This window comes from Pipra filicauda, unplaced genomic scaffold, assembly GCF_003945595.2.
Source record: "Pipra filicauda isolate LSUMZ 115617 unplaced genomic scaffold, ASM394559v2 scaffold124_size2119055_pilon, whole genome shotgun sequence".
In the NCBI taxonomy this organism is placed as follows: Eukaryota; Metazoa; Chordata; class Aves; order Passeriformes; family Pipridae; genus Pipra; species Pipra filicauda.
In genome coordinates, this window is record NW_024103707.1 from 385364 (window position 1) to 445627 (window position 60264).

The 60264-nt window shown below is 42.5% G+C and overlaps 1 protein-coding gene across 1 annotated transcript; it reads left to right on the plus strand.

Annotated features, from left to right (window-relative positions):
• Positions 1-22225: 22225 nt before the first annotated feature.
• WDFY2 (WD repeat and FYVE domain containing 2) lies at positions 22226-55200 on the plus strand. Its single transcript, XM_039389318.1, has 12 exons — positions 22226-22272; positions 24920-24987; positions 30099-30172; positions 37360-37414; positions 43352-43502; positions 45707-45819; positions 46696-46822; positions 48705-48810; positions 52109-52210; positions 52862-52992; positions 53347-53455; positions 54097-55200. Exons 1-12 carry the CDS (start codon positions 22226-22228, stop codon positions 54124-54126), a joined length of 1113 nt encoding a protein of 370 aa, XP_039245252.1. The 3' UTR covers positions 54127-55200.
• The last annotated feature ends 5064 nt before the right edge of the window (positions 55201-60264 follow it).

Here is a 60264-nt window from a genome sequence, read left to right on the forward strand (position 1 = left end):
TGCATGAGACATAGGTCTCTCTTGTCAGACAGCAGTGAAGTTGCTGTTATGTTCAGTCATGGCTCCCTCCAGACAGTCTCATGACTGAGGTTGCAGACCCCCATTCCAGAACCCTGTGGCAGATTAGGTTCTGCTGCTTCTTTATTAACGTAGACAGAGCTAGTCATGCAGTCCCACAGTGCAGAAACTAGTGTCAGAAGTGGTGGGAATTTACTCTGAAATGAACAATTGAAGGTATTTTAAACAAAGGGGAGTGTGACTTTTTAGAACTTGCTTCTGTAGAAGGTTGTGGCACAGAAAGGACCAGCATGTTTAAAGCAGAGTTTGACAAAACTAGTGGAAAACAGGGATACTGGAAGGGTGAGTCAGTGATGGACCTTCCAGCAGGCCTGGTTGAGCAGGAGTGGGACACAGAAGGGGTGGTTTGTTCTGCTTGGAGAATGTCTCTGAAACAACAATGAAGTGCTTGGGTGAATGAGATGGATATTGTGCTGACCTAGTAAAGCAGACTTATGTTTTGAGCCATGTTTTTTACAACTCGCTGTTGATATGCTGAATAAACCTTGAATGGAGGTGCTTTGCACATTGCCCTCCTTCTTTACATCTGTGTAAGTCCTGTAAGGTCATTGGACAGAAACTTCCTTTTCAGTTTTTTATTCTGGAAAAGTGTATAGCTTTGAAACCTTGGTACCTAGGCAGAGTTTCTTATTAAAGTAACGAAGACCCTGATCTCTTTAGACTTCTGCTGTTTAAACTTATAGTACCAAATATTTTAAATAATCGTTTAATGTTACTCTTTTGGCCCCTTATGCTTGTACAATTATGTACTACCAAATTGCATGGATTTTTTTCTTCTTGACATGAACTTTATTCAGCTGGTTTGGTGAGACATTTTTTTCATCACCAACATCTGCATGTGCTCTCACTGGAATCATATATCTCTTCTCTAGCTTGGTCTGCTAGTCTGTCTTTCTGTGAAATGCCTTGAATGAATGAGGAGGAAATGGAGTGTTTGACAAATACACTATTTACTTTGCAATTCCTCTGAAGTTATGTGGTAGTAGTAAGTGTTAGTAGTATAACTAGCTATTTGTGTACATTTTAGTTTGTGTGCGTAAATATAGATATAAATATATGTATGTGCTATGTCTGACACTGTAGAAATAATATTTTTGAATGAAGCAGCCAGAAATGCCTTATTTCAATCTGTGTAAAAATCCTTTGGTGTTTTTAGTTCTTTTGCCACCATCCCATATTCATGTAGCATGGGCTCTGCAAAATTTATGTATTCACTGATCGTAGTCGTGGATGTACTTAAATGTGTGTGATATGTTCAGTTAATGTCATTTGGCTAAAGTACAGTGCAAATTTTGAAATAATAGTATGTTTTCCAAGAAATGCTCATACATGAGAGCTGCAAACAATCTCATAATCTATGGTCTTTGCTATTTCTGTAAAGTTCTTCATTGCATATTCATATTATCTTGGTGTGAGACTTCTGAGATAATCACTTTTTAAAGTTACCAAAAAGTTGTGGTCAGGCCTGTTGTTCTCAAAGCCATTTTTAGAGGGGTCTGTATGCATGGTAGGCACTCTTTTCTAGAAATGAATCCTGCAGCAAATGTGGAATACTGGTTCAGGAGTAGGAAAGTTAAAAAATGCTGTTTGCTATGTGGAGAGGAGAAAAAAACCTCTAAACTATTTTGTGTCATCAGCATAACACCAACTGTTGTATTCCAGGCAGTCCTATCTCATCAGTGTTCACTGGTTGCGAGAAACTGTGGGTAAACTGATGGGATTTTATTCTTTGATTTTTCTATGGGATCTTTAGGTAACTGTTCAGAAATCATGGGACTTTTGCTGTGCACTTCAAGTAAGACTAGGGAGAAGTAGTAGAGAAGTAACAGAAATAACAATGAGTAAACTTAACAGAAAGGATTGAGAGGCTGCATTCCTCTCAGTTGGGTGTACTTTTTTTTCCTTATTTTTCCTGTAATTTATTTTTGGAGCAATCTTACAGAAATAGATATATGGCTTAGTTTTGCAAAGGTTTCTGTTTTTTTAACTGGGCCTCAGCCTTTTCATGAAGACTTCTTTTCTTCATCTTCATGGCTAGGTTTCGCGAATGAAGATTTGGGAAAGGCTGTATCCACATTTGTTACAACCACGCTGGTGGCTAATAAGGTCAATACGAGACAGACATGTCCGATTGCAAAAGGCACAGCAGAAAGACTCCTTAGGTGGTAAATTCTGCAAGACACGGTTCTTTCTGCGCTATCTTTTCTCCCCGAGAGTGATCCTGCGTGCTTTCTCAAAAGCATCAGCAGCGTTACACATAGTGTGTCTCCAGGCCTCCCAATTGGAGGCCAGAGTAGACCAGTTATGATGATCAATATGGCCGAGGCTGAGATGTTGTTTCAGGGAGTCCTTGTATCTTTTCTTCGGGGCTCCTCTCTTGCGGCAGCCAGTGGCAAGTTCACCATAAAGCAAGATCTTACGGAGGCAGTGGTCCTTCATCCTTGAGACGTGCCCTGCCCAACGCAGCTGTGTTCTCAGCAACATGGCCTCAATACTTGTGATTGCTGCTTGTTCTAGAACAGACATGTTAGTCACATAATCTGACCAGTGGATGTTTAGGATTGTACAGAGGCAGCATTGATGGAAGCGTTCTAGGTGACGCAAGTGGTGGCGGTAGATGACCCATGATTCGGAACCATACAAAAGAGTAGATGGCACAATGGCTTTGTAAATATTGATCTTGGTACTTTTCTTCAAGAGTTTATTATGCCATACTCTTTTATGGATGTGCTGGTTTAAAGGTAAACCAGCAGGGGAAAATGAACTCAACCCAAAAGAGAGATTATAAGTCAGAATAACAATTTAATAAAATAATACAATAAGTACGATTATACAGACAAACAATTGGTTTTAACCCACAAAACCCAAATGTATAACCTAGCACCCTAGGGCATGAACAGAGTGGTGTTTGTTGGGCCCCCTGAGCCCAAAGTAAAGGGAGAGGGGGGAAAACCTGTTGGTGAGAGTGCTGTTGCAGTCTGGTCAAAAGTGGTGATTGCAGTCCGGTCGAGGGTGGTGGTCTCAGTCTGGTTGAGAGCGGTGGTCTGCAGTCTTCCTCAGGATCCCACGAGTGTTAAAAAAGTCCCAAGACTCCGAGATTATATATCCTCCAGTTCAGGCAGGAATGCCCAGTACCTCCCTCAGGGCGGGAGGTTCCTCAATGGGCGTGAGGACAAAAATACCCTCCTATCTCGCAGGCCTCTTAACACTTAGTTTATAGCCTGATGAATCAGGCTGCTCTGGGCAGAGGGTGCAAATAGTCTACTGACAACAGTTTCTGGGAAATGGCATGGAAGGTTATAGAATACACAGTTTTGGGTTACACCCATCCAGTGATGAGCTGATCCCAGCTGTTCTAACTAGGACAGTGGAGTTTCCCAAAAGCACTGTATGCCTTTGCTAACCTGTTGTCTATCTCTCCGTCAATCTTACCGTCCGAGGAGATGAGGCTACGTAGGTAATTAAACTGCTGGACTGATTTGAGCTCTGATTGGCCAATGGTGATATGGGGATGATGGAAGACCTCCTGAGGTGCAGGTTGATAGAGAACTTCTGTCTTCTTTAAGCTGACTTCCAACCCAAAGAACTCAGCAGCGTCTGCAAAGCAGGATGTTAAACGCTGCGGAGCTGCTTCTGTGTGGGCGACAAGGGTGGCATCATCATCATAAAGCAACTCCCGGACAAGATGATTTAAGGTCTTGGTGTGGGCCTTCAGTCGCCTTAGGTTGAATAGGCTTCCATCAGTACGGTATCAAATGTAGATACCGTCCTGATCCTTGAGGTCTGCCGTGGCCCTTTGGAGCATCATGCTGAAAAAGATTGTGAATAGAGTTGGTGCAAGAACGCAGCCTTGTTTCACACCATTAGTTATTAGAAAGGGCTCAGAAAGTGCATCACCATATCTGACTTGGCCGTGTTGATCCTCATGGAGTGAGATGATCATTTTAAGGAATTTAGGGGGACAACCTAAACGTTCCAAAATCTGCCATAGACCTTTCCTGCTCACAGTATCAAAAGCCTTGGTGAGGTCAACAAAGGCTACATAGAGACCTTTGTTCTGTTCCCTACACTTCTCTTGCACTTGTCTGAGAACAAATACCATGTCTGTGTGCTCCTGTTGGCTCTGAAACCACATTGGCTTTCAGGTAGAATTCCTTCTACTATAGTGGGTATTAGTCTGTTCAAGAGTATTCTTGCCAGGATTTTGCCAGGAATGGAGAGCAGAGTAATACCATGGTAATTTGAACAGTCTGATTTATCTCCTTTTTTCCTGTGCAAAGTGATGATGACTGCATCACGAAGGTCTGATGGGAGTTCGCCCAGTTCCCAGCAGCGCACCATGATCTCGTGAAATTTAGCATGGAGTGCAGGGCCCCCATGTTTCCAGATTTCAGGTGGAATTCCATCAACCCCAGCTGCCTTGCCAGTTTTCACCTGCTGTATGGCCTTGAGGGTTTCTCCCAAAGTGGGGCAATATCCAAATCATTCTTCACTGGCTGTTGTGTGATGGACTGAATAGCTGAGTCTTGAACTACACGGCTAGTACTGAAGAGAGTCTGAAAGTGTTCAGACCAACAATTCAGAATGGAGGTTTTATCTGTCAGAAGTGTTTGACCATCTGCGCTGAGTAGGGGGCTTTGGACCTGGTATGTAGGCCCATATGCTATTTTCAAGGCCTCATAGAATCCTCTGTGATCACCTGTATCTGCACATAATTGAGTTTTCTCAGCTAGATTGATGCACCACTTGTTCTGGATGTCACGGAGTTTCTGTTGGAGCTTGCTGCATGGAAGACGAAAGGCTGTTTTTCTTACGTGACAGGAAGGCTGAGGAAGATGTGCTTTGTGAGCAGTTCTCTTCTTCCTCAACAAATCCTGGATCTCTTGATTGTTTTCATCAAATCAGTCCTTGTTCTTCTTGAAGGAGAACCCTAAGGTTTCTTCAGAGGACTGCTGGATGCTGTTTTTATTATAGTGCCAAATTGTTTTAGGAGAGGAATCTGTAGAATCTATGGAATGGTTTTTGAGCCTAGTTTGAAGGTTTGCCTGGAATCTGTCTCTCACTGTGGCTGATTGGAGATTGTTAACTTGGAGTCTCCTCCTTGGGATACTGCCCCTTTTTGGTTTGAACTTAAGATTGAAGTTAAGTTTGCAGCGCACAAGTTGATGATCTGTTTGGCGTTCTGCATTGGGCATCACGCGGGTGTGATGGACATCGCGGACATCCCTCCGTTGCACCAAGACATAATCAATGAGATGCCAATGCTTAGATCTGGGATGCATCCAGATTGTCTTCAGACTATTTTTCTGTTGAAAGCTAGTATTAGTGATGGTGAGTTGTTGCTCCGCACAGAATTCTAGCAGAAGTCGACCATTATCATTGCAGTTTCCAACACCATACTTGCCTAATACTCCTTTCCAGGCTTCAAAGTTCTTACCTACTCTGGCGTTGAAATCACCAAGGATAATGATCTTATCACCTGCAGGCACCTTTTGGGTAAGGCGGCGCAGGTCAGTGTAAAATTTATCTTTTTCAGCAGGGTCAGCTTGGAGAGTTGGGGTATATATACTAAAGAGGACAACATGTTGCTTGTTGTGTAGTGGAAGGCGTAGGGAGATAATGCAGTCAGAGTGACCTGTCAGCAGATTTTTGAGTTTAGGAACAATGGAGTTTTTGATCATGAAGCCTACTCCCGAGAGATGCCTTTCGGTTCTAGGTTTACCTGACCAAAAGAGTGTGTAACTGGCGCCATGTTCTCTGAGGCTGCCTTCCTCGTGAAGGTGAACTTCACTGAGAGCAGCAATGTCGATGTTGAGACGAGCCAGTTCATGGGCAATTAGGGCAGAACGACACTCAGGACGACCGCTATCCGTAGAATCGAACGTGGTTCTGATATTCCAACATGCTAGAGTTAATTTAGGTACACCTTTGGAGGCAGGTGCATGCCTTTGTCTTTTGATCTTTGTGCGACCACATTGGAAGAAGATGCCCGTGTGTCTGCGGTTAACCAACCGGGTGAAAGTGGAGATGAGCTTTGCTTAGGCCACCTTTTCTAGGCCCCTCTCCGAGTGGAGCAAGCAGTGCTGTCCTTGAAAAGGCCGCTTGGTCGTTCAGGGTGCTGCCCCAAGAGACTGTCATCTCCGGTCAGTCTCAAATGACCAATATCCTGAACCACCTGCATGCAGGATTGGGTCTGTGGCTTCCAGTGCACTTTTCACCTGCCGTTTCGACCCTCGCCCGTTGCTACAGGGCTTTGTGAATGTGTAAAGCCTTCAAGCCTGCGCAATGGATTTTTTAGGTGAGATGCAGTATGCACGGAACTGAACCCACCCTTTAATCCCAAGGTTCATCTGCTGGGGCCGAGCGAGCTTGGACGGTGGCAGCGAGGTCCTCAGGGCGTAGGTTTAATTAGAGTGACTCTTCTTTTAGATGGATGGCCTTACAGGGCTAAGCAAGCACCATCTGCCTGGGTTTGGGAATTAGAGTTCTCCTTCTCCTAGGATGGTTGCCAGAGGGCTAGTGAGCCCATCCTGCCCATGTGCATATTTTATATGTGACCCTTTGGTTTTGACCTGTCTGGCATGGGAGACCCTGCCGATGGCATGTACCGTCGCCAGCATAGCTCACAACCTCATAGGGATACAGAGGCTTCCTCCCCACTGAGACCCCACGGCCCGTTAGACCCCCTCCCCCATCCCCAAATTGGACTGGCAAACCTCTGTGCGCTCCAAAGATCCTCCTCTCTTCTCCCCACGTCTGGGGCAGCCTGCTAGACCCCCCCCTTCCTCCTCCCCCTTCTCCCCCTTCCCTCCGCTCCTTCCCCTCCCCCCCGCAGCCTCCCCCAAATTGGACTGGCAAACCTCTGTGCACTCCGAAGATCCTCCCCTCTACTCCCCTCCTCTGGTGTGGCGGCCGCTGGGAGCCTGCCCTTATTTGATTTTTCTTTTGTACATCACCTGTAGGCATTTCCCTAGCCTATAAGAGGTGGTGAAATACCTATTCTGCTAATTACACTGCTGGCCCCTCCCTTCATGTATTTAAAATAATAGTCATAAGCATTATATCATCCAGTGAATTTAAAGCTACCTTGGAGAGTAGAGGAATATACAAAGAGAATCCTAGGAAATTGCAGTATTGGTTGGTAAGTTAGAGAGAAGATAGGGAAAAGGGATCATATTTGTATGACCACAGATGGGAAATGAACAAAAGATATTTTTACTTTATGTGATTCTGCTGCTGTAGTAAGAGGCTGTGTAAAATTCAGCAGGAGTAGAGTCTTGACATAGGGCTTTGTATGTATGTTTATAATTTTCTTTTAGCTGGAATATGATATGGATTGTTAGAAGTTTTGGAGATGGAGAAATAATGTACCAACAAGTTTTGGAGATGGAGGAATAATGTATAAACAGGTTTTGGCTTTTTTTTCTCCTTAACTTAGAGTAACACCTGGAATTAATGATTTACTTTTTAAAGTCTAATAATTTTTGTGCAGTTTTGTATTTTCTCAAAAAGATTACTTAGTCACTGGCTGGATGACTTTGTAGGGAACCAGTTCTGTAGAAGTAATAAATAATCATCTAAGTGCCTTTTTCTTGTTTTGGTTTGTTTTTAATGGAGCATATATGTGTGTGAATATAGTTACATACTTTTCTTGAAGATCAATTGGAAAGGTTCGATTTTAAAGTATTTCCTTGATTATTTGGTAAAAGATCTAAGCCCTCTGACTACCTCTTTAAAGAATGAACTGTTATCGCAGTCAGAAGAGCGGAGTTAAAATAAACAAATATTGCTTGGGTCTGTTGTTCATTAGATAATTAATTGCTATGATGTGATCTGGTATTTGGGAACAACATTGTGAATGCCTGTTCCATAGGTGTAATGAACCAGTGTTAAATCTCTGTCACGGAGGAATTGCTGTATCGGTATTGCCAAAACCAAAGTTGTGCATCTTGTCTGCTTTAATCTGTATTGACTTAATTTAAATCTGGAGAATGCTTTTTGTGTAAACTGCTTTTCCCTTCTCCAAGTGTTATGTGTCTCAAAAGTCTTTGACAGAGTTGCTGTGAATTTTGCATCTGTTTGCCTGTTGCTACCTAATGAAAATGATCAATGATAAGTAGTATTTGAAATTCATCATAGCCAGGGATGCCCTTGTAAGTCTTCAGGCAGTCTGCAGTGTTATATTGATGCAAGTCCGGGAGAAACTTCAGCTTCATTAGATTTCTGTGTACCACAGAGAGCATAGCATGGCAAAATATTTCCAGCGTAATTTTCATAACACTATCAGTTGAGACAAGAAATAATTATAGCCTTTTTCTTGGGCAAAAACTGAGTCTGTAGCCTGTGATTCTGCACTGTTTTCTTCCAGTTTTTGCTCCCAACAGTTATATGCACTTTAGATTCCAGTCTTGAGCCTCATGAAAGTAGCATTGCTTGCTGCCTGCTGTGGTTGCTTTTATTTTCTCCCCCGCCCCCATACGTTCCACATAGTGGAATGTACCTAAAATGAACAAAAGGGAACAAAAAATGCATGTATTTTAATGCAGATGCAGAGGCTCAATTGCAGAATATTTCCTAAATGCCATGGAGGAAAATTACATTTGATGTTTACATTACAAATTAAATGGACAGATTGATGAGTTGATCAACAGATATTAAGACCTACTTACACAAAACTCCAGTATTCTAAACAGTGAGTTCTCATGACAGTTGTCTTTCTTTGGAACAGTTTAAGCATCAGAGTTCACAAAGAAGTGTTTGAGAGGTAGGAAATAAGGAGAAGCAGGTCTAACTACAGAATAAACGTTTAGTGAAGTTTATCCATTAATTTCTTCAAAAGTGCAAGCTCTGCAAAACTCATTTTCAAGGAGTTGCAGACGTGTCCGAGAAGTTAGACTCTGTAGGGAAGAAGAGAGGATAAAATAAAATGAGAATTCTGTTTTTTGTAAATCTACAAAGCATAGAAACTGCATCAACTAGTGGAGATGATAGCATTGCTGATTTTTTTTTTTTTTTTTTACATAGAAGAGGCTGTGGACATGAGGGACTCTCAGCTCTTTAGGCACAATGCCTGAACCGTGTATGGCACAGAACCTCCTTGTGTTGGATTACTGAAGTTACCTGGATGTAATGATACTTTTCCTTCCTTCCTAGACCTCTGTCTCTTCAAAAACTTCTGTATTTTCAAAAGCAAAACCCTCAATCATGACAGATTTTTCAAAACTAATAAAGTTGATCTGTTTGCCATCAAGTATGTGCATATGTAATTCTGGAGTTCGGCTGTTCTTTTTTTTTTAAATATAAATCATATGTCTTACAACATCTTTCAATTTAATCTGAAGTAACATATTGCAAATGCCAGCAGTTGGAGATACAGGGAAATTTGTGATTTTGATTTCTACAGTGAGTGATTGAAGTGTCTAATGAAGCACTGTAATTACAATTCAGTTTTATTTCTCAAGTGTTTTATCCCCTGCTTGAGCCTTTCAAGGATGTGGACTATTAGATTATTTCTCTTACTAAAATTTCTGCTGATTAATACACTTCACTAGTGGAAAGATCCTGAGAGTCCAGACTAAGGCTTATTCCTTCAGCCCCTGTAATTTCTACCATATTGTTTATGGAACTATGTGAATTATCTTGGTTTTACGCTGTGGGTAAGACCAGTGATACTTCCTGAAACTATTCTTAAGATCGGGCTGACTGTGCATCCCCACTGGGGATGGCCTCTGAGCCGCTAGCCTGCTCAGTGTGGTCAATTACTGCCGTTTGTGTTCCTCAGGGCTTCTTTGGCGTTTTGGGTAGGCCCATGTGGAGGTAGTACTTAGAAGGTGACATTCATTTTTATGGCTGTTCTTGTACCTATTGTGGCACTGTGTTGTAGTTATGTTTGGAGACAGTAAACATTTTGCCTAGAGCTGCATGTTGAGTTGCTTAAAGCCACGAAGAAATCCCATGATACCTCATTGCCACATTACCTTGTGTGTTGCCCACACACTGGGAAACTTTCTCATCAGACGTATGGATGGAAGTTGGGTGCTGCGGTGGTCTGGCTTGGCTGTGGAGGGACAGCTTTCTGCTTCTAGACACTTGCGCTGCTAAAGCTCAGCACAGGTGTTAGTGTTAAATGCAGGCCTGTTTGCAGTACTGACTGTAAAAAAAGTAAGGTGCAAATGTGAAATGAAAATGAAGAATATGAAGAGACATTTGGAGATTTTCATGGTCTGGTGAAATGTATTTTTGTTTTTGAATAGGTAACTGATATTTTCAAAAAATCTGTCAGTGAAAATGAATGTTGTTACATGCCTTCCAGAGGAGATAATGGCTGTCATAGGCTTTTGGTAGACTCCTCTGTTTTGTTATCTAAATGTTACCTGAATGTTTCCAAATTTATAGAAACCATTGCATATATGATACTGACTTTTTGAGTTCCATCCCCAGTTAGAAATTTCTTTATTGCATTGTATTTTAACAAGATATTTCAGCTGCTGTGACACTGTGGAAATAATGTTAGTTTAAGCTAGTGTATATTTCTTATGCAGGAAAGAAGAGATTTTAAAATTAGTGATCTGTGCCAAAGTCAGCTTACATGGATGCTTTCCATTTATTGACCAAGACATTATTAAGACATCCCAACCTACCTTCTGCACCAGATGAGTTAAATTTGCTACTGTGATAGAGCATTACTTAGGGTATTTTTAACTAGCTTAACCTGAACCAGTGCTAGTTTTTATGTAGATAAGACCTTAGGTTGGAAGACTGTTGGGTCATATCGTAGACTCTATTCCATATTTCCTCTTTAAAGGTAAGTCATAGAGTGAGTTCTGAAATGACAATAAAAATGAATTGTCTGTGTCCTGATATGCAAGAGGTTCCTCACATTCTGTTGTTTCCTACTCTTGAAAGTAAAAAGCTCATGTTGTTGAACAAGAGCAAGGATGAGCGATAGAGTGCAAGCACTAAATATACTACTAAATATAATATGACAAATTATATTAGATGTACTACTAAATATTACTACTGCTATATTTATGCATGTATTATAAATGTATATTTATATACATACTATATATGTACTACTGTTATATTTATTTTAGAATTATTTATATTTCACTTAAAAATATAACTCAAAAGCTGAGTGATGGTCTGATGTTATTCTTCTTGCTTCCAGCCTCAGGAAACAGCTTCAAGGTCTCATACCTTCAAAAACAAGTCTTTTAAAAAATCCAGAATCTGTGGAATCTGCAAACAAGTAATTGACAACCAAGGAATTTCTTGCAGAGGTGAGTAATGCGTGATGTGGTGTTTGCTTTCTTGCTGTGTAAAGGAAATTAGTTCTATATTGATGTTAAAATTTCTAGGAATCCATGTTTCTGGAATTCCCCCTGGACTAAGCATGTATTACCTTGGTTTATTTCCTTCCTTTTGTATGATAATGTTCCCTGCTTTTGTCAGGCAATAGGTTGCTGTAGTAGGTAATTAGGCTTGTATAATCACGTGCTTTTAGTACTGTGCTATTCAGACAGGTTCCAGAATAAGGCAGTGCCTGTGGAGGCTCTGTGAGGAGCATATGAGTGATGTGTACACGGTGGGTGACAGATGCCTCTGGAATTCAGTCTCCAAATGAGGAAGTGTGTGACCCTCTTTCCCTGAGGCATGTTTTATCTACATTAATTTGCAAAAAAGCACAAGAGCAGCTGTGTATTTCTTTAATTTTTCCAGTTGTATTATGCTCTGTCTAATCCTTAGTCCTTCAGTCTAATCACTCGCAAAAAGAATAAAGATCTGGATATACAGACTAGAGACTTTCTGCCCCTAGCATTGCTTCCTGCTCCTTACTACTGTTTTCCCTCAGTCTTCTCCCTTGCTGTGTAGAATTGAGCCTACTTCTCCATGGGATACCTGTGATGAAATTAAATGTTGGGAAAGCTCGACAGGTACTTTCTGCATGTTGTTCAGGGATAGGGCTTTTGATCCCCTGTGCTAGTTCTGCCTGGTTAATATTCAACTCCAGTTATTCCATGTTAATGAAACAGTTTCTTTACTTGCTGTATGTATAGTTTACTTCCTAGAATGCAAATGCTATTGTCTCTTCATGTAAAATGTAGTGGATATTTCACTGAGAGATGTTTGCACCAACTTCCAGTTCTGGTTGGATCTCCTCCTCCCACCTTTTCCCTCCCATATTCTTCAGACACCTTAGGGTCCCTCCGAGGGTTTGAGAGGGAGGTGAAAGATTTGGATGTGGACGGAATGTGGCCATTACCTGAGCTATGGTGCAGACTTTACAGATGAACAGCTATGTATTCAGCATTATAGTTATCATCATAGGAGTGGTAGTTATGTATGCATTTCTTTAACGTATTTCTTCTGTCTGTCCTTCTGAAGGTTGGTTCTTAGGATTTACTTGTTTTCAGTTTAGCAGAAATAGTATTTATGGAAGGAAGCCTGCTTAGTGAAGGAACTGCCTTAAGAACTTCTTGATCCGGTTCAGTGTAAAAAGCACTGTACCAGAAGAGAATCAGTGCTTTGAATCATGGAATCATTTAGGGTGGAGAAGACTTTAGGATCATTGAGTCCAACCACTAACCCATCACTTCCAAGTACACCACTAAACCATGTCCCTAACTGCCACATCTATGTGTCTTTTAAATGCCTTGGGGAATGGTGTCTCAACCACTTTCCTCCAACCCTGGTCCTTCACACGCACTCCCCATTCAAATACATTCATGTCTGTGGTACGTCTGTGTCTATATCTAAGTCAGTCCGGGATAATTTTCTCTAGGTTTCTGGATGCAATTTTCAGAAGGAGCCCCTTGATACTATCACATAGCCCCTTTTGTTGATGTAAGCACCAGGCAGACCCGCTGTTCTTTGCTCTTGTTACATTTTGGTTGTTGATTGTTTGATGCTTATCTGTGAGATGGGAGCAAACAGGAGTTGCACAGTGAAGTGATGATTCCAAGTAGTTTCAATTTAATAAGAACCCATTTGTATTTTAACTTACAACACGGACTTCATAAAGAAGAGTTCTGGAAAAGCTGGAACTGAAAGTTGCCTCTTTCTTTGCCAGCACTGCAGTACTTGAAATGTACGCTAGTACCGTGAAACTCTGTTAATATGAAGAAAAATAAACTAGCTGTTTTGGAGCCAAATACTGGTGCTTTTGGTAAATTTCCCCTGATGTTGCTGAATGAAAGTGTGCAAATCGGCATTGCAGGAAAGGGGGGCAGGGAGGGGAGAAAAAAAGCCTTTAGTTAAGAAGAAATAAAATTTGTCTATTAATGAGAAAAATCTTGCTTTTTAACAGTTTTTTCTCAGAAAATAACAGCTCTTTGTACAGGCTGCAGTTTCCTTTCAGTCTGTGTCTTATCAGTTAAAGGAAATTTACATGTGAGAGAATTGAGGGAGAGGAGAACTCCAGGTTGGTCAGTATGTAGTATTTGCTGTTTATCTAGCAATGAATCATTGACTTGTAAGGAAAAAAAAAAGCTATAATTAGGTGTTGTGTTGGTTAGACAAGCTTTCATTAGTATGTGGCAGACATTTTTGGGATGTGTTTTTTAGCCCTGTCTTGCAAAATGTGTCCTTTTCTGGTAGCAAGGTCTAAATGCAGTTTCTAAAAGCTTACTGTGAACAATGAACGATTGAATGAAGGGTACCCTTGAATGATGATGTCCCTTTGTCCTTGTGTACTTCAGTCCACCTCAGTAAAGCGTACTCAGTTACAGTTTTTCAGCAAAAACAGTGGCATAAAGCAAAGACAGATTTGAAGAAGGGGAAGCTCGTGGCTGTTTCTGTGCCTGGTAAGCATGTTTGTCGCTGGACAATGTCTTTGATGCAGATTCTCATTATGAAGTAAGGACAAACAGCTGTTGATTGATTTCTACCATACCTGCACATTTTGCAGTAAACCGTGGACCACATGACTCCCCATATCTCTTCAGCACTACTCAAACTTGAATGGATTTGAACTCTGGTTTGATCTTCCCTGAAGTACAGTTCAGTTTAATTCAAGGCCAAGCAGATAATACATACTAATGGCGCATATTTATATAGTTAGTGAAAGGCCTGCAATGTTACAGAAGTATTTTGATTTTATTTTTTATTTATTTTATATTTTATATATGTAAAATAGGTATTCAAAATTTTCTATTTTACTTTATTTTCCCTTGCTTTTTTTCGTGGTTGTATTGTGATCGAATGATTGTTAGTGTAGAACAGAGATCTTCTTAGGTTCTTTGAATCTCTAGAAAGTACTTTTCTGGCAATTAAAAAAACTAGAGACCAGATCTGGGAAATTTGAGTAGTTTTAAATAATATAGTATTATTTCGTAGCTCTTAGAGCATTGATGTGATGAGTGAAATAAGTATGAAAACTTGAAGCACTGTACAGATGTCTTTTGATGAAATTCTTCTCACCTCCAATTGACTATTAAGTGACCTAGTTTAGGTGCTGCTAATGAGGCTTTACATGCAATACAAAGTAGTCCATAAACTAAATTTTGAACTTAAAGCAGTTAATGGTTCTTTGAATGAACTGAGTATCTTTTTGTTAATCTAACTTGTCTATGAATGTCTTGGCTGTGGAAATATATGTTGGAATGATCCCAGTAAGAGTTCTTATAGAATTTTAGTTTCTAATTTTTTTTGTGTTTTCCTGAAAGCCTTTTTTCCTTGATGGTTTGACTACATAAGAGCTTTGCTTTCTTCCTTTGAAATCATGTATATGTATGTATATATATGAAACTTTCATACTTAGAACCATGTATAAATGTTAGCCCAAGAGGTGTTAAATTATGTTGGCATGTGCTGTTAGCTATATTGTTAGCAGGGAAATGCTTACCATGCTGTTATGGGCAAGCTGAGTGTAACAAAGAATACAATTCACCTTCTTTACTCTGGTAAGTTATTATACATCTGTATAATAACTTCTGGGTTGTAAGTTGTGTTAACATATGATTTCATGGAATTGTTAATTGGCTTACAGTAAATAAGTCCTGAACTGTTTCATTGAGCATGAAGTGCTAGTAGAAACTATATTTTCTCATCAAATTACAATATCTGTGTATAATCAAGAGCTTCCAGATGCTTAAAGATCATAGGTCAGGATTTGAAGAGACAATTGGAGCTGTTTTTCTCTAAGAGGTTTGGTATTTTCCTCTGAAATTCACCTACTCATTTGTGACTGTGCTTGTGGTTGGGTAGTGATCCACTTGAAGTCTCATTTTGGGTTAGCTGGAGTTACCCAATACAAAGAGACCTCTGTATTTAATCAAATATTTGTTGCTTCTGGCAAGTCAAAATACATTTTTACATTAAGATTCACTTGGAGCCGACAAATTGTTTGGGCATACCATGTGTGTAAATATATGCATATTTAATCTTATATAATTATATTGCAGGTGGTTTTATATACTCTTTTTTTCAATAAGTGCTAAGTTCAGTGATAACATATGAGCATCTTAATAATGTGCAAAGCATGTCTCTTTTTACAGGCAGACAAATTAGAAAGCTAGAAATGCCAAAGGAGTTTGTATCATGTTTGGGCCAGTGGCGTTACACTTGGCTCTAAATGGCAAAGCATGTAGTGAGGAAGAGGCGTTTGTGTTACTCTGGTTTCCATGGAGTGATCCTTATGAAATAAGATCCTGTATTACTAGGCACTTACATGGGTGTATTATGAGATCTGTCAATCTATTGATTTTATAATACATATTATACATATGAACCCCGTGTAAATTCAACAGAATGAAACCATCTTATAGTTAATTATGGCAATAGACATAGGTTAATTAACCATAAGATCATTAATGATGGCCACAGGCATACCCATCTAATCATGTGTCTCAGTCTGAAGAGACTGGACTGCTTGCTAAAGAGGATGAGTTGTGAGGTAGACCAAACTCCTCTCTCTCTGCAATCGTAATGTTAAATTAAGGGGCTTTACTCGAGGAAAATGTGGAAAAACAGGAGAAATAACAACCCTTTATTAAGAAATATATGAATGTTGGCACAAAAAAAAAAGTAACACAAAACAAAACAACACCAGCAACAACAACCACAACAACAAGTCTAAAAGAATACTCCTCTGTCCTTTAACACGGTCCTAATTGCGGTCTGCAGGGGGCGCTGTTGGGCCGCTGAAGCTGTAGGACCTGCAGTACCCGGTCGTGGTCGGCAGGAGGCGCTGTTGGGCCGCTGGAAGGTGTAGGACCTGCAGTACCTGGTCGTGGTCGGCAGGGGGCGCTGTGGGCTCCGGCAGTCACCCGCGGGAAAAGGGGGACCGGAGGGGTGGTCCCGGGCCGCGTGGGGGAAGCCGAGGAGATGGGGGGTCCTCGTCTCCGTGGGGACAAAAAGGAAGGCAGGCCGCCCACTCCCACGGGAACTCACCGCTGTCTCGAGTGGCAAGGACTCACTGCAGTCTCAAGCGGTGGTGTCTCCAAAACTCCTCCTCCTCTCCCGCGGGCAAGCAAAACTCTCCGATGAAACACAGCAGCTCCGGCGGGCGGGACAGTCAGGCAGGTCGAAGCCAACAGGACAAGAGGTCGAACTCCCCAGGATTAACAGCCAAAAGGAAGCTAAACCTCCAGTCCCCCTCCCCAACAAACTGCCTGTCTGCACCCAGAGAGCCAGCCACCCATCCACTGCCTCTCACCTTCCCGGCCAGGGCTCCACCTGCTCAGCCTCCCCGCCCACCCTTTTCTTTCTCCAAAGTGGGCAATTAACCCAGGCTAGCTACATCTTTAGTAATGCTAATAACCTCCCTTCCCCCCGCTCACTCTGTTTCTTTACCTTGGAGTGGGGCAGGGGGAAGGAAAATTCCCCTGATTTCTTAATCTACAACATTATCCACCCCTAATTTTTCTTCCCCATGCTACCACACTTCACCAGGTTAAATCTTCGATCCTTATACGTACATGCAGTATTCCAACTATATACACGTCCACTAATAGGTAGATACGCATACAGATACAGGTGCAGGGTTACATACAGATACAAGTATACAGTTACAGCCAGCTCACCCCAGAGTAAGGTTTCCCTGAGGTATGCACAGAGTTTCTCCATCTTCCTGCATCACCCACCAGGTGCAGCCGGGCCCTTGGGCAAAAACAATCCCACGAATGGGTTTGTCTTTGCTCGAGGTAGGGTCAACCCAAACCTTTTTCCCGAACACACCCCTCGCGTGAATCACGGGGACCTTATCTCCATCCACGGTGTGGAGGGACTCTGACTGGGCAGGACCGGCTCGGTTGATGGAACCTCTGGTGTTAACTAGCCATGTAGCCTTTGCTAGATGCTGGTCCCAGTTCTTGTCTGTCCCTCCACCCAACACCTTCAGGGTGGTTTTCAACAGTCCATTATGTCGTTCAACTTTCCCTGCGGCTGCTGCGTGGTATGGGATGTGGTACACCCACTTGATGCCATGTTCCCCTGCCCAGGTGGCAACTAAGCTGTTTTTGAAATGAGTTCCATTATCTGATTCAATGCGCTCTGGGGTACCATGTCGCCACAGGACTTGCTTTTCAAGGCCCAGGATGGTATTCCGGGCAGTAGCGTGAGGCACCGGATACGTCTCCAGCCATCCAGTGGTGGCTTCCACCATAGTAAGCACATAGCGCTTACCTTGGCGGGTTCGTGGCAGTGTGATGTAATCGACTTGCCAGGCCTCCCCATACCTGTACTTACTCCAACGTCCACCATACCATAGGGGCTTGCGTCTCTTAGCCTGTTTAATGGCAGCGCAGGTCTCACAGTCATGAATAACCTGGGAAATAATGTCCTTGGTTAAGTCCACCCCTCGGTCTCGTGCCCATCTATGGGTGGCATCTCTGCCCTGATGGCCTGAGGCATCATGGGCCCACCGTGCTAGGAACAACTCTCCTTTGTGCTGCCAGTCTAAGTCCACCTGTGACACCTTGACTCGTGCAGCTCGGTCTGCTTGTTCATTGTTGCGATGCTCTTCATTGGCTCGGCCTTTGCGCACATGGGTATCTACGTGGCGGACCCTCACAGCGAGCTTCTCTGTTCGGGTAGCGATGTCTTGCCACGTATCAGCAGCCCAGATGTGTTTTCCCCCGCGTTTCCAATTGACCTTCTTCCATCTGTCCAACCATCCCCACAGAGCATTGGCTACCATCCACAAGTCAGTGTAGATGTAAAGCTTTGGCCACTTCTCCCGTTCAGCAATGTCCAATGCCAGCTGGACAGCTTTGAGCTCTGCGAATTGACTCGATTCTCCTTCCCCTTCAGTAGCTTCTGAAACTTGTCGGGTGGGACTCCATACAGCTGCTTTCCATTTGCGCTTCGTTCCTACAAGGCGACAGGAACCGTCAGTGAAGAGGGCGTAGCGTGCTTCTTCTTTCGGTAGTTTATCGAATTCTGGAGCTTCTTCAGCCCGTACCGCCTGCTCTTCTGCTTCCTCATCTGCTAGACCAAAACTCTCGCCTTCCGGCCAATTTGTGATGACTTCTAGGATCCCAGGGCGATTCAGATTTCCAATACGGGCACGCTGTGTGAGCAGAGCGATCCACTTACTCCATGTGGCATCAGTGGCATGATACGTGGTGGGTGCCTTTCCCTTAAACATCCAGTTCAGCACTGGTAGTCGAGGTGCCAAGAGCAGCTGTTCTTCTGTGCCAATCACCTCAGAGGCAGCTTGTACTCCTTCATAAGCCGCTAGGATCTCCTTCTCTGTTGGGGTGTAATTGGCTTCAGATCCTCTGTAGCTTCGGCTCCAGAACCCAAGTGGGCGACCTCGAGTCTCACCAGGCACCTTTTGCCAGAGGCTCCAGGAGAGACCTCTATTCCCAGCTGCAGAATAGAGTACATTTTTCACATCTGTCCCTGTCCTGACTGGCCCAAGGGCTACAGCATGTGCAATCTCTCGTTTAATCTGTTCGAATGCCTGTTGCTGTTCAGGGCCCCACTGGAAATCATTCTTTTTTCGGGTAACTAGATAGAGAGGGCTTACGATTTGACTGTACTCCGGGATATGCATCCTCCAGAAACCTATGGCACCCAGAAAAGCTTGCGTTTCCTTCTTGCTGGTTGGTGGGGCCATGGCTGTGATCTTATCGATGACTTCTGTCGGGATCTGACGACGCCCATCTTGCCATTTCACCCCCAGGAACTGGATTTCTCGGGTGGGTCCCTTAACTTTACTCTTCTTTATGGCGAAACCAGCTCCCAGGAGGATCTGGATGATTTTCTTCCCTTTCTTGGAAACCTCCTCTGCTGTGTCCCCCCATATGATGATGTCATCAATGTATTGCAGGTGTTCTGGAGCCTCACCCTTCTCTAATGTGGCCTGGATCAGTCCATGGCAGATGGTGGGGCTGTGTTTCCACCCCTGGGGCAGTCGGTTCCAAGTGTACTGCACGCCCCTCCAGGTGAAAGCGAACTGCGGCCTACACTCTGCTGCTAAGGGAATGGAGAAGAATGCGTTTGCGATGTCAATAGTGGCATACCACTTCGCTGTCTTGGACTCCAGCTCATACTGGAGTTCCAACATGTCTGGAACAGCAGCGCTCAGCGGTGGGGTGACTTCATTCAGGCCACGGTAGTCCACAGTCAATCTCCATTCTCCGTTAGACTTACGCACAGGCCAGATGGGACTGTTGAAAGGTGAATGGGTCTTGCTGATCACCCCTTGGCTCTCCAGCTCACGGATCATCTTATGGATGGGGATCACAGAGTCTCGGTTCGTCCGGTACTGCCGGCGATGCACTATTGTAGTGGCGGTTGGCACTTGCTGTTCCTCGACTTTCAGCAACCCTACAGCCGAAGGGCTCTCCGAGAGGCCGGGCAGCGAGTTCAACTGTTTAGCCGCCTCGGTCTCCACAGCAGCTATTCCAAAAGCCCATCTATGTCCCTTGGGGTCCTTGAAGTACCCGTTCTTGAGATAGTCAATGCCCAGGATACATGGGGCATCTGGACCAGTCACAATGGGGTGTTTCTGCCAGTCTTTCCCAGTCAAGCTCACTTCAGCTTCCACTATGGTCAACTCTTGAGATCCTCCAGTCACCCCAGAAATGGAAATAGTCTCTGGTCCCACATGTCCCGAGGGCATTAACGTACACTGAGCGCCAGTATCAACCAAAGCCTGATATTTCTGTGGGTCTGACGTGCCAGGCCATCTGATCCACACAGTCCAATAGACACGGTTGTCCCGTGCCTCTACCTGGCTAGAGGCAGGGCCCCCCTAACATTCGTCTCCATCCTGCCAGTCATTGTTTCCCTCTTGCGAATGTCGACGGGAGGTGCCCTCTAGCGAGTCAGATCCCTGCCCGCAGGATACTGGTACGGCACTCACTTTCGCAGACTTCCCCTTTTCTTTCTCTTTCAACTCTTGTACTCGGGCTGCTAGGGCCCGAGTAGGTTTCCTGTCCCACCGGCTCATGTCTTCTCCATGGTCACTTAGGAAGTACCACAACTCAGTTCGTGAAGTCTGTCTGCTCTCTCTAGCTGGGGGGCGTCTGGTTCTCACTGGGGCCGTATGGAGATTGTTTCTCTCAATCCTCTCTTTCAACCCTGTAGTTAATTCCTTGAGTTCATTAACTATTGTCTCTACAGAGGAGATGCGGGCCTGTATCGGTCCTTCGATCATACTGTCGTACAACCGAAGTTTATTTATTACAGACATCACTGGTTCCCGCTTCTCCCCAGCCTCTAATGATGTCAGGTAACCTTTATGTATAGACGGCCCCATACGTGTAAAGCTCCACCACATCTGTGGTGTACACTTAACCTTGTCAGGATCGTTGGTAGGTTGCCCATCCCCCCCAAACAGTACTTCTAGCAATGCCATTTCTCTCAGCCGTAGGATTCCTTCTTCGATGGTCTTCCAACTCTTGGTGTAATGATCTGCCTGCAAGGAATCTCTGTAAATGAACCTCTCTCTCACACCATCCACGAGCCGTGCCCAGAGAGACAGGGGTTTCGATTCCCTCACAAACACCTCCTCAATACCCACATCTTGGGCAATGGATCTCAGGAACCTCGCTTCACCGCCATCAAGGTTTACTGCATCACCTGTAGAGTCCCAAACTCGGATCATCCAGGCCAGAACGGGCTCACTAGGACGACGAGCAACGTCTGCCCGTAAATTCCGGAGGTTATTATACGATAAAGACTCAGTGATGATTTCTGGCTCTGGAGCAGCCGCTTGTGAGGACCCTGCCTCTCCATCATCGTCAACTGGGCGAGCTGATTTGGCTTTACATTTCTTCCTGTGGATAGTGGCAACCTCCGTTGGTTTAGTCTGCCCCTTAGTTTCTGCCTTATCCTGAGTCGCCTTGGTATTAGGCGTCTTGTCCTTATCTTTTCCTTTCCCCTGGGAATGCTGCACCATACCAAGCAACTTCCTGTAGGCAATGGCCAAGGCCCCACATGCAGCTACCACCTGCTTCTCCATGGATCCATCACAACACCTCTCCCTCACAGCTTTCATTATTTTTATAGGGTTCAGGAGTTGTTCAAGGGTAAGCTTCCATGTCATGGGAGCTGAGCAACTTTCTAGGAATTTACCCATGTCCTCCCATAACCCACGCCATTCGAGGTTTTCCACCCCTGGGTCAGGCTCCTGAACGCCTTCTCGGTAACTCTTGGCCTTGGCTTGGTATATCAGGTATGCTATAGTGGCACAATTTAGGATGAAAAGCCCAACCATTGAAATGTCTCGGATATCTAAAAATGATTTAAACTTCCCAGAGACCATTGTATTGTATCCAAAAGGGAACTGAATAAAGGGTTGGGCGCGTGCATTCCCCTGTGTGTCCCCATAAGAATGGGTACTATTATCCTCAAAACCCCAGAGAAAACAGCTTAGGCTAGAGCAGTAGCGCATCCTTGAGGATATGTTCCGGATGAAAACCACAGGTGCTGAGTTTGCCGTGTCATATATCAAATGCACAATCTCGAAGGTACTTATTGCAATGTAAGTACTAGTATCCGAACTGAAACACGTTGACAGGTGGGACAGGTATCTTGGCATGGTTATATGCCAGAGGAAAGCAACAACCCCTAACATCATGGTGCCTACAAGTTCAAAAAACGCGTGTCAATCACACGAGCGTGTAACTCACACAAAGGGTAGTTATTCTTTTTCCACCTTTCCTCTTTCCAGGCCCCACGTTGGGCGCCAAAAATGTCTCAGTCTGAAAAGACTGGACTGCTTGCTAAAGAGGATGAGTTGTGAGGTAGACCAAACTCCTCTCTCTCTGCAATTGTAATGTCAATTTAAGGGGCTTTACTCGAGGAAAATGTGGAAAAAAAACCAGGAGAAATAACAACCCTTTATTAAGAAATATATAAATGTTGGTACAAAAGAGAAAGAAAAAAAAAAGAAGAAAAAAAAAGTAACACAAAACACAACAACACCAGCAACAACAACCACAACAACAAGTCTAAAAGAATACTCCTCTGTCCTTTAACACGGTCCTAATTGCGGTCGGCAGGGGGCGCTGTCGGGCCGCTGAAGCTGTAGGACCTGCAGTACCCGGTTGTGGTCGGCAGGGGGCGCTGTTGGGCCGCTGGAAGGTGCAGGACCTGCAGTACCCGGTTGTGGTCGGCAGGGGGCGCTGTTGGGCCGCTGGAAGGTGCAGGACCTGCAGTACCCGGTCGTGGTCGGCAGGGGCGCTGTGGGCTCCGGCAGTCACCCGCGGGAGAAAGGGGACCGGAGGGGTGGTCCCGGGCCGCGTGGGGGAAGCCGAGGAGATGGGGGGGTCCTCGTCTCCGTGGGGACAAAAAGGAAGGCAGGCCGCCCACTCCCACGGGAACTCACCGCTGTCTCGAGTGGCAAGAACTCACTGCAGTCTCAAGTGGTGGTGTCTCCAAAACTCCTCTCCCGCAGGCAAGCAAAACTCTCCGATGAAACACAGCAGCTCCGGCGGGCGGGACAGTCAGGCAGGTCAAAGCCGACAGGACAAGAGGTCGAACTCCCCAGGATTAACAGCCAAAAAGGGAACTAAACCTCCAGTCCCCCTCCCCAACAAACTGCCTGTCTGCACCCAGCGAGACAGCCACACACCACCCCTCTCACCTTCCCGGCCAGGGCTCCCCCTGCTCCGCTTCCCCGCCCAGCCTTTTCTTTCTCCTAAGTGGGCAATCAACCCAGGCTAGCTACATCTTTAGTAATGCTAATAACCTCCCTTCCCCCCGCTCACTGTTTCTTTACCTTGGAGTGGGGCAGGGGGAAGGAAAATTCCCCTGATTTCCTAATCTACAACAGGGGTTTATAGTACTGTATAATGCAGTTTAATGCAGTTGTTAAATAATTTTCCTTATCCTACTTCTAATGACAGTGTGTCTCTGCTAAAAGCAATAAAACTGTCAGTGGTGTACTTGGACTTCAAATGCTACTATTATTATGTTTATTTAATGACATCAGCTTAAGCTTTTGCTGTTACCGATGCAGATATTTAGTTTCTAGAGAGACATATCTTTTGAATACTTCTGAATTGTCTGTTATTGCATACTTAGGAAGAGGTGGAGTTTTTAAATTTCTTTTTCAACACTAAAGAAGTCTTCAGTATATTGATGGTGAGAATTTGTGGTAATGGGCCATTAGGTATGCCTTGAAACCTCACAGATTACAATAACCCTGATACAGTATTGTCCTAATATGTTTTCCTTTCTTCTCTCAATAGCTGAAGGAGAGTTGTAAAGGATTTTCTGGAATAGTGTCCTCCTTTTCCTATTGAGGTGACCATGGGCTGTGCAGGAACAGGCAGGAGATTACTGGCTGCCTGCTTCTTTAACTGTTGACACTGTTACTAGACATGTTTTGATGAAATTAACTGATTAACTGAATTTAAGAGAGAGCTTCAATTAGAAAGAAGCTTCAGAGATTGGACCAAAGCAAGCAAATGACAATGAGGACTGAAATAATAAATATGTAATGACCCGGGTGGTACAGCATCAGTCCAGATCCTCTGCTAAGGAAACAAGCAACAAATATCTCAAGTGTCTGAAGGGCATGGATTTAGTGTCAGGGAGCTGACACTATAATATGATTATGAGAAAGCAAACATAATCCTGAGATAGATTGGGAAGATCTTCTAGCAGAAAGGAAAATGCCGATGTGTTTGTGGGTAGCAATGTTTGGTTCTAAGTGCCCCTATTCAAGGACAGCAGCTGCAAACTGATGGGGCAGAGAACTATAAGGCTGCCTGTCACCTTAGTCACCCTCTTGAGAGAAGGATAAGAGTTCGGCTTCTTCATGCTCAATCGGCATTTCATAGCATCCTGAGTGCACTGAGGAGAGAAGAAGGTCCTGAAGCTGAAGAGCTCATTGTTGACACAGATAGATGTAATCTTAGTAATTAGAAGCTGAAAATCTCAGAACCTCATTCCTTTTCTTAGAGGTTTTCCTGAAGCAGAACAATGAAACGACAGGCAGCAGATGGACCAAGGCCTACCCTAAGTGCCAGTGGGGAAGGCTTCTGTAGAGCACTGGAAGTGCTGATACAGGAATACTTTCCTGGTCTACATATGGTGTCCCAAATCCTCATGTGAAGCATTGAATGAACAGTCACGTTCAAGTCCTTGTAAAGGCAAAGAACAAAAAAGCATAGCAGTTTCCAAATACTGTTGTGGTATGTTCAGACAAGACATTGAATACTACATGGAACCAAAGAGTGGTCTACCCTCATCACCTTACAGGGGTTAATCTGAGTTTGTTGTATCAGGCTGCTGTAGGATTTTGCACGTTTATTTTCCCTCTCAGCAAAATACTTTAATTTTGAAGAAGGTCTTGTACATTCATCGTCACCACATTGTTTTCATTCATGGTTACTTTTCCACTCTTCCTCACATGTATGCTGTGTTTTTTCTTTTGTAGAACAGTTCGTGTTTGGCTGAAGAGAGACAGTGGGCAGTACTGGCCCAGTATATACCATGCAATGCCATGTAAGTATAAGGAGAGGTTCGATATCAACTGTGTATTTGCAGTCTGGCTTTTCTGATTTTGATGAAGCTTTATGCTTATGACCATTTGCAAGCTTACCTCTCTGTATTAAATGTTATTGTTGAACAATTCTCGTGGTTTCAGTGAAGCTTTATCAAGTTACACACTAATGCTTCTGAGGGGCATCAGAGGTTACAGCAGCAAAAGGACACAGACATGTTAGCAAAGGGTGAGCATTTAATGCAAATATAGATTTTAAAATGTGGGAACTCAAAATGTAGCCTCTCTTTCTGCCCCAATGGAGTCCACAAAGCTTTGTAAGTCTCCAGTATAAATCACTCTGCCCTTCCTACTGCATGTGCTCAGTCCATTAGAGTGCAATGGTAAATGGTTTTATTTGGTAAGAACTTAATATCCTGTTGCAGCTAATATGATAGAGAGGATACTAGACAGGGAAGGCAACTCTTCCAGTGTAGAAGCAGAATCATTTTACCTCTGCAATTAAATGTGGAAAACCAAATGTCCCTAATGGATCCTTCCATTATTGTGTGCTGTATGCCTCCTCTCTCAGAGAGAGTGTACATGCTTTAAGAGAAACTGCAAATCAATGTCCACTTTTCCAAGAGACAGTTAAAGAAATCACAGCCCTCGCTGTTTGCCTTAAACCCTGTGTTGATTGCAGGAATATAACTTTACAGGTCACCAGAGGCAGGCATGTGCTAATGCTCCTCAATCAGCTTCAGATGTGCTGGGTTAGCCTGTCTTTGGAAAGCTTGCAAAGCTGACCTTAAATCCAGATTGGGGAGCACATATCAAATCTCATTGAGGTATTCTTACTGTCTGGAGAAAGACTTATTTTAAGCTAAGATAGGTAGATTTGGAAGAGACATCTGTCTCTGTGATATGTAAAATATTTAATAGATATAAGTTTCAGTACTACAACAACATCAGCCTGGGACCTTAGAGCAGCCATGGTGTTTGCCTGCTTTAAGAAAACAGGAAGATCTCTCATCTTCCTTTGGTAATGGACTAGCTCATAAGAATATGTCAATCCTCAAAGGTACTTTCTGCTCAAGTTTGCACAAGAAGGTATTGGAAACTAGCTAATGATGTGGCAGTCTATGGAGCTCCGTCATGATCACTGACAGTGGCCTGAGTTCCCTTGACCTGTCCTGAGAGGTTTGCTTTCCCCGGTTAAACTGTTATGAAATGGCTATTCTAGCAATTTGGCATTGATACTTCTGTTTTTCCATGTGGTGTTTTTTCATACATTTGCATTTTAAAAATCTCTTTAGGTTCTCTTCTGGTCTTAGCAAAGCTATGTTATTGCCAGTAATAACAACGTCAGTGGAAATGATGGAGTAGATCCAGATCCACTGAAGGGGGACTATTTTAGAGCTCCTTCATTTCGAAGGCTGGTAAGCTTTTGAGGCACAAGATGTTAAAATTATGCTGTGTTATTTGCCGATTTCAAGAATGATCAGGTATAATTAATGACTGGAGCAATGCCAATTATATCAACCATGCCTTTAAGCTAGGAAATCATAGGAAAAGCTCTGAGTCAGCATCTCCATGAGTCTGCACTTGACTGCAAATGATCATTTTGTCTGTTTCTGTGTGAATCACCTTTTTGAGGGTGCTCTGCTTTAAGTCCATACTGGATTTTGTTGTTTAAAGAACGACTGCTCAGAGGTTCTCTGTGTAAAATTGTAGGAGAGACATTAGTGCCTTTGTGCTGCTTAGCAAGATGTGACTGGCAGTCCTACCTTATAGATACCCCATCAATATAACTTGTGATTTGACTATGGTGGTGCGTGATCTAAACTACTTTATGTTTTGATATCAGGTAGCCTTAATAACTGAGTCTGTGCCCTAGATCCTCTGGCACATGAGGAGAATGAGGAGTTGGGCTGAGTCAGCTATGTGCTTTGGTTCTGCACCCAAATAAGGTCATCAGTGCTTTCTGAATGTGAAAACCATTAAATATCTGGAAAAAAAATATCAAGATTATAGATCTCTTCTGAGTAGGGACACTTGCTGCTCTTTAGAGGTGGGATTTCCCCAATTACAAAGTTTTATGCCCTTTTTATGAGTGCTTCTGTAGTCAGAAAATTCTGTACAGCACAGTGGCCACAATTTTTATCATCTCTAGCCCATGAGAAAGAAGAGAGCTCTGGGTGTCATTCACAGTTATATTGTTAGTATGGTAACCTAGGTAAGCTGGAAACCGCACTGACACACCTCTTTCACACCACTGTTGTCTCAACAGCTCATTAACAACAGCATGTTAACCCTCCTCATGGATAGATGTGTACTCTTGGTTACTCATGGTTAGATTTGTGACTTGAACAGTGTCTGTACAGGAGGAAAAAAAAAACAACTTTGCAGACACAAATTCATGAAAGGCAAAGGAATTGTAGTCAAGAGTCAAGTAAAGTTTGCCAATAAAAAAACCTCTAAAACACCCAAAAAGAACCAAAAAAACCTCTTGCAGATGTGGAATGGAGTAAAGGATATATTGTAGTGAGGAACAATGGAGTATCAAGTCTTTGAGGCAGATAATACACTGCCTGTCTTACGATAATTTTCATAGCTAACACTTTGCTTTAAACAGGAGGCTAAAAAAACTGCAAGGCAAAACATACTCCTTTGGTCTTAAACTGTGTCATATATAGGCACTTGAAAGTTGCCTAAAGACCCTGAAACTGCTACAAATTTTGTATTTCTCTTTTACTTCTGTCAGCCTCTAATAGAGGTCACACTGTTGAGCACGTGAAGTATGTAATAGGGTTTTTCCTCCAAAATTCACCTTTCAAGGGCAAAAATCAGTGTATATTTGCTCTAAATTTAAGATAAGACTACAGCCAGAGTTCTGCATCAGAAATATCCTGTTTGTCCTCTATAATAGTTCAGATCAACCTTTTCTCAGTTTGAAATCCAAACCATAGCTAGGTACTCAAGTAGAGCCTTCAGAGTGCTGTTATTTTTCCTGGATATTATTTTAAAAGGATCTTAAATATCTCAGAAGCTTAAGGTTTCAAATTTTTGTTTTCTTTTTTTTTTCTTCTTTTCTTTCCCTCTTTTTAATGAGCCTAAGTACTTAAGTATCTGAATGTCATCTTATTTTTGCTAATATATAAGCTGCTTCAGTCTTGTTACAATTGGCATCACTTTAACAACATTAGTGTAGCTAGGGTGGACAAAATTTTAGTGATGACATAATGATTTTTGTAAGAGTACATGTTACTGAAGAATTCCCTTATGAAAATGATTATAGCAAAATAAGTATCTTTATGCTACTATGACTGTAGTAGTATACACACAGGTCTGGAATTAAGAAGTTACTTCTTTTGTAATCAATTTGTGTCAAGCAATTGGTTGAACCTTTTGCATCTGAAGTGTTTGGAAAAGCACACTTCAAATAGGTAATTTACCTGAGACTTTTTCTCTGTGAGCTATTAGTTGCCTTCAGACTTACTAGTATCTCTTTCAATGTATGCACAGTGTCAAGCATTAAAAGCTGATATGTAGCATATGTCTGTTCCGGATTTAAGTCCTTTAAAATTACTTGATGCTTATTCTGCTTAGAATTGCTTTTTTTCCTGTTCATTTTTTCTACAACTGTCTTGTTCTGCTACAACCCTAGAAGCCTCAATTTAATAGTAGTGCATCACTATCTGAAGGGATGATTAAAGTTTGCCTTTCCTGAGGGAGAGGTACAGGAAGGAGAAATTTTGTCACTGTCCCTAGGCCTGATTTAATTTTCCTGTTTTCTTTATGTCAGTTTCCTTGAACTGAAACCTTTTCTTTGATTTAATTGTCAACCCTTCCAGGAAAGATATAAGCCAAAGTGCCTGCCTGGATGTGGATCTGGTAGGCTTTCTGCTTACGGTTAGTTGTCCTTCAGGAAATGTTTCAAGGGGGATTCAATACTGAAGGTAGAAAAAGTTTTATTAAATAGTCGACATTGACTCTCCTGTTCTTCATATAGCTTTGCTGCCAACTAAACTATCAAGGAAGATTTGCTAAGATATGGACTGTTTAGTCCCAAGTGTGACATCACACAAATTGAGAATCTACCAGATTACAAGACTTCAAAAGAAAGGACTCCAAGCTTGTTAGTAACAAAAACACACAAGTAATCTCAAGGGAGAGTAGAAACCAAGAGAGGGGGGGAAAGCAGAACTAAAAGTGCATCTGATTCTACTTTATCACAAAAATACGGTTTTAAAAACACTCTTACCATTACCAAAGGAGCAATGCCAACTCCTACCTGCAGTTGGCAATAGCTCCTGAAAAATAATTCCCAAAGGTGTCTGTTGGGACAGGAGGACTCCTAGCTTCATGCTGCTGTGTTGAGCAGTAAAAGCAATTCCTGCTTTCTGAATGCAACTTTAAACCAAGCATAGCTCTTGAATTCTTTCAAGAAAATTCTGGTTTTAATCTTGGTGCAAACCCTGCCAATCCTTGAAGGAGCATACTGTGATTGACTTGTGTGCAATTTAGGAGTATATTCTGGTGTTTATTTGAGTAACATCAATGTAATCCAGCAATGGGTAGTTTAAGAAACAAACTTTTATTTTGGCCACAGTATGTGATACTGTCATAGTGCTGTCTGTGATGCAACTGCACTAGGGGACAGTTGGACTTAGTCCTTAGTATCAGGTGATATGTTGACTCCTACAGGAGAACTTTCTTACTGCAGGTGTAGGATGCAGGCCTCTTACTAATACAGTGTTTTGTTTTATTGTCAGTAAAGTTCAGGCAAATGTAAAAACTAAATTATTCAGCTAATTAATCTCTCAGATTTATCTTGCAATGTCAGATGCTCGTATCAAAACACCACCACTGGTCTTGTATGAAATACCTGTTTTTAGATAACTAGTAAGGAAAAATAAAGGAACTGGAGCAAGAAATATCTATTGTTCTGTGTCCTAATAGGATAGGGTTGAATGAATTGCAAGAACACATTTATTTTAATGCTTGTCTATTGGAAGGGGCAAAATGCTGAACAGCATCATAAAGCATGTTAGCTAGTTTAAGGCTTTCCAGAACTTCAAGAAAATGAGAATCACAGTTTTGTTAACTTCATCAACATGTTCATTTTTTTCAGCTCCATGTTCATGCATGTCTTTTAACCCGGAAACCAGAAGGCTGTCCATAGGTCTAGACAATGGTACAATCTCAGTAAGTACATCCAAAGATTTCTAGTTGAAATGCTTCCCTTTTGAGAAGTATGTGTGTGATGTGATGAGGATATTTTTGCTAGTGTTGGGAAACAGACTTTTACTGCTAGTAGAACTGAATCTGTAATGTAGAAAATGGCAATTATTAAAAATTTTATTCCTACTGCCACAAGGATATTGAGTAGGCTTTACAATATTTATTAGGCAACTCAACAAATTGTTCTAATTTACATATCTCTTAAAAAATAACACAAAACAGCTGTTATTTTATTAAATTTAAGTGCCTTGTTAATCACACCATACCAAAGTTTTCTGAAAGCAGCAATTAAGAGGGGGAAAAATCATCTTCTGAGAGGCAGAAGATTAATTTCTGCTCCATATCTAGCTGCTTTTCCAAACTTCAGAGTTCAGATTTTGTTTTCCTGTCCCTTGGGAGGAGTTGCTCCTAACTGGTAGTGCTGTTGCTGAGAGATTTGGTTTATTGATATCTGAGATATATATGTGTGGAAAGAAGCAGAGTATTAAAAGAAGAATGTGTCTGTTAGGTCTGTGACAGAGGGTAGCACTTGACCTTATTAATTGGATTTTTCCTGTGGGATGATGAGTAAAAAGCTGTATCACTTTGTGAAAGAGTTATGGGTCAGGTGTTTTTCACCTGTGCTTCGTCAATAGATTCCTCTTCCAGTTTAAGGTCATTTTACCATCATTTCAAATTTTTACTGCTGTTGGCTCTGCCTTATGGGCTTTTTAACTGAATGAGTGTTTTCAGGTTGACATAAGGGCAGCTGTCTGCACTAAAGCCAGTACAGCATTTGGGAATGGGTGTGTGACCCTTTTAGCTGTTGCCTGTAAGCTCTATCAAAGAAGTAAAGGTTTTGACCTATAAAGCTATTAATGGCTAGTAGCAGAGGTTTTTCTGTGTGCCTGTGGGAAATTTCTCCTTTTGTATCTAAGAGATGGAACAGCTGCCGGAGAATTCCCTGCACCTCTGAAATTCTCTTCTTCCCACTCCCTGAAATAGCTGTAATTTGCCAGTCCTACGAGGCACTTTTGTTTTCACCAGGCCTTTGAGGAATCTGAAGGCAACTGTAAATAAGGTATTTAAATACTCTGGCATGATGGGAAATGTGTCCTTTGTCTTGGGGGCATTTTGCCTTGAAGAGTCAGAGGATCCTTCAGTCTGAATGGGATCAAATATTTTCCATTCCAAAGCTAAAGAAGGTAAATGAGATATGCAGGTGATAAACCAACACGTGACTTCGGGTATTTACAGGTATATATTGCCGTGTCTAAAGCAGATTCTATTTGTTGCTAAGCTGGGCTTTTCTTTTCCCAGTTCTCTGGATACAAGTACCTAGGAAGGGGGAAGGGCTTGTCTGTGTCGCTTGATTTAGTTCCCTGTAGCTGCAGGCAGTTGTGTGGTTGGGGATTGTGCAGAAAATGCACTCCTCAAACTTCCACAAGCGATGAAATGTTTCCCTCTGTAGCAAACCTAAGGCTTGTAAGAGAAACCACAACTGTAATGTGCTACAAGAAGTGGTGAAGCTGAGAATGGAAGAGGAGCAAGAGGAGCCTCATTTTCAAGTTTCAGGGTGTAGAGAAAATCCTCGGGTACTTGGAAATGGGTTACAACCACCCTCTGGAGGAAAGGACAAGTTTTCTTTCCTGGACACAGCTATGATGATTAGTTTAGTCCAGGAATATACCATCAGGGCACATTGGTCACAAAATAAAAGAACTCACTGCAACAAGGTGACCTTAGTATCCTTGCTTTTAATTCTGTGGCCCCCAAAGGGAAAGTACAGGCAATTTACTTGAGCAGTTTGAAATATTTGGGAATTAGTCAGCTGCTCCATGTTAGCACTTCTGTAATGCCCAGCACTCTTGTGTATGCCGGGTGGAGGGACAAAAAAAAAAAAAAAAAGAAGCTGAAAATAATTCTGCATCTTCACTTTGGGTAGGAAGAAAGGATTCCTGGCAAGAGCTGTGGCACTTGTTAGAGTGCCACGTAATCTCAAATGAATTTTTTTTGAAGTCCAAGGAAGTACTTTCAGATGTGAATAGAGATAAGAAAGTGGAACTGCCCTTTTTATTCTGTGAAATTTTTGTAAACTGTATGGATTTCGGTTATAAGCCTGGCACCTCAGAAACGCATACAGTGCATTTTGAGAAGGACAGCCAGCAATGCTATTGTCACAGAAAGAAGTTCCAGCAAAGCCACCATGAGGTGAGCTTGTATGGCCACCTTTCTTTATGAAACAGGGCGACAGTTTTTGCTTCTACAGAGATTGTTTTTAATCTTTTGTAGCTTCTCGACATGAAGGCTGCCCAGACATTTTTGTGGCACAACACACCATTCTCTTGCATGAAAGATTGTCTTCTTACTTAAAGAGTGGTGGAACCTAACGTAAAAAAAAAAGTTTCTGTGATTTCTTTTACACTTTGCAAACCTTTTTTTGAGAAGAAATTACGTCATAGGGAATGCTTTTGGAAGTTAAAAGATTTTATCATGAACATCAATTCCCTGCTTTGAAGTGGAGGAAAACATGCTCTAATGGATGTAGGACTCTCAAGATACCACAACAAGAAGAAACATAGGAAAGGTCTTTTACTTGCAATAGACAGGAGACTTCCACTGCCAAGATGTGACTCCTCACATCGTTTCATCCATCTGAAAGCTAATTTCCTAGATAAAGTTAATTATTAGGTTCTGCAGCCACTGGAGGAAAGGTGAATTGTCTTTGGATACACCCATGTTGCTTGCCCTAGAAAGTGTTATAAAATGACATAATTTTTTCTTCTCATTTCTGGGGAGATTGAAATGAGGATTTAGTTTTTAGGTAGCTGAAGCTGAATTAAATTGGTCTTTTTTGCTGACTGTGCTTGTGTCTATATGAAACTGTTACTTTGATCAGAGCCACAGGGACAGCAAGGCACCAGAATAACCTCTTCAAAATTCTTCCTTGGGTATGACACTTAGTAAGATAAATTCATCTTCCACCCCATCTGATCTTGTAGCTGTCTACAGGTTAGGCCATAAACAGCACTTTGAATACCTGGGACTGAGTTGGGCTCTACTTGCTGATCTACACCCTTCCCCTCTGCCATTGTGGGAAGTTTAGTATTTTTCCCCCAAGAAAACAACATGATGTTTTCTGTCCTCTCCCATAACTCTCAGAAATGGATTCAGTTGCTTAAGCAGAGTTCTCTGTTTTGGGATACATCAGTTGGCATCCACCTGAAGCTCTGGAAAGGTATGTCTTCCTTAGATCCCATGGTCAAGGATTCTGAATAATTTGAAACTAGATGCTGATACTATTTCCAGGGTGAGGATTTACAGAGGTCTTATGGTCAAGGGAAGTTTGGGGGGGGAGTATGTGTTTTAGTGTGAGGAGGTGTGCTACATGAAGCAATATTTGAGAGTCTTTTTACATCAGTGGACAACTAGATTTTGACAGTGTTTTTGAGACTGCTTTGTGAAGGCTTTCATCGTACTAAGTCACTGTTGTAATAATAAGTTTACCTGAAACAGGCAAGACTCAGCACTAACATTTAAAGTATGGTAAAAAAGGTATTAAAGTATAAAGCTCCACAACCACCTCTGAAGGGCAAAAAGTGATCTTGTCAGAAAAGTTATTTTTAATCCCTGCAATGAGGGGGTTTGGTTTTACCATCCTGAGTGCTCTGATATATCCCAGCCCCTCCTGTACAAAAGGGGCCTCAGAAATCTTTCTCTATTCTGCTGAAAAGCACCGACTGAGCTATGTGGGTGACCCTAGCTTCTGTGGCTCATTAAGAAGAGCCAGAAACCTGCCTAATGAGAAGTGAGCGTCAGCAGCTCTGAGAGGAGCAAAACACCTACGTACGCAATGATAAAAAAAAAAACAGTTTCTGCTGGTACAACGTTAAAGAGATGTAATCAGTGTTTTTGTAGTGCAGATGATATAATGTATGTGCAACAGGGCATGAATTTCTTGAGCAAGGTGCCCTGTGCTAAAATGAGTGTCTAGTGACGCAATTAATACTTGGCCTCGAGAGGGAGAGGGCAATCAGTGCTATGGAAGAACACATGAGAGTGTACAGGGGAGCAGGGTGTAAAAGACCTACAGAAAGATTAGAAGAAATTGTATCCAATATTCAGGTTAATTGAAACTGTGTATATCTTGTATTGCATTTGTTTATATTTTGGATGCAGCAGTGTACTAATAGTACATAGCTGTGGTTTGTATTAAAGTAATTGTATTTCCAGTGCTAAGCAATACTTGGATAAACCTTACGAACTGCACTTGTGTTGGATTCACTGTATTATAATGGAGAGATTCAAAAGCCTTTTCAGTCTTCTACTGAAACTGTGGGACTGTTTGGATCACAGAATAAAATGGCCACACCAAATTTATTAAGGGAAAAAATGCAAAGAAAAGTGAGAATGCAAACTATGCTCTACATCCCCCCTTAAGTCACAGCATCTGTGTGCCACCACAGTCAAAGTCAGGGATATCCACATTGGTGGGAAAAGCAGATATATTCTCCCACCATGTGTTGCAGCAATTAAAGCCATTTCTCTTTAGGTAACAATAGCACAAAGTTAGCATTAGTAGCAAAGGGTCCTGCTTTGGATAGGCTTTGTAGCAAAGCACTTTGTGTGTGGGTTAGTATTCTTCAGATAGTAGTTTATAAACACTTTCCCCAGTAGGTAGCTGGAGAAGTGTAGCAGATTTTTGACTTTATGTGGTTTGTAGAGTTAAGGTGACCCTGTATAGAAATCCAGCTGACTTAATTGATTTGTTACTGCTGTTTAAATAACACTCCCCACTGTAGTCCTCAACTACCAGGGGAAAGTTAATGCGAGATGGAGCAGATTAAGGAAAGGAAGATGAAGTGAAGCAATTCAAGGGAATATATTTATGACAATTTTTTGAACAGAAACCTAGAGAGAGCAGAATACGTAGCTGCCTCAAATCACTCACAGCTGTTTTCCTAGATCTGGGATCTGTAGATGTTCCACAGATGAGTATTATAACCTCTCCACCTTGATGCTAAGCAGTAGAAGTGATGTATTAGGGTGGTTTTGGTGCTCGAAAGCTGTGCAGATTACCTGCAGTGACCCCACAGAAAATACAGCAACCTTTTTTTTTTAATTCTGGTTTGCAAACTGGGGGTAAATACTGGCTTCTTGGTGGTTTGAATGGCTTATGCTTTTTTGCATTAAACATTTGGTTTGCCTTCAGTGTAGTCTATAGGGTCCTAAAGTCCAGTCTTCTCTACTGTTGCACAGTGCTTTTGGCATGTGCACATAAACATTTCACAACTGTATGTTTTTAAATGTAGCTTATCTTGTGTTTGTAATGTTTATTTCATTTTTTCACCCTATTTCAGGTTAAATGAGTTAAGTTTTACTTCTTCTGTCCTCTAGGTAGATTAGCTTAGGGAGTTTCTGTGTAGTTTGCTATAAATTATTAATGTGATGTCTTTTTACACTCCTTTTTTTCTTTGTGTTTGAGTATGTGATGTATGCATTGTGAGAAATATCTCTAATTAAACTTTCAAAGACGGCCAAATAACATGAAACAAAGAAGTTTAATTTCAGCGTGCTGGGTGTCTCGACCTTGTGACCGGGTCCGAGCACACCTGACTGGGAGGGGACAAGCCTTTTTAAGGTCTCTTGGTTTACATAACCACTCCCTCGCACCTCCCACGCCAGACCTCGTCTTTTCTTCCTTAAAAGGTAATCTTTGCCTTTTGGTACAGTTCATTAGTTGTTCCCATCCACCCATCAGGTTGTTTCCCTGCCCCCAGCCGCATGGTCCCTTGGCAGCAAGGCCAAATTGGTCTTATTGCCTTTACATTCCTTTCGATTGGCCTAAGAGTGATCAGAACAACAAGAACAGTAAGTAAAGCAATAAGCAGCAGTAAGTAACAGTGACCACAACAACATGCAACCCACCAGCTCCTGACCATAAAATGGCTCTTCAATCTCCCTAAATAAAAATGACCTCCAGGTATCTCAACATGAGGTAACCATGGAAATCCTTGCTTGTAATAAAACCACCTTATTTACTTCTCACATGCATGTAGATCCTTGACAGCAATCTGAAAGCTAATTCCTGCGGTGGTGCCACAGAGCCTACCTTTTGCTTAGGTGTTTCCTCCAGAGAGATGTTGCAGGAGTTTTGTTGTGGTCATTCTATTTCCCCAATTCTGTGCAACTCTCCTTTTCAAAACGATCAGCAGGAGCACCCAGGTGCTCAGTCAGTTTAACCACATGGGGTTTATTCAGGAGCCGAGGCCACCGTGCAAACTCTTAGCTGCTGTTTTCATCATTTCCCCATGCAAAAGCCATATCAGCAATTAAATAGCAGCACCAAGGCAGCAGGACCGAAGAGCCTGTCCCCATAAGTGTGCTATTCCCTGGCCACAGGATGAGCCTGGCTGGACTCATACCATTCCTTTCTCCCCAGGCAGTCACAGCCTGTGCTAAGCCACTCTCCACCCCACACACAACTGCTTGTTAGCTTCAACAAAACAATAGCAAAGAAAAAAGTCTGCTTCTGAGGTGTCAGAATAAATATTAACTAACAGTGTAATGAAATCAAGGTGGGAAAAAGTCTGGGTTCTATTTGTCTGAAGCACCAACAGAAACCTGAAATGTGTTCCATTCCCATAATGGTTTATTGGTACCTAGTCTGGACTGAGCAACTTCAAGAGTCTCTTACATATTAATATAGCGTCTCCTGAGTGTTCGGGGTGGAATGTAGTGTATGCACATACATGGATACATGTGTATACACAAATGCACATGCGTGCACACGTAGCTGTGCACACACACAGATTTCTGCCCAGGCTGTCCTGAGCAATAACTGTTTGCCAGATCTCATGTCCTTCATTTTGTGGCACCTCGGCTCATAAGCAGTCATCTCTGTCAGCATTTTTGACTTCTTTTTAATACCATTTCTTTTATCTCCACCATTCTGTTCAGCAGAACTCATGATGTTTTTTCTTAGGCAACTTTAAAAAGAAAATAATGTAGATTTTTAGATGGAGGTACTCAAAATTAGCAAAAGTATAAACAGGGTGGTGGTTGTGAAGAAGGGAGAGCTTACCTAGGTAAAGAATTAAAATGAAAACAGTCTCAAACATTTTACATCTCTAAGCACTGTTTCTTTTGGTTTTTTCTTTCCACTCCTTCAGGAATTTATTTTATCTGAAGATTACAACAAGATGACACTAGTGAAAAGTTACCAGGGTAAGAACCGTGTTAATTGGTTTGTATTGTCATTAATTTTTGTTAATATTTTGTTAATATTTGTTAATATGTGTGAATGGAAAGAAGTCTTCTTAAGTGATTTTTTTTTTAACTAATGTGAATACTGGATTTATAATGTGCTTTGTTCTGAGATTACAAATCTTTTAAAATAGTTATTTCATTTTCTGTTTTTCCTTTTAATTTTGTCCTTTGGAATATCACTCTAGACAGCCAACTGACCAAAATCCAGACCATGTTTGGGGAAGAGGAGTTTTAATTTTCAGTCTTTAGTAATCCAATGTATCTACTGAAACAACTTAGGAAACTAAACCTGTGTTTTAGGGCTTAGGACTGCAGCTTTTGGTGTTAATCTGGTTATATTTCACTAACTGTTGGTTTCAATAATATCAAGATTATCAGTGAATGCCTCTCATAGTAAAAGGTCAAGAAATGTTAATCCATATCTTTTCTAATTAGATTCTGGTGTTCACTAATGTGATGTTTTCAGAAACCTAGCTATTTATCCTTGTCAAACCTTTAGAGGGCTATTTATTCTTATATCTTTTTTGCTGTTAGACTAAGGGATGGTATGATATACCATATTATATGCTAAGCATTATCTTTCTGTATAGAAGCCTCTGACATGTTGGCTTTAGGTTTCTCACATATATTTTAAAATATGTACTTATGCATATTTTGCATTTTGTACCTTTAAAGACTGAGAGGATAATTTCAATCTCTAAATGGAGGCTCTGGGCATCACTTTGTAACAGTTAGGTATTAAGGTATGAAGAGAATCTTGATTTGTGCAGAGCCCAGCTGTTTTTCACTTCAGCTGTTTCATGAATATCTGGTGTGTTGTAAAATTAAGAAGGAATTACCTGCATTTTTTCTTAGCTTGTGAAAACTGAAGAAAAATATCCAATAATGATAAAATATATATGTGACTCTTAAATAAAATTGCTGCAGAGCAAAGGATTCTAATGGGCATCCATTAACATCAGTGGAGAGGGGGCACAACTGACCACAGTCATAACTAGAGTCGCCTCCTGCCTAGACTGTCTGTCTCAGCATGGGAAAGTTTTTCATGGAATCATAGAATGGTTTGGGTTGGAAGGGACTGTAAAGATCATTTAGGTCCAACCCTTCTGCCATAGGCAGTCCATTCCGTTAGACCAGGTTCTGGCCTTGAATACTTCCAGGAATGGGCCATCCACAACTTCTCTGGGCAACCTATTCTAGTCTCTCACCACACATACCTGAACAATTGAAGTGAACAGGTTTCTGACAGTGCAAGGTAGGAAAACAAAAAAACCAAAACCCTAAGAGATTCCCCACTGTTTGCAGGACACCAGTGACCTGAGACTGACCAGCTGCTCCACAGCACAGTGCCTCCCGCCACCCTCATTCAAAGATTCTATGCTCTTCACACCAGAGGTTGGTGGAGGAGCGTAGAACTCCCTCTGCCTGGTTCCTGGGCTTGGCTGGACCCATAGTGGAGGTCTGGGGTGCTGGGGAAACATTGCATAAGTGAGATGCTCTGTGAGCTACTGTCAGTCACAAGTTCCTGCAGTTTCATTGGTCCACCCAGCATTAGGCACTTTCATGCTTCTCTTGCTACATTTGCCTCCATCCAGAACACTGGATCTGAGTTTACTGGGGGCCTCCCTGGGGCCAGAGTCCAGTGGTGCTTCTGGGTCACAGTGAGGAAGAAAGAGCCCAGTTTTCACCATGCTTTCTGGGAGAATGTGCAGGGAAGGGCATTGTAGTCCTTTGTGTAGGCATATTATGATCCAGCAGAGATGGATTTTCCTCACATGGTCCAGGAGGACTCCACTCCACAATCCCATCCCTATAGTGCACCTTCCTCATATGGCCGTACTGAAGTGTAGGGGTTGGCATAAGCAGCTTGGTAAAACCCTGGGGCAAGGGAAAACATAATTAAAAAGGAACAGGTAGTTTTGTTGGTATGGCAGCCTTCTAGTGATTCTTTTGTTAAAGGCCTTACTTTTTAAAAGTTTTGGTTTTACTAAAGGTTTTCAAGTAAGACCTTTATATTATTTAAAAATATTTTAGGGGGAGTAAATAATTTTATTTAGCCTACCGAGGGGCTTTAGCTTAGCCACGCTGGCTGGTTTTGTGTGTGCTAGCTTTGTAAATGTTCAACAATGCTCTTAAAAGTAACACCTTGCCTAGTGACTGGTGGGCTATTGATCATCTCCCACAGGAAGGTAACTGAGGCTGCTGTAGGGATTAAATAACATCAATCGTGTCTTGAAAGGCCATGAATATGCCTGCCAAATGATATGCTAGTGACAGGGAATGGCAGCATGTGTATAGGCTTTGCTTTGGTGTTGGTTGGGGTGTGCAACCAGGTCCAGTGACATATGGCAGTCTGGCACCGGCAGCGTATGTGGCTGGATGTGCTCTGTGGAGGTTTTGCTGCAGCACTGTATCTGGAGTTGTGAAATCTTAATTCTTGAAAGGGAAACACTGGGATCAGAGATGTAACGCAGTGTTAAGACAGACTACCTAGTGACTCTCAGAGCATTGGCCTCCTGTAGGCACTGACTCCTTCTCTTGTGTAAGAAAGGGTAGTGCAAGCATTTGAACAGTGCCATTTGGGATGCTCTGGGAAATTAAACTTTTCATTCTGTGTTGGTCTCTCATAACTATCGCCATCCTCTCTTCTTCAGCCACAGCACCAGCTGAAGGCATGGACAATCTCTGCTCACACTCTCCACTCTTTCCCTGGGCAGCTACTCACATTCCTGCAAAACTATGGGTGTTGAAGAAATCTTTCCCTCCCCTTAGCAGCCTTGGCTTCCAGCCCCTCACAGGCTGGTCCAACTGCATGGCTGTTGCATCTTCCCACTCTGCACAACCTTCTCTACCCTGCTTCTTGAAAGTGCACCATCTTGCCAGGGGCCATGTTTCCAGTCCCCCTCTGGATGAGATAACAACTCCTGTGTTTTTTTACTTTTTACTGATTTGTTTATATGATCCACACTTTTTCTGCCTAGCCAGGTTAGTAGACCTGCTTCTGCCCCGTGCTTTGTGCAGCCTGCCTATTTTGAGGGTGTCCCCCTGCCCCCTTGTTTTCAGACCAGCTCATGCTTACTTATGCTTTCCTCTATGCACAACCTCTTCATGTGAGCTTTTCTTGCATATGCTAAGCTTTTTTTCTTGCTGTTAACTTCCACCTCTCTTTTGGTGATGCTTTTTACTGTTGTAACCCCTCAGCACAGCTTCTTGCCCCTGCACTGTGCATGGCCATGCACTGACTATGCTTCTCAGACCTTTGCCTTTACACATAGCACACACCCTCCTTTTCCCTGTGCTGGTATCTCGGTGTTCACCTCCTGGTTGCAGCTTCTATTCTCTAGGCACAGACTTTACAGCCTTTCTCCAACCTTTTTTTTCTACACTGCTTGTTGTTGCTTTCTCATAGAAGGAGAGCAGCCCCCTCGCTGCCTCCCACTCTCCAGCTGCAGATGTACCTGCTCCCTCCTCTTCTCTGCTGCTTCTCTACCTTCTGTACAGCATAATCTTCCTCCAAAAATGGCTTCGTTCTGATGCTGGCTTACACAGATCTGCTCTTGCCTGGTGCTTGCCGAGGCTTTTCCTGTACTGTGAACACATTCAGCTTCTGTCCCCCCATCTCCATCCTGCTGCAAATGAACAGCTTTGGAATTGTTTACTCCACATTTTTTTCTGCTCACAAATGGTGATCAAACCTTCCATGGATTAAGGATCAATTTTTTGTTTACTGCTTCAAGACCCTGTACCTACATTAATCCTAGGGCCCAGACTTCTTCCTTGCTCTGGTGTCAGCTTCCACCCTTCTGACATTTTAGTTCTTTTCGCCTTACCTTTTTTTTTTAGCCTTGACTTTGATTTACATTTGTCTTCTCTGTCTTCTGTTACTGAGATGATCTCCATCATGCTCTTTCACTTGGTTCGGATATTTCTGCCATCAGCATGTGTGTTGGCATCAGCTAATATGTGCAAGCGTGCAACAGAGTGCTGAATTGAAAGCTCCTTTTGAGGAGAGAGGATAAGCAAAGCTATTGTGTACACCCCTTCCACCTCTTGGCAAGTAAAGTTCTTCAATGTCTACTCCTTACTTGACAGAAAGAGCCTGCCTCAGCATCCACAGGCAGCACTTCTAGCAAAAATTACAAGCCCTGCCTTTTAGAAGTTTTAGGAGATAGAAATTTTAAGAGAGTTGAGTGGTGCCAGCTATCCTTACAACCAATTCAAACCACGGGAAGCTGTCACTAGCAGTAACATTTCTGGACAGGCCTTGAACAGTCTGATCTCGGCCAGCTTTGGACATCCTGTGAAAGTGCATGGCCTTGTCTATGACCTTGCTGGTGCACACAAGCTCCTGGGACATGTTTACAAACCCATGAGGTGCTTGTAGCAGCATGCAGATCATCATGACCCTCTCTCAGTGCACCACTCCACCAGCTAGTGTGGATGTTTCTGGAGAGACCAGGAGGAAGGTAAAGACAAGCATGAACCACCTATGGGGTCACTGAATTTCCCCCCAAAGAAAACAAGGGCTGAGAGGAGATAGGATCTATTTGAAAGAGCTCAAGTGACTCCTTGGTGGTCCCCGTCCTTCTATCTGGAATGTAAAAGTGTATGGAAATGACAGCCAAAATCTGACCTCTTCTATGGGCAAGGGTGAAAGCACCTGGGCACAAGTTCATGTCTAACACTGTAAACTGGTCTAGCTGCCAATCACAGTTGTGGCAACTTGTGTCAATGCATCTTTTGACTTTTCTCCTCAGGGAATCTCCATCTGAAAAAGCAGTGTGGATCAGGGCAGGTGTTGGCTTGTGTAAGCCACCACTTCCTTGCTACAACTGATTCCATTCCCCTCATAGGATTTGAACGCAGCTCTCATTTGTGCTGTATATTTGTGCAGGGCAGACAGCAATATTCCGATACTGTTCTGAAGAATTTCTCTGCATTTCAAGTGGAGACTTGGGGCTGGTGTTTAAGCTTTCAAACATATTTAATTTTTTTTGTGTGTGTGTGTCAGCTTTTGCACAAACAAATACAAGCAATACAACCACCCTGTTTTGTGCAATACATGTTGACGGGTCTCAGAACAGTAATAAATCAGCAGGGCTGTAGATTGAGGAGTATGTCATTCACTGCTAAGTTACAGCTGGGAATAGTTGTGCAAGTCTTTCCAGCCACTTGTTTTATTAAAAAGTCAGCTCAATCAGCACTTCGTGACCAAACCCACTGGTCATTCATACAAAAAACTGTCTGTACAACCATGCATTCCCTTGTTTTAATGAAAAGCTTTTGATGGCTTTATTTTGGTAGCAGTAGAGATTTATTCCTTCAGCTGTTTTATTCATCTAACACAGCTGTGATATTTTTCTTTTTCTTTTATTTTATTCCAATAACTTTTCTATCTGGTTTACATGCAATGCTGAAACTTTCCTTTGGTGCAACGTTGTGCCTGTAACTCATCATTCTGCTGGGGTACCACAACCCAGATCCACCAGACTTCACAGCAGGAGGGAGTAGCAGGGTAGGCATCTGTACTGCTGTCATAAAACCAGCTCAGAAGAGGTTTAAACGAAGCCCCAAGTCCATTCCACAATGGCAGTTTTGTTAGTGATGATACAATCATGGAGGGAAGACTTGTGCTACTGTGGAAGACAAATGGCTGCAATAGGCATGGAAGGAGTTAAGTCTTGCTTCCACTCTTTCTCATGCAAACACTGAACATGCAGAGCAGGGACCTTACAACCTTGCATGCTAGCTGATGTCAACTGGATTATTAAACACCAGCTGCTTCTGTAGGGAAGGGTGAGTGGAGGAGTTGGGTGCAGTTGGTATTCGCAGTGTTATTCTGCCCCCACGTTCGTCTCTGCAATGTGATTATGTGTCTGTCTGCTTAATTTTCAGCTCATCAAAGCAGGGTCATCATGATTCTCTTTGTCCTGGAAATGGAGTGGGTGTTAAGCACTGGACAAGATAAACACTTCACGTGGCACTGTTCGGAAAGTGGCCAGCGGCTGGGAGGGTACCGCACCAGCGCAGGTGCCTGTGGCCTGCAGTATCCTTTGCTGAGCTCTCAGTTTTATTTCTGCTCTTTGGCACTCAAACAGCCCTTTTAGTTTATTTGTCTAGCTGTCCTCCAAATTTTGTGCCCTGTATAGATTGTGTTTTGTGAGAGAAACTGTTACTTGAAGCCAATTTAAAAAACTGCCTATTCTCCTTGCTTTGTCTCCTTAATGCATTATGGCATATTTAGGTCTAAGCATTTTTAACCACCACAATGAGCGATCTGCAACCTATTGTGGTCTGCTATTGTAATAAATATGGATAGGACCTTCATTTAAACATGCAGTGCCTGCTTTCTTCAGAGAATTAATGGTAGCAAAGTAGGTTGGTGATCAGGTCAGAGTGCCTGTGTGCATGCATGGTAAAAATTAAATTACTTTAATATAAAATAATGAGCACTTGTCCTTCACTCTGGAACTGCTCACTATGTATTGGGAATTTGGGTTAACCGAAGAGTAAATGACTCCAGAAATGGCACTCGAGTGGCTTATTCACGCAGAGCTGCCCCAGCCGCCCAACAATAAAAGAAATATTAATTCAGCTTTATTGCAAATGAAAAGGAAAGTGGAAAAGTGTGAGCTCTTAGGCTGAAAACAGGGGTTAGCATAAACACACTTTTTAATGCCCCAGCGTGTACGTGGTATAGATGTGTGTTTTACTAGTTCAGGAGAATTGAGACCTGCTCAAAATTACTGTTCCAATATGGACTTGCTTTATATTATCTGGTCATTCAGCCAATATAAATGGCATAGAGACTGGACTTAATTTTAAATTAAATTATAAATGTTTTTGAAAGCATGATGCAAGAATTTGTCCTGTATTCTCTAAATCTCTCTAGAGAACAGACCATTTTGAGTGAACTTCTGGAGGACACTTTAATTTGAGTCATCTGCTCATGATGGTGGAGGGCAGTGGAAGGAAGAATCATTGGCAAGTACTGCAAAAATATTTGGCACAACCAGGAACATGTTTGTTTTTTCTTTTTTTTTCTCCTATGTCCTGTGTGCTTAAAATCAGTGTTTCTTAAATAGCACTGCTCTTATGGAGTCCTAAAAGCAGTTGCTCCTTAAATATCTGGTATGGACTCTGAATGTGGAATTAATTGGATGAAGAGGTCAGAATCTGTCCAGTTAGGTGGTTCCAGTAGGTGGTGGTTAAGTGGTCCAGATTTTATTCAGTTTAGAATATGATGTGTGAGGTGTCTGATGTAGTCGACACTTCCTCAAATATGAAACAACACTTTTTCACTATATTCATGAACTTGACTATAATGAGGAAGCATTGTGGTGGGTTGACCCTGACTGGGTGCCAGGTGCCCACCAAAGCCACTGTGTCACCCCCCTCCTCAACTGGGTGAGGGAGAGAAAACATAAAGAAAGGCCAAGATAAGGACAAGGAGAGATCACTCACCAGTTACTGTCACAGACAAAACAGACTCAACTTGGGGAAATTAGTTTAATTTATTACCAATCAAATCAGAGTAGGGTTATGAGAAATAAAACCAAATCTTAAAAACACCTTCCCCCCGCTCCTTCTTTCTTTCTGCCTGGGCTCCACTTCAGTCCTGATTTGTTCTGCCTCCTGGGGGGTTGCAGTTGGTCCATTGCATGTTGTCTTTGCTGATCCTTCTTCCTCAAAGGGAGGACTCCTCACACTCTTCCCCTGCTCCAGCATGGGTTCCTTCCATGGGGTGCAGCCCTTTGGGAACAGACTGCTCAAATGTGGGTTCCCACGGGGTCACAAGTCCTGCCAGCAAACCTTCTCACAGAAGCCACACCGTATACCCCCCACTACCAAAACTTTGACATGCAAATCCAATACAAACAGAAAACTAGTAATAGTTATTTTAAAGAAGTTTGGGAAGGAGAGAGTAGATACCATTCAACTCTAATACCTAAGTTATGGAGCCCAGGGAGACAACTCCTATGTTCGTGGAGAAGGGCTGCTTCAAAGGTGTTTCATAACAAAACCACAAATTGTGTCTTCTAGAATAGTCTAATTTTTTCTCTTTGGTTTACTCAGGGATACTGCACTATTAGTATGAACAGGTGCCTAAAAGTACACTCTGAATACCTCCTTGAGACTGGAGCACTATACACAAGGTTGCAGTATGCTCGTGTTAAAAGAATTAGCAAGTCATGAAAGGAATGCATAGCTTGTGTAAACAATATATTTTCCTCAGCATTTATCCATCAGATTTGATGTGGAAACCCGGCATGTGTTTGTTGGTGATCATTCTGGGCAAGTGACCATACTCAAACTAGAGCAAGAGTCCTGCAGCCTTGTTACAACATTTAAGGGACACACAGGTAAGGCCTCAGGCGGAGACCCAGCCTGATTCTTCATCTGTGTTCAGCATTATGGTGGTTTAACTCTCCTGTGAAACACTAGGATGGCTTGTGTCAGTGCACAGCATAAAAGGAACATAGACCTTAAACTGTCACAGCAGTTCGGGGAAGCTGTATTGGTAAAAACAAGAGTCATCAGAACTCTGAGCAGAAAACATGTATGGCAGGAAATGCCATAATCAGTAGCTACCAATTAAAGCAGAGTAAGACTAGAACAAGTTGTGGTAGTTTTTGGAGAAGAATGGGTGCTCATAAAGGAGAGAAACCCACGCTGGTAGACACTTTTTCCCAAAGGGAATAGGCACATCTTGGATGCACTAATTGCTTATTTCACTGCTGGAACTTGAGCCCCATCACCCTTTAAAAAAGAGCAATCCTGGATAGGATCCTGCCATCCAACAGAAGAAATGGTGGTCATTCCTCAGCATTTTCTCTCCATATCCCTCCTGTCTAGTCAATCACAAGGTAGCACAATCCTTGTGCTAGGATAGTGAGAAGATGCCCATAATATTCCACACTTATTTCTCTTTTAATCTCTTAGAAATCGTGGAGATGAAAAGCTGTATAGTCACACTGTGACCATCCTTCTACTACATTTTACTGTTCAGTGCAAGTGGCAGTGGAGCCCTCTGCCCACAGAAGAGCAGCTAGGCTGCTCTTAGGAATCTCAGTAGGTTTTCTAGCCTGTTAGTTTTCCACTGGCACACAGCACATGGCTGCATGGCCTTTGCTAAAGAGGCCTGCATTTTAATCACTCTCTCTGTCATTTTTATTTAGTTACATTCTGGTCTTCCGCTTTCTGTAACAAAATGACTGTTGTGTGCGCTCTTATTGCAGGTGGTGTCACTGCTCTCTGTTGGGACCCAATACAGCGAGTTTTATTCTCAGGCAGTTCTGATCATTCCATTATAATGTGGGATATTGGAGGAAGAAAAGGAACAGCCATCGAGCTGCAAGGACATAAGTACGTTCAAAGCCCTCCCTCCTGCTTTTATGGCAGAAAAGCTAAAGGCAGAACCCACATCTGGAAACAAACAGCCCAAAGCTTACAGTCTTCACAACTTCAAACTTGTATGTATGACTCCCTATGGTTCATGTACATCAGGAATAATTTGCTTATAGTAAGTTTCTCAGTGTTGAGCCCACAGGCTGATTTGAGAGTCTGCAGAGGGTGGTGAAGGAAAGCACAGTATCTATAATCCCAAATGTATTATGCCAGAGCCTGCACCTCTGTTGGAATGAGGAATGTCCTCAAATGAGAACAGCTGCAGAGAAATTCTCGAGTTTTAGGTGTCAAGGTCTTTCCTTCCCCTAGAGGGAGCATCGGGCTTGAACAATTAGTCCCTTTTTCCTCCACACTAACTTTTTCCAAGCCACTTTACTTACAGCCTGAATTCTAATTAATGCATTTCATCTGTAGGAGCCTTTACATCTCCTCAATGCAAGCGGCATCATCTTTGCATGTACATTTGTGCAGCATAGTAGATGTCTTTGAAGAAGACTAAGCCCCTACTGGGTGTTGATTAGAGGTCAGAATGGCTCTAGTGGCAATGATCTCCCCGTCTTTTAACATTGGCAATGCAACAAGTTTGTTTCAGAGTATTGAGACAGCATATATGTGGGACTTGTGTCCAGGCTTAGGTCTGGAAAGGCAAAATCCCATGGTGGTTTTGGCCAAACAGTTTCTTACATGTTCATACAGTGATGCTGCACTTGCTGAGTGATTTGCATGCCTCTGGGATTTCAGAGCACTGCAGAGCTCTTGCTGAAGTTCCCAGATCACTCTCATACCCTTCCAGTGGTGCTTGCTAATGCATTGCTGCTAGATTTATTGCTGTGGAAATTAGTTCTCCTAATATGAAATTAGCCTCTGGATCTTAATCTATGGCATGACTGTCAGCTGGAATTGTACAACATAAAGTCCTGAGAATTCTGATGGTGCCTCTGGTGTCAGCAAGCAGGCACTGTGAAAGGTGGCTGTGTTGTACCAAACTCTTCCATAAGTGCATTTCCCTCTGCAGGTGCAGCCATGTGCAAAAGCAAATGTGTTAGCATGAAAGTCCTTTGGGCAGACAAGATCAGTGGTGGTAGCAAAGAAAACCAAATATTGTGGATTATTTCCAGTCACGGTATTCTCAGTTACTGTGTCTTCATAACCTTGTTTTTTTCTGTAACAGTGTTATGTGGTCTTTGTTCCCCAGGTTGTAAACAGCTTGAGATGAAGCTTGGTTTTCTTTCTTTTATGAAGGATCGAGCCCATCTTTGGAGGCTTGAGCGAATTATTTTTCCCATGTTGTTTTTTTCCTTAAGAGAAGAAACAGAAGCACCTAAATTTTCTACCTTACTCTGAGAAAGCTTAGGAACAATTTAGTGATTCCTATATTATTTTTGAAACTCTGTACTTGTTAGTGCTAAAAGAAAATCTTCAGTAGTTCCTCAGTGCTTCATTTCTAGATGATGCAGGGCTTTACAAAACCAAAGTTGTTACAGACTCTCTGACAAGAAGGTACCTTACTGGAGCTTTCATGCATCCAGTTGTGCCTTCAGAGAGGCCCAGAGCTGCAGCTCTGTTGAGGTTTCCTGGTGTAGCTGGGACCTCCCATCTCAGGGGCAGCAAAACCAGTTATCAGAACAGGTCTTTGCTTTTGTGGATGCTGCCCAGATAAGCCATACTCTCTTTCTGGTACCAGCTGGACAGCAAAGACTGATTTGCATCTGATGGATGCCATGTGCAGTGAATGGGGGAGGGCAAACAAAGCAGTTTGTACTGCTTTATTGTATATTCTGTGCTCACTTGTGCACTAGCTATAGATGGTTGATTAGTAACTGTCTTGTTTCCTTTTCAGTGATAAAGTTCAGTCTCTCTCCTATGCTCACCACACTCGGCAGCTCATCTCTTGCGGAGCAGATGGAGGAATCGTAGTCTGGAACATGGATGTTGAGAGGCAGGAGGTAGATGCTTAATTCTCATCAGTTTGATCTGAAACAGTCTTGGGAAGAAGGGGCCTTTCTAAAATGGCAACTTTCAACATAACCAAGATCATTCCAAGCTCTAAAAATGTTTTTGGATATGTCTCAGTTGTTATACAGCAATTATGCCATGCCTTTGATAATATGGTACAGGGGAAATTGACTGGCAGAAAATGTGTATTAAAAAGACTGCTAAATGACTCTTACTCTTTACATTACTGCTCTGAAAGACATCCTGTAAGGAGGATATTGTGACATGCTCAGCTTTGTTTATCCTGAGAAATATCATCAGTTCAGATGTAAATGGATGGATTAGTGTTGTTTTTAAGAAAACAAAACAACAGAGCTCTTTGTCATCTCTGGAAAACTGCAACCCAGTGTGATTTTTTCACTGTTTTTGATAAAAAGACATTTAACTAGGGCTTCAGTCACACCTGCTACTTGGTCTTGCTCTGGTGTAACAATGTAGAAGCAGGGTAAATGATGGCTACGCTGATCCAGACTAAGATTTCACCCACACATTTCTAATTGCTTTTGTGCTTCACAACCAACGAATGTAAGCGGGTGCAAAAATGCAGCCCATGTCTTTGGCACTGCGGGAGCAGCCTCCACTTGGCAATTCCTGAGACTTGACTCAGAGAGGGGGAGGAGCACTGTGCTGAGTGAGTCAGGCGCCAGCCCTGCTCGACAGCCTGGCAAATCCTGGTGATATGTGTCAAACCTCTGCCCTCTTCCTGCAGAGGTTACAAAGGCACCCTGAGTCCCTGCAGTGGATAGGTCTGAGCAAGGCTTTTCACAGGGTGAGCTTTCATCATCTTTGCTGGTTCTTAAGAGTTTTGGCCTCCCTGGATTTTGTGGGTCTCCCTTGAGGAAGGAGGAAATCTAAGTGAAAAACTTGATTTTAAAAAACTACTGAAGTAGGCATAGGCAGGAACTGAGCTCCCTTTTTAATGTGAGTTAGCATTCCATTTGGCTCTCTTTAATTGCTAGTCCAATGGCCAAGTATGTCATCAGCTCCTAAAGTGAAATGAATGCAGAGTGGTTTCCTCCCTCCCAACAGATGTTTCCTTTTTGCTGCAACTTGAACATCCAGAAATTAAAGTCTTTATTTATTTGCTGCCTTCAAAAGGCTACAGTAAGGGTTTGCTTGTCACAAAACATGCAGCAATGCTATGAGAAGGCTGGTTTAAAAAATAGAGGAGAAATATAATTAGCTAAATGAAGGCCTAACAGCAGGTGCTAATGGGTGCTCTGCTTTCTCAGCCTATGGCTATGTGGGCTTGTTCTTGTTATCAGTAGCACAATAGGGTGTTCTTGGTGCCAAACCACTCCCAAAACATGAATCTTTGAGATTTTAATACCAAATCTTGGTTTGGGGTCCTAGAGCACCTTCTTCTGGATTTTGGCTTTGGTATTTTTGCCCTTATTTAAAGGTTTTCTCCATGTGATGTGTCCTCAGTACTCACCTTATTGTATCAGATTTTCCCACACCTTTGAGATTGCATTAGAGTGAATTAAGCCATTTCTTCATTTTCAACTCTATTTTTAAAAAGCTATAAGAAGACAACATCTGAAAGATGCTAGAAGCTGTGTTTCTATTTGACTACAAAGTGGTTACTTGTCACAAGCAAAATGTCTTCTTCCTCTATAGTATTCAAATGATTAAGAGATGAAAAGTTATACACACAGATGTAAATCTGTAGGCATGAAACAGAAAGACTGTAGTGGGTAGAAAAGACAAAAATTTGCCCCAGCAGAATGAACTGCCTTCAGAATAACTGGCAGAAGAATATGAAGCAGGTGATTGCTTTATTACTGGGGATAAAAGATATCCTTGGAGCTGAGGGTCTCCATCTGCCCTTAACTTATATCTGTCTGGCTTTTCTATGAGTATTAGTTCCTAATCTCAGCAGTGTGTCTTGCCATTTTAGTTTGCAGCATGTGAGAAATAAGTGGCTCTGATACGACAACTGAAATTTGCTAATTGTTTCCTCACAATGTATGAAACACTAGTCAATGTTTATTTAATCTCATGTATTGATAGGACTAGTGGGAACATGTTGCAGTGTTGCAGACACAGCACTGGCAGGGCTGTCATGGTCTGCCTGGGGCTGCTCCACTGGAGACACGGGATGGACCAACTTACCAGGACCAGCTTTGGATGGAGCTCTTGCTCTGTTGGGGCAGAAAAAGGAGCAGAAGTTGTCTGTCAGGGAAGAAGTGTCGTTCTCACTAGGCCAGATTAGGACAGAAAAACTGCTGCCATCTGGAGAGGGGTCAAGAACCAGGACTCTTCCCGAGTCTCATGTCCCCTGGAGGGTTTCCTAAACACTGTGGGGAGATGCACTGCATGCCCCTCAGCAGCTCAGTGCAAGACAAGTGTCAGAGGACCCAAATGTAGTGGAGGACAATGACTGACCCTTCCATGTCCTCTCCTGCTACTTCAGGCATTTCCTGAGCTCTTTCAGGATCTGGCAAGACTTGCTTCCCTACAGGGCATCTGATCCATGCTACTCTGCACAGCAAAACCTGGCTGCAGGAGAGAGAAGTGCCTTTAATATAGTCTTTATTTTCTTTAAGTCTTCTTACCTGCATTATCCACAGCATGAATGCAAAGCTACACACCATGTTAGGAAATAGGAGACCTGCCTTCCCTTGTCTTTTGTAAAAGTAGAGAAAAGAGCTGGTTTGGGTCTTCGATTTGTTCAGATTAATCTCATGTTTCTCACCCCTATGTGTGATTTGTAGCACAGGTACCTCTGACAGCAGGAACACCTCTTACAGTATTAAAGAAAGAAAGAATATGAAAAACCCCAACCACATCAGTATTTCCAATAACTCCCCTTTCCTTTCAGATGAGTTTCTTGGCTATTGGAAATACTAATTGCCTCCAGTTTCCATCAGAGGCAATAGCAGGTGGTAAATGCTGTCCAGATAGGACAGGACAAAGTATTCTTACATGCTTAATTCCAGAACTGGAGATATGGGGGAGGCTGATTTGTTCCCGGGTTATTTCTGTGGTCTTTTTATCAAACTCTTCGTCATGATTTGTGTGCAAAGTGTTCCTCCCATGTCCTTCAAAGCTCAGAGATAAGCCAAAAAAGACATCTCAGGGAACAGTCAAAATGGCATCCTGTGAAAATGGAGATTTTAAATCAAGTTTAGCTGGCCATATTGCCACACCACAATACATCTTTCTTGTCCTGCCTTTAGGCTCCATTGGAAGTTTTTCTGTTTGTTGCTCAATTCCACTTTGTGTTTATGTGCATGTGTGTTGCAGACCCCCGAGTGGCTGGATAGTGATTCCTGTCAAAAATGTGACCAGCCTTTCTTCTGGAACTTCAAGCAAATGTGGGACAGTAAGAAAATAGGCCTCAGGCAGGTTTGTATGTGTCCTTTGATGGGTTAACATATTGCAATTAGGTTTTCCTCTCATAATAGATTGTGGTAACCTTTTTCTCCCTAAAGCTTCGAGAACTTGCACTTCGTTCTTCCACTCAATGCTCAGTAGTGGGACAGTGAACGCCCCACTGATGAGGCTGGGTTTTGGGTTGTGAGGAACACACTTTTGTTTTTCCAACCAGTCCCAATAGCAAAGGCATGTCTTGGGCTGAATAGATTGTTTTGGGGCCTTCCATGGCTTTAGCCACATGGGATTTTGCTTATTTTAATGAAATATGTTATAGAAAGAAATTTGCGGCTGATTTTCAGAGATTGTGCTGGAACCAAAGCTGTTTTCAAACAGTTTGGGTAAACGTGTGTAACTGCTCAGGCTGTATTGGAAAAGGCTTATTGGTCTGCTTGAAACATGCTGCTGTGTTTTCCTGCTCAGCAGGAGAGGACTGCAGACAGAGACTTTTGGGAAAGGGGTGAAAAAGTGCTCCATGTTCTCCTGGAGTTTGAGAAGCTTTCCTGTTTGCTGCAGCCTTGGCTGGGTCTTGCTAGAATGAGATGGTAGAACCAGTGGGACCTGAGCAGTGACCTGATCTGGGTTTGTGGCTTAAGATGTCTTTCTGCATGTTGTCTCCTACAGCATCACTGCCGGAAGTGTGGAAAAGCCGTGTGCGGCAAATGCAGCTCCAAGCGCTCCTCCATCCCGCTGATGGGGTTTGAGTTTGAAGTGAGGGTCTGCGACAGCTGTCACGAGTCCATAACAGATGAAGAGTAAGTGTGGACACTGAGCCGGCTTGCACTGGAATGGGGCAAAACATCTGCATCTGCATCTGGAAGGGCCTGGGCAGATGCGAGGCTCCAGGAGGGAGCAGCCTGGCATGGTGATCCCTGGGCTTTTTCAGCAAGATAAGCCTCTGGGGTGATTATCAAGCCTGGAGGGATAGAGGAGCCCTCCTCTACCTTGTTCCTTTCATGCCAGAAAAGGTCTCAAGGTAGAGTTTATGGAGTGGCTGCTGAATTAATGGCTTACAGCAGCAGACAGATAGTTATTCCCTCAATAGAGAAAAATTTTGGGGAAAATCCTGCAGTTACAGTTCTTGTTGATTTTTGGATTTCTTTCTTCAGGCGGGCACCTACAGCTACTTTCCACGACAGTAAGCACAACATTGTTCACGTACACTTTGATGCCACTAGGGGATGGCTGTTGACCTCGGGTACAGACAAGGTTATTAAGGTAGGAGCAAGGAATGTTATCTAGCTCCTGTATTTCATTTCCCCTTACTCTCCCATGTGACTGCAGCTATGTCCTGTCTGCCTTCTTCCACACAAGAGGCTTCTCACTAGTGGATTTCTGACCAATAAGAACCAAGGAGGTCTTAGTCTATAAATTTATTGCCTGAAGGAGGCTGGGACAAGTTCTAACTGTAGCTTTTCCTCCAGGAAGACCAACTTTTTTTCAACATGGCAAATCTCAGTGTGGCTAGATAAAGAAATAGCTAAAATAATGAATAAGTTTATAACAGCTTAATTAATTTAAAAAAGAAAAATCCTCATAATGTGTTATGAATATGCTGATCATTCAAGTTAGCAATGTAATGGGAGTTTTTTGGTTTCTTTTAAGGCCAACTATGAGCCTGACTCATAGGGATAAAACACAGTGACATACAGAGTGTTGTTTGGTCAACCTCCACCACTCTGACATGAGTGGTGGAAAAGGAAATCAAACTTCTTCAGACTTGTTGCATCTACCTCTAACCATGTAGCCTCTCTTAAGCAAAGAAAAAAGGTGCAAATTATTTAAAGATTGTATTTATACTGTATTTTATTGTCTTTAACTGTTATTCACTATGTTGTTATATTTTATTGTATTGACAGTTGTGGGATATGACACCAGTAGTGTCTTGATGTTACATCAGTGGAACTGGAAAGGTGACATTTACAGAAGAAACCAATTTTCTAACCCTAATCATACTGCAGAAGATAGATAACGTTGGGTGCATACAGCAGATGAGAAAGGAACTAATGCGTTTACAATTTTATGTCCTCTGCTTGATCAAGGCTGAACATTTGCACGAAGACTCTTTCCACTTCTCAAAATATTCAAGAAGGTATTTTTTTAACTAACGGTTTGTACGATCTGACTTCAGCTGTCTTGAATTCATTTGGAAAATCTGTGTGCAGTGCAATTTTTAGTTTTTATATTTAACTATGTCAAGACACTTACTGCTTTGTACAGAGGGTTCTTGGGTTGTGCCCTACCATGTGAGTTTTTGGTATCAACAGACTGTATTAGGCAATCGGCTCTCCCACAGCAAGTACCTATTGATTTGGGATATTTCTGCTGACCATGCTCTCTTCAGTGGAGGAACCCCAAGTGCAGTGTTGCGTGTTCTCTGGGTGCATCGCCAAGGAGCTGATGGACTACTGCAATTCCTAAAAGGGCTCTACCATCTACTTGTCCTAGTGGGCATCATCCAGAGAGCATTTTATTGGTCTGTGTAATCTTCCTGCCTCTTCCTTTGCTGCACAAGTTGCAAAACCAGGGGGCAGGTTGCTCAGCAACTAATTTCTACAGAAAACTGAAATAGTTTTCCAGCTCAGAGCATTACAAGGAACACACAGACTTGTTTGAGTTTGATGAAGCTGACAGGCTGATTCAAATGAAATTATTGGCAACAGGAACTTTGTGTGTGCATGGAGGGTGGGCAGATCTAAAACTGGTCTAGGTTGGAAAAGTCTGGTTAACCTCTACCTCTACCTCTACCTTGCACAGCAACATTTCAGCATTTATATCTGTGTTGTTGAAGATGAATTTTGTTTTTCCTGTTTTCCATATGGTTAGTCATATTTTTTTTAAAATGCTGATGTTTTTTATTAATTTCCTCTATAGACCCAAAACTGATATTGCTGAATGACACCCATTGTCCTGTTGTCATATTTTATGGTTTCTTTTAAAAATAAACAGTATTTCAAAACCTGGATTGACCAAAATTACCTTGTTAGAAAGGCATTATCAAGATGAATGATTGAAAAAACCCTTTTTTTCTAAAGATGTCTTCTCTGAAGAGTCAACTCTCTGTTCCATTAATCCATTTCAAATTTTAGCATGGTATTGCTGATGCACTTCAAAGAAAGTGGTGTAGAGAGCAGAACTCCAAACCAGACCAAGGGCTTTCCCGTATCCACTGTTTCAGCAGGCCTTGTGGTCTGTAGCTGCAGTGACACAGGACATTGGTGGTGCTCAGTCTTGCCCCATTTTGGACTTTACTTTTCCCTTCTGAAGTGGGGAGGCCATGATGTTTACCACTACAGAGCTCATTGCCACCTAGAGAAGCCTGGTGTTCTTTCTTCAGTTAGAACATCAAAAGAAAGTAAAGCTTCTCCTTTGTTTACCCAACAGTAATTCACTTTTGAGTTAAAAAAAAAGGTTAACACAATCCATGGCATTAATTCTGGTCCAATGAGCTGCTGCAGTAAAGAGTGAGTGGACTTTCATGTGTGCATCACAGGACTGCTATGTATTTTCAAGGAAAATTCTCTTTTTAAACATCCTATAAACTGTGATGAAGCATTTTGCAGTCACATTCTCTGAAATAATGCCACCTTGGCTTTCCTGGTCATACAGCCTGTTGATGGTTCCCCTCTAGGCAGCATATTTTAAAGCATATTTTCAAACATAATTCACACAGCACTGAAAGTATTCCAGCTTGAGTGTTAATTGTTTTCTAAGTCCTCCCACTTTCTCTCCTGGAAACTAGAAGCTTGTTTCCTCTTGGAAGGCTTTTCATTACAACTTGTGCATGTTTTCTGATGACTGAAGTGTTCTTGGCCGTTGAAGCTATGCAAGATGAGCAAGTTGCCTGCCAATATTTCATTCCAGCTTGAGAAGATGTACAAAACTTTGCTGCACTTTGATGTTCTGTGTTACCTCGGACTCAGGGCCTTCTGGCCAAAGACCTGACTTGCTTTGCTGTGCAGGGAGTGTATCTCATGGTGACGGAAACATGGGCACACCAAAGTGGATTTAAATGACAGTTTAGTGCTCTGTTTCTGAGGAGACAGCATTTGCAACAAATCTGGTACTCCAGCATGAATTGTGCTTCCGCTGATGGAGTGGTGGAGTCAGCAAGCTGAGGATCTGCTCCTGGGTCAGCACCTAGTCCTGAATACATAATGTTCAAACAAAGGTGAGGAACTGACTCTGAAGGAGACTAAGGGAGCTACATGTGTTTGGACTGTTCTGCAGTAAACTCTTGGCCACTCCCCCATTGTCTTCCAAGGAGTCATGGTTTCAGTGTTGCTTTTTGAGTAGATGTTGGGTATATAAATCCATTTTGCAAAATTTCCCTGGCTCTTCTTTCTGACTGAATTACCTGCAGGGTTATCTGAACTTAAGCTGAGTATCTCCTTATCTTGCAGTTGCAGGACAAACTCATCTGGGTTTAGAAAATTATATAAGCTGAAAGTGAAGCTGAGGGGGGAAGGGAAGTTTGTCCCTTTGCTATGCCCTTAAAAGCTATAATGTAGAGATAGGAAGTGAAAATAGATGTCTCTAATTCAGTAATTCTTTTTCCTTCCAAATGAAGTAAGGAGAATATGACATTGGGAGAGTTAAAACACCTGCCTTCCTCTTCTGTTACTTTCTTCTGTCTACTAGATCCACCCAAAAAGGGATCCCTGTTGCCTGGTCATTTTCTTTCCATTTTACTTGCTGAATATCACACCTGAGCTATTTTTATGAATTGCATTATCGGAGGATTGGAAAGAGGGTGTCTTTTGATACAGGTGTAAACTGTGCAGCACCACATGCATACACGCATCCACACACACTCAAATGAAGCCAAGTGCCCTTTCTCCAGGGTTCCTGAAGGGCAGCATCTTTTAGTGATACCTCCTGCTATGACAATGCTGGCCTCCCTTTGCTCTTCCCATCAGAAAAAGTGATTTTCATTTCTCACTTAGCTGGTGTTTCCTTGGGGGAGGAAGCAGTGTTCTTTAGAGCATCTCCCTGCTATTCTTGGCTTTACAATGAACTGTGTCCGTAGTGCTTAGGCAGGTGATGGGGCAGGCACTGGTCACATACAGAGTGCTTGAGCAGGTGGTTTGATCCAGGTGGGACAACCTGAGCCCCAAACTTCAGTCTTTTTAAGCTGAAAATATTTGTATGAAGGGAAAAGAATGCTTGCCACTGCTTGCAATGATAGCATTGATGGTCCTCCCATCTACAAGAAGACTAACATCATGATTAGATGTGGTTGAAACAGGGTGGTGCAAAAGACTAAAAGTCAGCCAGTCTAACAGAGAATAATCCTGAGTGGTGACATTCATGTGCTCAGCTATTGGCACCCTTGTCTATAGCTGCTTTTTACAATGAAGCCCAGGTGACCTCCATACTTTGTCCTCCTGAACTTGAGGCCATCACCTGAATGTCAGCATGTTGACTCTTAGCACATCAGTAATGATAACTGCACTTTCCGTGAGAGCGTGGCATGAGTATCTCCAGTACTGGGAATAGAATGGATGTGTTCCCTCTGAGTGCGGTTGGTTGCTGAAAAGCAGGGAGGTGGCTGGTTGTGCAAAAAAGATGATGCAAAACAAGTGTAGGGGAAAAAAAGTTTGCTTTATGCCTGCTGAGGAAATCATTGTTGGAAAGGAATATGCAACTTTTTTTTCCATCTGTGTCCAGTTCTGTGCTCCCCAGTAAAAGAGAGAGATGAAACTACTGGACAGAGTCTCATAAAGGGCCACTAAGATGATGAAGGTACTGGAGCATCTCTGGGAGAGATAGAACTGTTCAGCCTGGAGAAGAGAAGGCTCAGAGGGATCTCATCAATGTGTATAAATACCTGAAGGTAGGGTGCAAAGAGGATGGAGTCAGGCTCTTTTCACTGGTGCCCAGTGACAGGACAGAGGCAATGTGTACAAACTGAAACACAGGAGGTTCCCTCTGAACATCAGAAAATGCTTTACTGTGAGGAGGACCAAGCACTGACAAAAGGCTGGCCAGGGAGGTTGTCTGTGGGTTCCCCATCCTTGGAGATATTCAAAAGCCAACTGGGCATGATCCTGGGCAACTAGCTGTAGGTGACCCTGCTTGAGAAGGACCAGATGACTTCTGCAGGTTCTTTCCCATCTCAGTCATTCTGTGATTCAAAGTCCATTTAACATTTCTGTCTACTCTATGGCTTAGGGAAAAAAAAGTATTAAGTATCTTTTTTAAAATCTAAACTACTAACAAATTAGTTACTAACAAATTAGCAAATATTACCTATGTCTGTCCTCGCTGGTCCTAACAGGACTTGGATAACAACGACCAAAATTCTGTTCTGTAGCACAGAGGAAATAGGCCTATTTGGCCTATGTGTGGTTTTACAGGCCATGTCCTTTCCAGAAGACCACACGGAGCACCTGGCATGTTTTCAGTTAGGACTTAGAAGACTTTGTTTCTATGTGTGACAATTGTATGTAACAGTAACAACAGACTTGATCCTTTTTTCCGGATGCATTTTCCCTTCAGCGAAGACCTCTTGTGTAATATTGAGGAAGACAGATTTTTCTCTTCAAAACTGCATCCTGTGAATTTTGGCAGGAACTCTTTGCTCTTTGGAATTAAAAAAGTTGTCCTTAGTTTGACAATAACCTGAAGTTCTTGAAGCTGAGATCACAGAATCACAGAATATGCTGAGTTGGAAGGGACCCACAAGGATCATCGAGTCCAACCCTTAGCCCTGCACAGGACCATCCCCAAGAGTCACACCGTGTGCCTGAGAGTATCATCCAAATGCTTCTTGAACTCTGACAGGCTTGGTGCTGTGACCATTTCCCTGGGGAGCCTGTTCCAGTGCCCAACCCCCCTCTGGGTGAAGAACCTTTTTCTAACAGCCAACCTAAACCTCCCCGACACAATTTCAGGCCATTTCTGTGGGTCCTGTCACCGGTCACCACAGAGAAGTGATCAGTGTCTGCCCCTCCTTTTCCCCTCATGAGGAAGTTGTAGACTGTAATGAGGTCTCCCCTCAGTCTCCTCTTCTCCAGGCTGAACAGAACAAGAAACCTGAGCTGCTCCTCATACGGCTTCCCCTCCAGACCCTTCACCATCTTCATTGCCCTTCTTTGGATTAACTTTGTGTGGTCACATGTGACTTTTCATTGCATTTTCCCAGTTTGGGTTTTTCCCTTTTGACCTGTCTTTGACCATCTCTGAAATTTTGTTTGCTGCAAGGACACATTGTACTGCTCAGAACAGAAAGAGATTGAGTTCAATAGAAATTGCTGCCAAGCGGGGACATTAAACTCAAACCCAAAAGAAAACAAAAGAGTGCAGTCTCCTGGCAAAGTCTTTGCAAAGAACAGATACCAGGAGAGAAATGTTATCAGCATACAAAGAAAAAAAAAAAAAAGCCAGTAGTATAGAAATGAATATTCATCAGAACTGTACAAGGCCAAACCATTCCCCATCCCAACACTGTAAGCTGACTAGCAACCCTGGTCAGGATCCAGAAACCACAAAGAACATAGAGTTCTTCTAGTAGATTGAGTCAATGAAGATCTGACTTCAATTTCTTGTTCTTTGGTTTAATAGCCAAATAGTATCTCCCTCAAAGCAGTGTTGTGAGAACTGCATTAAATGCTAAGCACTTCAACAATAAAATGGTGAGGAAGAGACACATCACTACTGAGATGGTGCAGAAGAGGTGTTGGGCCTTACAATTATAGTTTTGCCTCTCTCCAGTTCCTAAACATTAAATAACCTGCATTTATCAGAGTTTATCACGTTGGTACTTACATTTTAGATCAGGGCTTCTTTCAGATGTGAAAGACCCATTGCTGTCACCCCTATTTTGTCCCATCTCAAGAAAATTCTGTGGGGTTGCCACGGCCAAGTAATGAAGAAATTTTCACAAATAAATAAGTGCGCAAACTTACTTGCTACATCCTTGTCATTAGCACTAGTTTTAGGTGTGGTTTAGTTTTCCAAGGGCCAAGCATTGCTTTTGACTCTTCTTGGAAACCTAAGTTCATCATACTGACCAATATCTTGTG

What these genes read in the sequence shown, in the direction of transcription:
- WDFY2 (XM_039389318.1), top strand. Translation starts at nt 22,226, where the DNA reads ATGTCTCAGTCTGAAAAGACTGGACTGCTTGCTAAAGAGGATGAGTT. An exon ending in CTTGCTAAAGAGGATGAGTT is followed by an intron (nt 22,273 to 24,919) that starts GTGAGGTAGACC and finishes TTTCTTTTGTAG; the next exon opens with AACAGTTCGTGTTTGGCTGA. An exon ending in GTACAGACAAGGTTATTAAG is followed by an intron (nt 53,456 to 54,096) that starts GTAGGAGCAAGG and finishes TTGTATTGACAG; the next exon opens with TTGTGGGATATGACACCAGT.